At 44.4% G+C, this 66,082-nt stretch overlaps 3 protein-coding genes across 3 annotated transcripts in view; all 3 read right to left on the bottom strand.

Annotated features, from left to right (window-relative positions):
* The window catches only part of LOC143300537 (uncharacterized), an 8,597-nt gene extending 8,595 nt beyond the window's left edge, over positions 1 to 2 (bottom strand). The window contains exon 1 of the mRNA XM_076614286.1: positions 1 to 2. This exon is cut by the window's left edge and continues 121 nt beyond it. The gene's annotated coding sequence lies outside the window, so the exon portion shown is untranslated.
* A 3,896-nt stretch (positions 3 to 3,898) lies between these two features.
* On the bottom strand, positions 3,899 to 31,968 carry LOC143300628 (uncharacterized). Its single transcript, XM_076614428.1, has 8 exons — positions 31,347 to 31,968; positions 20,051 to 20,378; positions 17,063 to 17,462; positions 14,074 to 14,972; positions 12,816 to 12,982; positions 11,352 to 11,505; positions 9,817 to 10,081; positions 3,899 to 8,156 (listed from the first exon to the last, which is right to left on the bottom strand). The coding sequence occupies exons 1-8, from the start codon at positions 31,425 to 31,427 to the stop codon at positions 7,184 to 7,186; spliced, it is 3,267 nt and encodes a 1,088-aa protein (XP_076470543.1). The 5' UTR covers positions 31,428 to 31,968; the 3' UTR covers positions 3,899 to 7,183.
* A 4,235-nt stretch (positions 31,969 to 36,203) lies between these two features.
* LOC143300630 (copine-3-like) lies at positions 36,204 to 65,310 on the bottom strand. The gene is made up of 15 exons (XM_076614430.1): positions 65,218 to 65,310; positions 63,407 to 64,492; positions 62,277 to 62,456; positions 59,629 to 59,703; positions 58,326 to 58,400; positions 56,099 to 56,182; positions 54,743 to 54,832; positions 54,249 to 54,344; positions 50,945 to 51,031; positions 49,194 to 49,253; positions 46,998 to 47,131; positions 44,602 to 44,711; positions 43,028 to 43,170; positions 40,416 to 40,655; positions 36,204 to 38,397 (listed from the first exon to the last, which is right to left on the bottom strand). The coding sequence occupies exons 2-15, from the start codon at positions 64,067 to 64,069 to the stop codon at positions 38,293 to 38,295; spliced, it is 2,142 nt and encodes a 713-aa protein (XP_076470545.1). The 5' UTR covers positions 64,070 to 64,492; positions 65,218 to 65,310; the 3' UTR covers positions 36,204 to 38,292.
* Between the last annotated feature and the right edge of the window lie 772 nt (positions 65,311 to 66,082).

The following is a 66,082-nucleotide window of genomic DNA, read 5'->3' as shown; positions in this document are numbered from 1 at the left end:
ACGACATGGGATTGGCTTCCGCTATTCAAAAACCGTTTTTTGGTTTTGTGTTGTTGGGTTGTTTTTCAACCCGTTTCCAGTGCTCGCGCTCCACGTGGGCGTTCGGGAATTTCGGGGGCGGGAAAATTTGGAGGCCGGCGGGTGGTGAGGGGAGGGGTTCAACCAACAGTGTTTGGCGGAACTGGCGTGTGACGCTTGGTTTTTCTTGGTGGGTGGCTAGGTTGGTGAGTGGGTAGGTTGGTGAGTGGGTAGGTGGTGTCTGGTTGTTGGTTGGTTGCTAGGCTGGTTAGTTCTGTATCCACTGTTAATCTGTCTCTTCACTGTGCGAGGCTGAATGTCTTTTTTTTTCTTTTTTTAAATATTCTTTTCTACCTTAATTGACCGAAGAACGTATTTCCTGCTCTTCTTGTTTCCTCTGCTATCCAGTTGTCTGTACGTTAGTCAATCAGACGATAGTTCAGTCGGTCTCTTGGTCAGTAGATCAGTCAGTTAATCACGTCGTGAGTCATTTGGTTGTTTGTTTACAATTATATTCACTTCTTATAGCGGATCCGTCCCTAAATGTGTAAGTGAGTGCGTGCGCTCACACACAATGACAGACACACGCACATACACACGGCGCACGCGCACGCACGCACACTAACAGAGAGAGAGAGAGAATTCAACCCAAAAATTGCAAGCGCCTATGAGTCGCCGTGGGGCCTTGTCAAAAAGATCACAATAACCGTCTGTTTTCTCGACCAATGGGAGCCTCGGAGACGTAAGTGTCGTGTGCAGTCACAGGAGACGAGTCAGCACGGACATAAATAGAAGTTCTATTTAAAAGTTTCTGGTAGTTACGGCCAGTGGCGGAGAGAAAAGTGGGCGGAATTACGTGGGTTCGTTTGTGTTGTGATTGTGTGACAATGGCATGATATCGGTTCTAGGTACGATTTAGTCACTGAAATCAAATATCATGTTGTTCATAGCCCAACAAACCTCACGTCACGATTTACCCATGCGGAATGACCCTGGGCTTAAAGTCTAACATTTTAACCGTCGTCAGCAATAGCGTTTAAGATGGGCGTATTTTGTTGTTTGCCTTTGTTTTATTAGTTGCCACGCATGGCATCTGTCACAAGTGGTAAGAACTTTCATCACTGATCAATTCCTGATGCGCTCTGAAGTATGGTTGCCCATAATCTTATGCTGACCACATTTCTCTCTCTCTCTCTCTCTCTCTCTCTTCACTCTTTCTCGCTGTCTCTTTCTCTTACTTTCTCTTTCACTCTTTCTCTCTCCCTCTCTTTGTATCTTTCTCTGTGTATAATCACACACACACACACACACACACACACACACACACACACACACACACACACACACACACACATATATATATATATATAATTTTTAAAAAATTTATATATATATATATATTAGGCGTAAGAGTGACCCTGGTAACATGAAAACAACTTATCCCTTGAAGAAGGAACGTGATCGTTCCGAAAATTTGAAATATTTGACAGATTGATGTATTTGTTATTCTTTTTTCTCTTTATATATATATACATGTGTGTGTGTGTGTGTGTGTGTGTAATATATATATATATATATATATATATATATATATATGTGTGTGTGTGTGTGTGTGTGTGTGTGTGTGTGTGTGTATGTACGTGGAATATTACGTGTGCATGTTTATATTGTGTAGTTCTGTGATTTTCCCCCAGAGGGCTGGATGTAAAAAATGTAATGATGCTTATTTCGCTGTACTCTTGGAAAGATATCATTTCGTCCGTCTCTCTGTCTCTGTCTCTCTCTGTCTCTCTGTCTGTCTGTCTCTTTCCCTCTCTCTCTGTCTGTCTGTCTCTCCCTCTCTGTCTCTCTATCTGTCTCTCTGTCTGTCTCTGTCTGTCTGTCTCTCCCTCTGTCTCTCTCTGTCTGTCTGTCTCTCTGTCTCTGTCTGTCTGTCTGTCTCTGTCTCTCTGTCTCTCTGTCTCTCTCTTTGTCTCTGTCTTTCTGTCTGTCTGTTTCTCCCTCTCCCTCTTTCTGTCTCTCTGTCTCTGTCTCCCTCTCTGTCTCTCTGTCTCTCTCTCTCTCTCCCTCTCCCTCTGTCTGTCTGTCTGTCTCTCTGTCTCTGTCTGTCTGTCTGTCTCTCTCTCTCTCCCCCTCTCCCTCTGTCTACATATCCGTCTGTCTAGGCCTCTTCTGTATCCTTTATCTGCATCCCTCTCTGTGTCTCCGTATCTCGCTCTCCGCCCCAATTCTCTCTCACCCTCACTTTCCACACAACACGCGGATCTGCCCAACCCAGTTTTTCAGAAATTTATCTTATGATATTTGATAAAGGTACTTGCTGTACAGCTACACTGTCACATCATCGAAAAGACATTGTAGAGTTTCTTGTCTGTACACCGAAGAAATTAATGAATGCGCGTGTGTGTAGGTCTGTATGTTTGTGTGTTCTTTCTCATGTGTGCATGTTGTGGTGTCATGTGTGTTGAGTGGTGGTGGTACTGTGTGTGCGTAGGTGTGTGTGTGTGTGTGTGTGTGTGTGTGTGTGTGTGTGTGTGTGTGTGTGTGTGTGCTCGCGCGCGGTCGCCGCATATGTATTCGAATGGGCGTGTCTGCGTTTGTTGTCCGAGAGAGAGTTATGGTAAAAACGTAAAGATCTGTACACGCGCGCGCGCGCGCGCGCACGCACGCACACACACACACACACACACACACACACACACACACACACTACCACTACTACTACATAACTGAAGGATATGGAGTGATGGCCTAGAGGTAACGCGTACGCCTAGATAGCGAGAGAATCTGAACACACTACACACTAGTTCGAATAGCCGCCAGTATTTTCTCCCCCTCCAAAAGACCTTGAGTGGTGGTCTGGATGCTAGTCATTCCAATAAGATGATAAATCGAGGTCCCGTGTGCAGCATGCACTTAGCGCACGTAAAAGAACTCACGGCAACAAAAGGGTTGTCCCCGGCAAAATTCTGTGGAAAAGCCCACTTCGACAGGAAAACTAATACAATTGCAGGCAGGACAAAATATTTTAAAAAGAAAAAAAAGAGAAAATGATGGGTGGTCCTCTCAGTGTAGTGACGCGCTCTCCCTGTGGAGTAATACAACACAATAATACAATACTTATATAGCGCCTATCCTCGGTCGGAGGCCAAGCTCCAAGTGCTGTACAAACACGGAGTCATTTGCACAACAGGCTGCCTACCTGCATGCACACACATACGCTGCTGATCTGCTGACCCACTGACTTAAAAATATATTTTTTCATTTAAAAGTCTGTGAGCGTAACACAATGAGCTTTGTGCAGAATCACTCCACTCCTGTTGTAGAGTGATTCAGGCTCACCACAAAGTACCGCATCTAAATGTACTCCCCGGTGGGTAAGTTCAGGCATGTGACTAAACTCACTCCCCCAATCGAACAGGGAGGTGGAAATAGGTGCCTATATTTACCCCGTGGGGTGTTTTTGGACCGTGCCCAAAATAACTCCACGAGAGTGGTTTTGGAACACGGGTATGGCTCCCCCCAACTGCATTCTTCGAAGGGTCTACATTTTTAAAAAAAATCTTTCCAAAGTTATTTTGAAGTGACGAAACGGTTGTTTAGTTGTTGCCTGCACTAGTCTTCCTCCACCATCAGGCTGTCAGGGGAAAAACCATTTATATGTACACAATGTTTGTGTGTGTGCCCGTGCTTGCGCGCTCAACTAACCTGTCTCATGTGTTGGCTATCTTTCATCAGCATTTCACATTATTTTTGTTCTGCTGATTTTGCATCTCTCTCTCTCTCTCTCTCTCTCTCTCTCTCTCTCTCTCTCTCCTCTCTCTCTCTCTACACACACACACACACACACACACACACACACACACACACACACACAAGACCCAGTTCCACTCTTTATTAAGATTTTGACTTTGCCCACAAGTCTTTGGAACACACGATGACGTCATTTGACATGCGCCTGTCACTCAGTCACTGGTGTCACCAACTGTAATGAGCCTGGGTCCAGATGATTACTCTGTGCCTGTGTGTGTGTGTGTGTGTGTGGCTGTGTGTGTGTGTGTGTGTGTGTGTGTGTGTGTGGCTGTGTGTGTGTGTGTGTGTGTGGCTGTGTGTGTGTGTGTGTGGCTGTGTGTGTGTGTGTGTGTGTGGCTGTGTGTGTGTGTGTGTGTGTGTGTGTGTGTGTGTGTGTGGCTGTGTGTGTGTGTGTGTGTGTGTGTGGCTCTGTGTGTGTGTGTGTGTGTGGCTGTGTTGCTGTGTGTGTGTATGTGTGTGTGGCTCTGTGTGTGTGTGTGTGTGTCTGTCTGTCTGTCTGTCTGTCTGTCTGTATGTATGTGTGTGTGTGTGTGTGTGTGTGTGTGTGTGTGTGTGTGTGTTTTGAACGTTTAACGCTGACACTTTTTCTGGATAACTGTTTGGCAGAACGGTTATGAAATGACGAAACTTTCCTACCATGCCCTTACTGAGAGGATGCTTGATGGCGACGGACAAAAATCGTCTGTTCAAAAAACTTTTTATCTCTCAGGAAAAAAAAAGAATTATTTGTAATAACATATTCATTTAATTTGTGAATGTACCTGAACTGGTCTCTTTCAGCAAATACTACAGAGCAAGCATTGATTAATATCTAATCATGACTGATTAAATCGCTTAATTTCCCCCCTTGCAGTGAAGGTTATAATATGGCTCAATTGTCAACTGAGAAACTACATGTATTCAAATCCCCACAGGTAAGAAAATTTAGTCATCCGAACAGAAGTACACGAACATTCTGCCAAATTTAGCTCCAAGGCAAATAGCCCAGTGCAAAATCATTTAATGAAGGCAATGAACTCACAGAAACAGTTCGTTATGTTACAGTACCGTTATTTTTTTTTTTTTTTTTCACTGATATTTAATACCGGCAGCTTGTTTCATTATTTCAGCTCTGGAACGGTCTTTTTTTTTTCACAACACATGATGACAAATTCTTCTACAATGCAATTTCAGTTCTGGTACATCGATTTTTGACAATGTCGGTGTTAGACATACACAAGACCATCAATATCGCATGTCACGTGAGCACGTGAGATGACCCTCAACCCTCACTGTCAACATTTGCACTTGGAATACATCAGTCTTATCGAAATACAACAAATATTTGAAAATCATTTTTCTTGACAAATACCAATTAGAAGTGGAATAGGCATATCATTTAGCTGTTCCAATGAACAGCGACAAACAAAATAGTATAAAAAGAATACACATGTCAGCGATGTTACCGATGTAATTCATGAAATACTTCCAATCTCAGGAATCACACACACACACACACACACACACACACACACACACACACACAGAGAGAGAGAGAGAGAGAGAGAGAGAGAGAGAGAGAGCCGTTCATATAAGCACGTTAAACCTTGTGTACACAATACTGGTTTTTCATCAAATCAGGAGAAAATCTACACCACCACCCTCCACCTCCTCCCTCATCACCAACACCTGAACACCTGTGACCATCACAATAATGTATTCCTTCTCTCCATAACAATGACCGTTACATCAGTCAGTCAACAAACTTCTCTGTGTGCACGCGTGGATGCGTGTATGTGTTGGTATGTGCGTGCTTGCTTCCCTGTTCGTGTGCTGTGTAGCCACGTTTTATTCGTTAAGCGCCTTACTGCTTATTGGGTGGGGAACAAGGCGCCCAAACTACCATTACAGTCATTACTGCTGTTGTTGTTACTGGGTGTGTTTTCATATGGATCAAGTTTTGTACAAGCGTGGACTCAACTGGAAACGATTCGCTGATGTATTCACAGGTGCCTGTCACCAGCGGTACCCACACACCAATGAATCACTTTATAAAATGTCTCGACGATTCACACGTACCTGCCAACTGGTTCGCACAGGTGAAAGTATTTTCAATGCAAAACATTGACAGGTGAGTCTTTCGACAGGTACGTGTACTTGTTAGCAATGCCTGTCGACATGTATATCTGTTCATAAGAACATCTGTCAACAAACAAATCTCTTTGCGACTGCGAATACAAGTTGTAAAACAAAAATGTCAGTTTACTGATTTGTAAGGTCTCTGTGCGGAGACGGAACCAGTCACAAGTGAGTGTAGATACACTGTCCGTGTCTGCTCGTCAACTGATGTAGCCAGTGCGCGCGTTCTGTCTTCTCGTAATGCTATCCACACATTGCACGTGCAGAATGGCAGACCTGAGCATGCTGTCTTCTCGTAATGACATCCACACATTGCATGTGCAGAATGGCAGACCTGAGCATGGTGTCTTCTCGTAATGACATCCACACATTGCACGTGCAGAATGGCAGACCTGAGCATGCTGTCTTCTCGTAATGCTATCCACACATTGCACGTGCAGAATGGCAGACCTGAGCATGGTGTCTTCTCGTAATGACATCCACACATTGCACGTGCAGAATGGCAGACCTGAGCATGCTGTCTTCTCGTAATGACATCCACACATTGCACGTGCAGAATGGCAGAACTGAGCATGGTGTCACCGTGGGCAGACATCCACTGGCTCGTCTGTGTTCAAGTATCCTGGTGAGACTTGGTCGACAGTCTCAGTTTGTTTTTCACTGTGAGGCTGTTCATTGTCTATGCAGTGTCTGTAAACTGTTTCCCAAAATGTTGTCTGCTGTTGAAAATAAATCCTTCCGTCGTTGACTTGTTTGATTAAGACACAGCTCCCACGTCCACACGTTTGTACACGTTTTTGTTTCTTTATTTCTTTATTGTTTATCTAATTTCACAACCCCCGCCATTTTTGTAGCCATATCCACCTTCGGGGGATAAGGGGCCTGGTGTTATACTGCGCACGTTCGTATCAACATAACCCACCGAAAGCTGGCACGGATTTCGGGGATCTTTAACGTGTGTGTCCACTACTGCAAGTGCGTTGTGAAACACACAAAACTCCAGAAAAAAATGATGAATGTATTTGGTTATTCGCAGTTACAATTGTCCCTTGAAACAAAAATGGAAAAGGTGTACATAAGACTACAGAGTTAAATACATATACATGTAAAAATTATCCATACAAACACATATGCATGGTTAATCAGTTGCAAGTAACAACTGAAAAACACACACACACACACAAAATGAAATAATCCACACCGTGACTTTTTTGGCAATCCACGGTTGCAGTGTTTACGGAAACACAAAGGAATCCAGAAAAACCTGATCCTTGCTCACGTTGTCGGATGCAACATACTCACAGGTAGCGTCTGTGTCCCCTGTGTGCTGTTTTCTCATGTCCATGTACACAGACCCCGCCCCTCCAACACCTCCTCCGGCTGCCGGTCCTTGTGGCCAGGGGGAAGAATCCCCGAAAGGGTCGCTTGGGGATCGGGTCTCCACACGGCTGACTTCTTGTGCCCATGAGGACGAACTCCCGAACGGGTCACTTGAGGATCGGGTCTCCACACGGCTGACTTCTTCTTGTGCCCATGAGGACGAACTCCCGAACGGGTCGCTTGGGGACAAGGAGGCTGCAGAGTTCAAATTCTCGGCAGGAAAGTCGGGAAAGACGGCCCAGCCTTCAGCAGCCGGCGGACTTGGTTCAGGAAAAACGGGTGAGTCCTTGGGTGAAGGAGACAGAGAGGTGACGCTGGAGTCTGTGCCTGCTGACTTCAAGGCCTGGCTGGCCCTCAGGTCCCCCGTGACCATGGGGTTGGAGTGGAACGACACGTCATCCAGGAAGAAGTCCAGCAGGGCGGATTTACTGCTGCAGGCTCCTCTCCTCCGACTGGCCACCATTGCCCCAGCAGGCAGACCTTCGCCGTCCGGGAAGGACAGGAGGCTGGGGGACTGGCACGTGGATCTGTTGCCGGCTCTTCCAGCAGCTTTGGCAGAGTCCCCAGGACCATCGGCCAGGTCCACAGAACCGCTGAGGTCGGTGGCTGCTGCCTTGGGCCAGGGGGCTGCCAGGCGGTCAGGGATGTGGAGGTCGGGGTGCGAGGCCACGGGAGTGACGTCCGAGGAGCTGCGCCTGAAGGTTCTGGAGTCGGTGTCGCTGATGGTGTCGTAGATGTCCACGCTGCCCGAGCGGGACAGCAGGCCCTCGATGTACCTGGTGGAGGTCAGCGTCTCCTCGCTGCTGCTGTCCCGCTGCTTGGAGTCCCTGCACCGCCACACAGGGCCCCCGGGGAAGGGGAGGGGGGTTAGTATTTTGTTTTTATTGAATACTATGTTGCTGTTTTGCGTTCCTGCGCCGTGCTGTGCTGTGCTGTGCTGTGCTGTATTGTGCTGTGCTGTACTGTGCCGTGCTGTGCTGTGCTGTGCTGTGCTGTGCTGTGCTGTGCTGTGCTGTGCCGTGCTGTGCTGTGCTGTGCTGTGTTGTTTACAAGTTACGTGAGACATCACACCCCAGTCAAAATACAGCACAGAACATCATGGCGCTACTAAAGCAGGATAAGCCATCACAGTACAGCACAACACAGCACAGCACAGCACAGCACAGTATAGTACAGTACAGCACAGCACAGTACAGCACAGTACAGCACAGCGCAGCACAGCACAGCACAGTACAGTACAGCACAGCGCAGCGCAGCGCAGCACAGCACAGCACAGCACAGCATAACACAGCACAGCACAGTACAGTACAGCACAGCGCAGCACAGCACAGCACAGTACAGTACAGCACAGCGCAGCGCAGCGCAGCACAGCACAGCACAGCACAGTACGGTACAGTGCAATCTGGACAAACCTCTCCTAATCCATCTTCCTCTGCACCACGTTTTTTGTTGTTGTTGTACATTTCTTTCTTGCCTTGTGACAGGTCGATCATGTTGACCATCATACTTAATGCAGGAATATACATGATAACAGACAAACATACCACTGCTTTTCGGGATGTAATCGGGAACAATCCAGTTCTTGAAAAATTAGGAAATCCCTTTATGGTGATGTGTGTGCTTATAGCTTGGCTTTAAATTCTGAGTGAGTGTGTATGTTTGTGTCTCCGTGCGTATGTGTGAACGTTTGTTCGTGTGTGTGTGTGTGTGTGTGTGTGTGTGTGTGTGTGTGTGTGTGTGTGCTGGCACTCGCGCGTGTGTGTATGCTGACATTCTCAGTTGTCATAATGTCATTCATCTTCCGATTCTGATTAATAGGTACTCATCATCATTGTTATGTTTTCAGCCTTGAAGATTGCCTCTGAGGTTACCTGCACTTAAGTTAAAGCAGTGTGAGCTGATTCGTAAAAACAAACAACAAAACAACAACGGTAATAACAACAGCAAAAATGACAGCAGCAGCAACAACAACAACAGGAATTGATTACCAACAAAAGTGAAAATGACAACAGCAACAACAACAGTTTCAGTTTCTCAAGGAGGCGTCACTGCGTTCGGACAAATCCATATACGCTACACCACATCTGCTAGGCAGATGCCTGACAGCCCTTGTCAGGCCTTGAGTTCGCGCTTATATATTTTGTGTACCTATCAGAGTGGATTTCTTTCAACACAATTTTGCCAGAGGGCAGCACTCTCGTTACCATGGGTTCTTTTTCAGTGCGCCAAGTGCGTGCTGCACACGGGACCTCGGTTTATCGTCTCATCCGAAAGACTAGACGCTCAGTTTGATTTCCCAGTCAAACTTGGGAGAAAGGGCGAGAGAGGGATTCGAACCCACACCCTCACAGACTCTCTGTATTGGCAGCTGAGCGTCTTAACCATTCTGCCACCTTCCAACAACAGCAAAAAAATGACAGCAACAGCAACACAGGACACGGCAGTTACTGGCCAGCACCGATAACTCAGGTTGCAAAGCCCCCTCACCTGAACGACAGAGAGCGAAGTCCCTGCAAAACCCCCGCCAGCCCCTTTCGCCCGGGGGAGGGGGTCTTCCCCTGTCCGAAGAAGGAGGGTCTGGCGGGCAGCTCCGGCGGGCTGTCCACCCGGGCCCCACCCGGCCCGTCGCCACCCGGGCTCTTCTTCACGGCATCCAGCTCCTCGTAGTCGCTGTGGGACACGTTGCCCGTGGAGTGACGTCTGCGACCCATCTCCTGATTGCTGGAGCTTCGGCGTCTGGTGGCCTGGCTGCCTGTGGGACGAGGTAGGTATTGTTGGTGTGGTGGTGGTGGTGGTGGTTGTTGCGGTCGCAGTAGTTGCTGCTGTTATTGTTATCGTTATCGTTACCATCAACAGTAATTGTGGTTTGTTCTTTGTTGTCGTTAGTATTGTTGTTGTACTTGTTCTTTTTTTTCTTTTTCTTTTATTTTATTTTACTATCATCAATTTTATCATTAATGCTGTACATAGAGGTAGTATTTGTATTTTGAAGTTGTAGTAGTGATGGTGGTGATGGTGGTAGTAGCAGTAGTAGTTGTTGTTGTAGTAGCAGTAGTTTTTTTTATGGTTTCAAGTTGTTGTTATTGTTGCTGCTGGTTTGTTTTGGGGTTGTTGTTTTTTGTGGGTTTTTTGTGGGGTTTTTTGTTTTGTTTGTTGTGGGGTTGTTTTTTTGTGTTTTGTTGTTTTGTTTGGGTTTTTTTTGGGGGGGTGAGGGGGGTTGTTTGTTTATTCGCGTTTTTGTGGAAAACCACGTAAGTGCACACTCACAAACATATGCTGGTGGTGGTGTTGTCTGCTGTTGTTATTTCATCCAATGTTCATTCGGCATGGTATGCTATATCGTGATTTGTTTTCTCCACAACATCAGTGTTGTGTGAATTTAGATGCCAAAGGTCAAGGTCACGTCAGTCCGACTTTTTGTCAGAGTGATTTTTTTCCGGTGCCTTTTTCACAATTCCTTTATTGGTTTAAGTCCATGTTCCAAGTGAGTCTTGAAGGCCTTGCCTCTCTAGTTTTTACTGAACGTTACGTGTCCCTTTGGGAAATGTACTATGAGTATCAATACCGTGTAGAGTTTGTTGCTTGTTTGTTTTGCTCAGCATCCTGTCAATAATAAACATGTTTCCTCAAGATAATTAATAGTTTACAGTTTGGCAGTGAACTGTTTAGTTTATAATTTGGCAGTGAACTGTTTAAACCATGGGAATAAAGGTATAACACAAAAATTTCAGTCTTTAATCACACGTTGTGTTAATTCTGTTGTATTTGTGTACAGCGTGTGCGTGTGCGTGTGCGTGTGTGTGTGTGTGTGTGAGGGAGAAGCGTGTGTCTATGCCTGTATGAGCGTACGCAAGCACACTCGCCTCCCGCCTCACCCTTTCAAACGTACACATGACTAACACATGTACACACACACACACACACACACACACACACACACACACACACACACACACACACACACACACACACAGCACAGGTTTCCGCGTGCTGGTGAACGTCACATTCTTACACACACATACCTTCCGCCTTGATACTGTCCAGGTCTTGGTAGATGTGGGCAGCAGTGTCAGGGGTCAAACCCGACTCCCCCGAAAACACAAACTTTGGCTGACCACTGGGCCCCACCGCAACCCCGAGCGGAGACTCCAGAATGGGACTCACCCCCTCACTCGCCTGAAATGGTAACGCAACGTTCAAGTTGAAAGCCACACCGCCTTCTACGGTCATTGAGGCAGCGAAATCATATCTATCGTGTCTAGTGCTCGGCATAGGAAGGCGGGGCCCAATCTTCTCCTTCCGCCCAGTTTAAACCTCCTCCACCCGAAGTCAGGTACCTGTTCAAACCTGGATGGAGTGATGACAAACGAATAACTCACGCTGTCGCCCATTCTACCAAGTTTGACTGGGAAATCAAGCGTCTAGTCTTTCGGATGAGACGATAAAACGAGGTCCCGTGTGCAGCACGCACTTGGCGCACTGAAAAAGAACCCATGGCAACGAGAGTGTTGTCCTCTGGCAAAATTGTGTTAAAAGAAATCCACTCTGATGGGTACACAAAATATAGAAGCGTGCACTCAAGGCCTGACACCGGGCTGAAAGGGAGCCTCGAACCCCTGATCACTTGTCAGCGCTGGACCAGTAGTTCAGAGCTTAACCGATTTCGCCACGGCGTCTGAAATGTATAATAATAATAATGGATACTTATATAGCACACTATCCAGAAATCTGCTCTAGGTGCTTTACAAAAACGCTTTTTTTAACATAATACATCATATCTATGTTACATACACACACCAAAATGTGACTACACACACACACACACACACACACACACACACACACACACACACACACACACACACACACCACACGCTGCATACATACATTTTAACATACATGTGTATCTAACAGCTACCCTAACACATACGCACACATAGGCAGGCACAAACTTACATAAACACACGCACACGCACACACAATACACATTCATATACATGCATGTAGTTATGTACACATACATATGTATACACACATAGTCAAGCACAGCTAACGCAAAAGAAGTGGACCTGCCAAAATTGAACTTATTGCTGAGGGAAAAGGTGAGTTTTGAGACGAGATTTAAAAGATGCGAGGGAATCAGAATGACGGAGGTTATCAGGGAGCTTGTTCCACGTCTTTGGCTATTGAAAAGAAAACGATCTGTGTCCATAGGTCTTATGTATGACGTGAGTCATTGTCGTCACCCCCGATGACCGCGATGAGACTATGATGGAGACGATAACAATGGTTATTGATTATTAACGATTGTGGTGGGGTGGTTATAATGATAATAATGATGCATTGTGGTGGTGGTGATGGAGGTTATGGTGAACGATGATGAACGATGAAATGTGTGTGTGTGTGTGTGTGTGTGTGTGTGTGTGTGTGTGTGTGTGTGTGTGTGTGTGTGTTTGAACGAGTTTAACAGGCTATTTCCCACACACCTTGCGTCCAGAACGACTGGATTCTGTGGACATGGTGCTGCCAAAAGAGTTACTTCCCTTGCGCGGGTTCGTGGGGTCCGTGACGACGCCGGAATCTGCCGAACAGATGGACCCTGACGCGAACGGCTTGTCGGCATTCAACGAGCTGGTGCGCCTGCGTAAGAGGACTGGAAAAACATAAACGGACCAAGATGAAATAAAAAAGAATCTGAAACAAAAATGAAATGAAACGAAGTGAAATGAAATGAAAACGAAAATGAAACAAAAGCAAAGCAAAGTAAAATAGCAACGAAACAATTTAGATACGATGAAATAGTAAAAGCTTCATCATCATGGTATGGCTCAGTGGAAGATTTAGGAAAGGGGTTCTCCACATCTGCTGAATGTCGCTGATGGCTGACGAGGCCATTTCGGGACAGCAGGTGTGTCCGCAGCAGCAGCTGCAAGGGAAACCCTGTCCTGGGTCAGTTGTTGTGATGTCATGTGTTTTCATCCCTTTCCCTTTTCCCTCCAGTCAGGATCTGCGTGTGTCATCGTAAGACGTGACAGCTTTGTGGGGATGGTGTGCCGCCAGGTCGCACAATGTACGGATAGAGTGGACCGCTGTCGATGGTCAATGTGACAGACTCCAAGGGATTTCTTTAAAGAGTCCTGGTACCTCTTTTGGGGGGAGCGTCCCTCTGTCATGGTGGCCAGTGGAAAGTTCCCCGTGCAGCACAATCTTGGGCAGGCGGTGGTCCTCCGGCCTGATGATATGCTCAGTCCCAACACAGTTATATCTTCAAAAGCATGGCCTCGATGTTGGTGATCCCCGCTTCGGCTCGAGGACTTCGGGTTTGGTGACAAAGTCGCTCCAGCTGATGTTGAGGATGCTGCGGAGGCAGCGTTGGTGGAAACGTTCAGGATGTCTCAGGTGATGACCACACGTGATCCATGACTCGGAGCCCCAGAGAAGGTGGTCAGAATAACGGCTCTGTGCACACTGATGGATTCGTGTTTCCACAGTCCAACGAATGCTGACCTGAACAACGGGATATTTGACATGCGTATTTGTCAATTTTGTCTTCTCCGTGTGCACATACACGATGGAGAAGAAAACCTAACCTCTGGTTTTGTGAAGTGGCTTTATAACTGGACGAAATACTATATCCCCTAATCATCTGCTTCGTAACGAAATGAAATTATATCGTCTGTTACCGTCTGCATTGAAAACACAACTTGTTTGATAACTGTAAAATGAAGTGAAACGATCTCTTACCGTCGCTATCGATCTTGTCGAAGTCTCCAATTTCCGTGGGAAAGCTCAGGGTGTCGGGGACGGACGAATTTCTCCTTATCCGCAGTCTGCATGGGGGCGGAGTCCCGGGCGAAGCGAGCTGGTTCCCTTGCTGCTGCTGCTGCTGCTGGATCCATAGCTGCAGCTGCTGCTGCTGGGGGTTCTCCAGCTGGAAAGGCTGACGATGGTTCCTCTGGACAGGCGATGGTGGCACAGGGGAGGAGAGGGGAGCGGGAAAGAAGGGAGAGTTGACCTGTTGTGGTGGCCATGCTGACACCTGCTGCATGGGCCACGCTTGATCAGGCTGCTGCTGCTGGAGCACCATCTGCTGCTGCATGAAGCTGCCCAAGTGGTCCTGTCCTCGGGGTGAACTGCTCGGGAAGGCGGGCAGCTGGTAACTGCCAAAGGTGTCGGAAGTCCTCGGGGAGCTGCTGAGGAAGCCTGACGGCATGCTGACCACGGAGATGCGTTGTCTGGGAGACCGCACTGCCACGCTCTTCTCCCTGGACTCGCCCTTCACGCTGTCCTCCGACATTAGGAACTCTCCGGCGGAGGACGTGGGAGATACGGGGGTAGTGCTGGAGCTGGAGCTCATGGACATTGACCGGTTGATGAGCAAGCCGTGCTCCGAAGCTTCGAACTCGGCCTCTGAAGTCCTCTGCACACGTTGGCCATTGGCCGAGCGGGCCAGGAGGGCCTGGTAGCCCGTGACGGTGGAGATGGTTCGGTTCCTGGGTGGCCGGAGGTCAGGGGTCGAGGCGTAGCGATCCAGGTGTTTGCGTTTCTCCATGACAATCTTGATGCATTTCCGAAAGGACTCCAGGATCCGGTGAGCTTCATCCGTGATGAACTGAAAGGTGGCCTCGCCTGTGGGAGAGTGCCTGCCCATGAAACAGGTCATCAATGCAGCACATTCAGGACTGCAGTCTGGGAACAACTTACTTACCCTATCGTCTTTGTGCCATGAATAAGGTGGCTGAATACTTAAGACGCTTATCGACCAATACAGAGTCCGTGAGGGTCTGAGTTCCATTCCTGCTCTTGCCCTTTCTACCAAGTTGGACTGGAAGAATCAAACTGAACGTCTAGTCATTAGAACGAGACGATAAACATAGATCCTGTGTGAAACTCGCACATAGCGCACTGAATAAGAACCCATGGTAACAAAAGTGTTGTCAACTGGCAAAACTATGTTGGAGAAATCCACTCCGGTTGGTACACAATGCCTAGCAGATGTGGTGTAGCGTGTATGAATTTGTCCGGACGCAGTAACGCCTCCTTGAGAAACTGAAACTGTGCCCTGAGGCACACAAGGCCGCAACCACATACATCCACTGATGCCTGTCTTGTGTTTCTTTACTTGTTTCCCCCAGCCGTTCTCCTTTAGTTCTTTTCAACTGTCGTAATAATGACAATGATGTTGATACTTATATAGCACCTGTCCTCGGTCGGAGACAAAGCTCTTAGTGATTTACAAACACGGGGTCATTTACACAACAGGCTGCCTACCTGGACAGAGCCGACGGACAGCTGTCATTGGGCGCTCATCATTCGTTTCCTGTGTTGTTCAATCAGGTTTCAGTCACGTACACATATACAGACATTTTTTCGTGCATGACCATTTTGTTTATTTACCCCCACCATGTAGGCAGCCATACTGTGTGGAGTGATGGCCTAGAGGTAACGCGTCCGCCTAGAAAGCGAGAGAATCTGAGCGCGCTGGTTCGAATCACGGCTCAGCCGCCGATAATTTCTCCTCCTCCACTAGACCTTGAGTGGTGGTCTGGACGCTAGTCATTCGGATGAGACGATAAACCGAGGTCCCGTGTGCAACATGCACTTAGCGCACGTAAAAGAACACACGGCAACAAAAGGGTTGTTCCTGGCAAAATTCTGTAGAAAAATCCACTTCGATAGGAAAAACAAATAAAACTGCACGCAGGAAAAAATACCCAAAAAATGGGTGGCGCTGTAGTGTAGCGACGCGCTCTCCCTGGGGAGAGCAGCCCGAATTTCACACAGAGAAATCTGTTGTGATAAAAAGAAATACAAATACAAATACTCTGTTTTCGGGGGGGTGCATGCTGGGTATGTTCTTGTTTCCATAACCCACCGAACGCTGACATGGATTACAGGATCTTTAATGTGCGTATTTGGTGTTCTGCGTGCGCATACACACGAAGGGGGTTCAGGCACTAGCAGGTCTGCAAATATGTTGACCTGGGAGATGGGAAAAATCTCCACCCTTTACCCACCAGGCGCCGTCACCGAGATTCTAACCTGGGACCGTCAGATTGAAAGTCCAACGCTTTGACTACTCGGCTATTGCGTCCGAACAATGGGATCAAGTTTTGGTGCTGATGGCGCCAGTCTTACGGGCGTTCTTGAGTGACACAAACACGTGTGTGGCCTTGGAGATTCTTGTCTTCACTTCCGCTGCTGCGTCACCAGTCCATGTCAGTTCTGAGCAGAGGTAAATACATTCTTGGCTCTGTGTGCTCTGTTTATTCTGCCTGTTGTATTTTGACCTGCTAATTAGTGTTTCGGTGTTGTTGTTGTTGTTGTTTTATCTGAATAGAGTTTACTTATGCTTGTATTATAGCGCTATATAAAAATAAAATATTATGATTATTACATATATACAAAGAACTGTAGACATGCAACGTGGCATCTGAACAGAAAACAAAAATACTGAAGAAAGATAAAAAGGAATAGTCTCAAACACTCGAAGACACAGAGACAGCATCAAATAAAATAAAAGAGCAGTCAGATCAGGAAATGTGTGTGTGTGTGTGTGTGTGTGTGTGTGTGTGTGTGTGTGTGTGTGTGAATTTTAACATTTACACACATACGCACGCACAATCGCACAAACGGACACACGCACACGCACATGCACACACACGACACACACACACACACACACACACACACACACACACATGCACACACCATCAAAGGTCAATCCACTCACGGGCCACAGTCGAAGAGGAAGAGTAACGGCTGCCCTGGCTTGTCCTCCACGTCGAACCTCTTCAGCATGGACAGTCTCCAGGACAGCACCACCCCCTCCTCCTCCTCCTCCTCTTCCCCCTCCTCCTCCTCCTCCTCTCTGCCTTTCCTTGTGGACTCTGCATGCAGGCCCCCGTTCTGGCTGTCTGCTCGCTTGTCGCAGTCGTAGGAGCTGCTGCGTTTGTGGGCTTTGCTGTCGTAGCAAGGGTTCTCCATGGTGAGGAACTTCTTGGCCAGCTCGCGCTGCGTGGAGGCACGTGCCTTGAGGGACACCCCTTCAGGGGAGATGCACAGAGTGTACAGGCCGCTCAGCTCAAAACGTCTTGAGTCGTTGTTCGGCTGTATGGTCACTGTGTACGAGGCTAGAAAACGCGCGCGCGCGCGCGCACACACACACACACACACACACACACACACACACACACACACACACACACACACACACACACACACACGTGTGAGTATTTAATGTATCATAATTCAAGCAATTGTTTTTGTCCATTCTGATAAGAATTCACGTATTTTGCACACTTATACTGAGAGGTGAAAAAAGTCTAAAAGGAAATGGTATTTTCACTTAAGTTTCAGCGGTGACTCCCTGGTTTCAAGACATCCAACACACACACACACACACACACACACACACACACACACACACACACACACAGACGAAAACAGCGTCACACGATGTAGGACCGGTTGATTTGCAACTAAACTGAGAAAAACTGGTTGATTCACAACTGGGATGACCGGTTAACTGAAACGAAAGAAAACCAGTTAAATCATAACTGAAACAAAGAAGACCGGTTAACTGAAACGAAAGAAAACCAATTAAATCACAACTGAAACAAAGGAAGACCAATTAAAAATGTCTGAAACCAAGGAAGACCGGTTAATTCCTGACTGAAATCAGGGAAGACTGGTTAACTCAAACCATATAAAACCGGTTAATCACAACTGAAATCAAGGAAGACAAACTGAATCCTTACTGAAACCAGGGAAGATCGGTTTCTTCACGGCTGATGGAAGGACGGCCGGTTTTAATCAAGTAATCCGCGTGTGTGGGGTGGGTGGGGGTGGGGGTGGGGGTGCGGGTGTGTGCTGATTATCTGGTTGCGGTTTTCCGCAATTTATCTTTATTCTTATCTTATCTGTCTATTATAATCAATGTGCAGTATAGTAGGCTATGTTTATAATTATATTCAAATAATGTTTCTTAATTCTTTCTGTTTTTACATTAAGAATACTAGTTATTACCTGCAGTGTGTGGATGTATGTATGAAACGGTGTATGTGATATTTTTTACATTTGTATCTTCGTAATATTCGTAAAAGCTGTTGTTGACTTTTACAGTTATGGTCCCCATGTTGTTTACTTGTCTATGTTGTGATAATGCACCTGACCAAATTTCTCCAGTTGGAGATAATAAAGTTATTCTTATCTTATCTTATCTTATCTTAGATAACAAGTAGACGGCGTGACAGACGACTGGTCACAACACTGGATTTTCAATCTGAAGGTCCTGAGTTCAAGCCTGGCAACATGTTGCACACTAAGGGTGAGACTTTTTTCCAATCTTTACATATCCTGTTATTCATGTCAGAATTCGGTGGGCTTTCGAAACAGGCTACAGTCCGATAACAGGACGTGTCAACAGTCCTAACCAGACTGCACCAACCACAAGAGTGATCAGCACGTTAATGCCGATCGATCAATAGAACAAAGATCTTCAGCATTTTTTTTCTGCCTTCCTGTTTGCTCGTCTGTCATTCCGTCTGTCTGCCTGCCAACTTTTCTGTCTGGTTGGCAGTTTGCATGTCTGTCTTTCTGCCCACCTGCATGCATATCCGTGTGATCTGCTTATCTGTTATCTGCCTGCCTGTTTAATTTGTCTGCAGTCTGTCTGTTTGTCTATCTGTCTATCTGTCTGTCAGTATGTCTGTTTGTCTGTTTGTCTGTCTGTCTGTCTGTCTGTCTGTCTGCCTATTTCTTTAGCTGTCTGTGCGAACGATGCCTGCATAAGAATGATTTTAAAAGCACATTGTTTTGTGTTTGTGTGTGTTTTGCTGTTGTTGTTTGCGTTGAAAAAAAATTTTTCTCGCAAGTAGGTGGAGAGACGACATTCTAAACATCACACTTTTTTGGAGGGGTATGTGGATTGGGGAATGGGAGTTGCTAAGCTTAAATTCAACATTGACGATAAATCAGATCGCTGACAGTTCAAGTACTCGGGGGGGGGGGGGGGGGGGGGTTAAAGATACTTACTTATACAGCTTCTGTCTTAGCTCTGAGATCAAACCCAAAGCGCTTCGCAAACGCGGAGTCATTCGCGGAAACAAGCTGCCTACCTGGGTAAAGCCAACAGCTGCCTTTAGGCGCTCAACCATCCGATTCCTGTGTGGTTCAGTCAGGCTTTGGTCACACTCAGTGACATCGCGCGGACACGGCACACAAGAATCAAGAATATCTATCCGTTCATCCCTTTTGGGGCATGGAGGATATTATATAACAGCAATAGTATTTTACACCAAAATTAAACATAAACAATTAGAATAACATAACTATCAGAAACAGAATACAAACTATATGAAACACAACAGAAATGTTGATGGTATTTTTTCTGGTATTAAACCTCGGGATAGATCAGACTACGTTGCTCATCTTTGCAACATTACTTAAGTTTAACCAAACTGTCCTGGCTGCATGAAATAAATTACACAGAAAGCCTCTTCCAACAAGAAAAATTGTTGGCCTTTTTTTTCGCTGACGTTGTATTGCAACGATCTCTTCCGAATCTTTCTTCAGCAGAATAAGTTTTTTTTTATTGTCACACACACACACACACACACACACACACACACACACACACACGAACACACACACACACACACACACACACACACACACACACACACACACACACACACACACACACATGTATGTCACTCACCCATAAACCTGGCGCTGACGTCGCCCGCGAAGAACATGTGGCTGAGCGCCGTGACCCAGTCACGTGACTCCTCGCGGCACGTGCCGGACAGCACCAGCACGGGCTCCACCTCCAGCAGCTCGAAGGCGAAGGGGTGGGTCCTGGAGTTGGCCTCCCGCACCTCGCTCAGCGGGTCCAGCACAAAGGTCACGCGCTCCGCCTGACCTTGACCCTGACCTTGACCTTGGCGCGAGGCGGGGTCGCAGGGGTGGAGGTCGACGCGGGCCGACAGGGTGCCGGCAGCCAGGTCCGTCATCTTCCTCACCACCACCCACCGCCGGCGCCACGTCTGCGGCACAGTTTCACTTTCACTTTCATTTTCACTTTCGCTTTCACTTTCACTGCGTTCGGGCAAATCCATATACGCTACACCGCATCTGCTTAGCAGATAACTGACAGCAACACTGCCTAACGCGCTTGTCAATCCTTGAGTGCATTCTTATGTATTTGTGTACCTATCAGAGTGGTTTTGTATTTACTTAATTTTGCCAGAGGACAACACTTTTGTTGCCATGGGTTCTTTTTCAGTGCACCAAGTGCGTGCTGCACACGGGGCCTCGGTTTATAGTCTCATCCGAATGACTAGACGCGCAGTTTGATTTTCCAGTCAAAAACAGATGGGGATGTCTATGGCGTAGGACTCGTGTCAAAAGGTGGATATTATCATCTTACGGCGTATAATTCGAGTCAAAAGGTCGATATTGTCATCTTCTTGGTATCTGAGAGCGATTTTTTTTTTATTCAAACGGTCAACATGTTAATGTTCGTGGTGTCCATGGAGACTTATTAGGGTCAAAAGGTCAATGTCAACCTCGTCGTGTTTGTTAAGCGATCACTTGATTTTAAGGGTCAAAATGTTAATGGTGGTATCCGAGGAGAATTATTTGGGTTGAAAGGTCAAAACTATGATATTGTGTGTGAAAGCAGCGATTTCCTTCATGTAAAGAGTTTTTATTCGTCTGATTACGAACTATGAATCACACCAGAGTGAAGTGTAATTTTCACGCTCAAATATATAAAATATTTGCTACTTTTGACACGACCGTCTTCGGAGTGAGTGCATCAAAAGAAACAGTGATCGTTGTCATTTTCCAGACTATCGCCTGTCTTATTGCTGTATTCACACTGAGAGAGAGACAGAGACAGAGACAGATGATATCAGTAATCTAGCAATAAAGACCAAATCTCTTTCGTAATAACTATTATGGTAACTGTTGTTAACAAAGCGCCTAGCATTCGGTTCTGGGCGCATAGAAACGCATTCAAACCATATACATTCGTCCAATATAACATGACTTTACAAAGGTATTGTACAAAAAAAGGCGTTAAATAAAAGTACTGATAATAGGTATACTACATCTGTGCAATCTCTGCATGCCTCCACACATTCTTACACACACATGCACGCACTTCTATATACATACATAAGTTTGAATATATTACATGTACAATGCAATTCCCAATAAAATAATATTAATGAAATACAATTGTCCAACAGGATTTATGATGAATTGGCTGTTAACCGACACATCATCAAAACAAAATTTCAAACAAAATTACATACTGATGACAACAGAAACAAAGTTGGTATGTATAATAAATAGACACAGCAAAGATACATTAGTTCCTGCTAAACTCAAATGGTGTATAATCAGACTATTTCATGTTATAAGATTAGATTTCATTTTGCAGTTCAGTGGAATTCAATGTACGCAATATACACTATGAATCCACATACACATGGTAACTTGGCAATGGTAAATGGGAGATAATGAAGACAGTTCAAGGGCAAATAATTGCAATAAGTTCAGCAGCAAGAACTGGCATAAAATACTATGATTTTTCCTTTCAACTTCCGTTGGACACTGAGAATTGGTCTTTCTGTATGTATCATCAGTGATAAGGGTGAGTACTTTGAATCTGTGATCTAACAAAACTGACTGTGATATGTGTGTGTGTGTGTGTGTGTGTGTGTGTGTGTGTGTGTGTGTGTGTGTGTGTGTGTCTGTGTGTGTGAGGAGGAGGAGAAGAAGGAGGAGAAGAAGAAGAACAAGAAGAAGAAGAAGAAGAGAGAGAGAGGGTACGCATGAAAATGTGTGTGTGTGTGTGCGTGTGTATGTGTATGAGTGTGTGAGTGCGCGCGCGCGCGTGCTTGTGTCTGTCTGTCCCTCTGTCTGTATCTGTCTATGTGAGTGAATGTGTGCCTGTGTGTGTTTGTGCATGTGTATGTATGTGTGTGCGTGTGTGTATGTGTGCGTACGTGTTTGTATGTGTGTATGTGTCTGTGTGTCTGTGCGGGCGGACACGCGTGCGTATGTATGTGTGTATGCATCTCTGTATCTGTGACTGTAAAACAGACCGACAACAGCAAGTAAATAAAACAAAAACAATGACAACAACAACAATACTACAACTAGTGGTTGTTGCAACAACAACAATGATAATAACAAATAATTGGAATGAATAAGGGAGAGAGAGAAGAAAAAAGAAAGAAAAGAACATTTGAATTGTCCTACATCTGCTCTTTTTCTCTTTCTTTTTTTTCTTTCTTTTTCAGTCTGTTTCACTCTACATTCTGCCAACAGAATCCAGGAGATGAGGATGGTTGCTGTGAAGTGTGACTCTGACAAGAGGGCATTCAGGGTCCATCAGATTCCAGGCAGTATGCCTTGGCGTTATGGTTGTCACTGATTATCAATACAAATCGCCTGCCTGCTCCAAGTCACCTTGTTGTGCCCCAGTCACGGTTCGTCCTCGGGAATAGTGTGTGTGTGTGTGTGTGTGTGTGTGTGTGTGTGTGTGTGTGTGTGTGTGTGTGCGTGCGTGCGTGTGTGTGTGTGTGTGTGTGTGCGTGTGTGTGTGTGTGTGTGTGTGTGCGTGTGTGTGTGTGTGTGTGTGTGTGTGTGTGCGTGCGTGCGTGTGTGTGTGTGTGTGTGTGCGTTCGTGCGTGTGTGTGTGTGTGTGTGTGTGTGCGTGTGTGTGTGTGCATGTGTGTGTGTCTGTGCGTGCACGCGCGCGCGCATATGCGAGCCTGTGTTTGTGTGTGTGTGTGTGTGTGTGTGTGTGTGTGTGTGTGTGCGTGCGTGCACGCGCGCGCGCGTTTGTGTGTGTGTATTGAGGGAGATAGAGAGACAGAGGCAGAGAGAGAGAGAGAGAGAACAAATGTATTATTGAGGGTAAACTGGATGAGCTGAAAGCTTCTTTACACCATGTCCTCACACACACACACACAAGAAGAAAAAGAAAGAAAAAATCGGTACGGCCACTGTAGACAGTAACAACAACAACAACAAAAGTTAAACACAAAACATTAAAAATAACATGCAAACACAGAGAGAGAGAGAGAGAGAGAGAGAGGGAGAGAGAGAGAAACGTGTGTGGTGCCGTCATTCTCGAACTGCTGTTAATTTAACTTGCAGGCAGAAATGATAACGAATCCCTGCTCAATCTTCAGCCGAGTGACGTAAAGTACCGATGCAACAGTCATTGTCGTCAGCACTCGTTCTAAAACATTTAATTTCACGGAGAGACAGTTCAGATTGTCGTTCTTTTCTGAATGACGAGATCTATTCAAGAGAAGATCAGTGTAAAGTAAATTTTGGCGTTATGCAGGAAAGTTCTGATCAGTGCAGGCCCTTGAAGGAAAATACAATAAGATAAAATGAAGTAAAATAAGATACATAAATACATGAATAATAGATAATCGAAACAATCAACTCATTATTTAATGGATTAAAACGAAAAATAGAAACAGAAATACATATAAAAAAATAGACAGACAAATAAAATAAAATAAAATAAAATAAATAGAAGAAAAAAAAGTATTTAATGAATGATAATTCTTTTTCCAGGCCCCCTCTTTCCCTCCGCAGTTCGGATTCTCTGTCATCCTTCAAATCTTCTCTTAAAACCACTCTTTTCACATCCTGATTGGCATCTCTATTTCATTCCTCTCCAGTTTGTGTGTCCCTTCTTCGTGTACATCTGTTGTATGCGTGATAAGAGAATGGCAAAATCGTGGTGGAAGTAGTGACTGTCCCTTGATGCCTGTGCTGTTTCGTCCCAGTATACTTGTCCTATATGTATTATTGTTTTTGGAAGCGCTTAGAGCTTTGGTAAGATTAAGCGCCATAAATGCCCATTATTATCATTATTAATATCAATAGCGCACGCGCGCGTCTGTGTGTGTGTGTGTGATGTCCTTGTGTGCATTGATACCAGAAGAGAATGGTGTCCTTTGATACTGTTTGGTCTCTGCATCCCTTCTTCTCATCGTTTCTTTATCTGTCCTTGTCTTTTCTCTTTCCCTTTTGTACCCTTTTTTGTGGAGTGATGGCCTAGAGGTAACGTGTCCGCCTAGGAAACTAGAGAATCGGAGCGCGCTGGTTCGCATCACGGCTCAGCCGCCGATATTTTCTCTCCCTCCACTAGACCATGAGTGGTGGTCTGGACGCTAGTCATTCGGATGAGACGATAAACCGAGGTCCCGTGTGCAGCATGCACTTAACGCACGTAAAAGAACCCACGGCAACAAAAGGATTGTTCCTGGCAAAATTCTGTAGAAAAATCCACTTCGATAGGAAAAGCAAATAAAACCGCACGCAGGAAAAAAAAAAAATTAAAAAAAAAAAAATGGGTGGCGCTGTAGTGTAGCGACATGCTCTCCCTGGGGAGAGCAGCCCGAATTTCACACAGAGAAATCTGTCGTGATAAAAAGAAATACAAATACAAATACCCCCCTCTCTTTCTTTCTTTCTCTCTGTACACATTCCTTTTCTCTTCCTTCCTTCCTTCCTTCCCTCTTCTCTCTCTGTGTCTTTGTCTCTTTCTGCCCCCACCCCTACCACCCCTCTCTCTTTTTTTTTATTCTTTTTTTTTACTTAACCTGTTTTTGTTGTTGTTGCTGTTCCGTTTTGTTTGTTGTTGTTTTAAATCATTTATATTTATAGTACATGGACTTACTCAGCTAAACTTGTACAATAAAAATAAATTGATTTTCGTATCGTTGACGCCCCCCCGCCCCTCTCCCCTCCCTCCCCCTTCTCTCTGTCTCTCTCTCTCTCTCTCTCTCTCTACACACACACACACACACCGACATATATATATATATATATATATATATAATGGCCCGTGGCATGTTTCTCTCTCTCTCTCTCTCTCTCTCTCTCTCTCTCTGTGTATGTCTCTGTCTCTCTTTCTAGCTTGTTCGCTTGTTTTTACCAGGGCAAACTTCATCAGCCGTTCATAATGTGTGTGGATGATACAGCGTGACTACGAGGACAACCTTGGACCAGATGTGTTCAGTGTTGTCAGTACAACATAGCCAGCTTTTCGGCTGGACAACTTTATAGCGTAGACTGTCTGGTTGTTGTTTCTTTTTACTTTGGCTTTAAAAAATTTAAAATAAAATAAAATAAATAAATAAAGAATAATAGATAAATAAATAAAGATAACAACAACAATAATAATAATTATTATTATTATGGTATTTATAAGGCGCAAAATCTTGACGAAATCAACTCTAAGCGCACAAAAAAAAAAAAAATAATTTAATAAATTAATAAATAAAATCAATAAATAAATGAATAATAATAATAATAATAATAATAATAATAAAATAAAATTTTAATAGATAAATAAATAAAATCAATAAATGAATAAATAATAATAAAAATAATAAAATAAATAAATGAATAAAATGCATTAATGTGACTGGGGAAGAAGCGGAGAGAGGGAGAGAAGGGGGTGAGGGGGGTGAGGGGGGGGGGCTGAAGAGAGTTTTGTTTACCGTTCATAAAAGGATTGTGTTCAATATCAGAAGAAATTAGAGATAAAAAAATATTTTTCTGAAAATGAGTATTAAAAAAAATAATAAAAAATAAAAATAAAAAAAACATGCGTGAAGCAAATGCGTTTCGATCTTCTTCCAAGAAGAAGAAGAAGATAATCATCATCATCATCATCATCATCATTATCATAAAATCGCAGTGTTCCAAGCGTTGACATTTAAGAAGATAATAATGATAATGATGATGACAATAATAATAATAATAATAATAATAATAATATCAAGAAGAAGAACAACAACAATACTACTACTACTCCTTCTAATAATGATAATGATAATAATAATAATAATATCATTACTATTATTAACCATCACCACCACCACCATCATCATCATCATCATAAACAACGAAGAAACAAAACTGGGTGAATAGATGAACAGCGAAACATACATGGGCTGTGTTCATTTTGCTGGACATTGAAATCAGGGAAACTCCGGCTGACGATGGGTCAACCAGTTCATGCTATGTCACTCGTTTTCCTGCCAGGCCGTTTACCGAAGTGTGATAGAGACTGTGCCATGTCATGTCAGTACATCGGTCAGTGACTGGCGCAGTGTCATGTCAGTACATCGGTCAGTGACTGGTGCAGTGTCATGTCAGTACATCGGTCAGTGTCATCCATTAGTGACTGGTGCAGTGTCGTATCAGTACATCGGTCAGTGACTGGTGCAGTGTCATGTCAGTATATCGATCAGTGACTGGTGCAGTGTCACGTCAGTACATCGATCAGTAACCGTGCAGTGTCATGTCAGTGCATCGATCAGTGACTGGTGCAGTGTCATGTCAGTACATCGATCAGTGACTGGTGCAGTGTCATGTCAGTACATCGATCAGTGACTGGTGCAGTGTCATATCAGTATATCGATCAGTGACGGGTGCAGTGTCATGTCAGTACATCGACCAGTGACTCCCAACCAGAAAGCTTGTGTACTCGTATTCGTGACTGCGTGGGGTCAGGGCTGTCAGCTATCATCAGCAAAGATAGCGGGCCAGCTGAACTCATCTCATGTCCTGGTGATGATGATAACAAACACAGACAGGCTTCCTCAGTTCAACAGACTGGTTTGCAGCTGTGTTGACTGGACCATCGCAATGAAGGCAATGGCCAAAGGAAAGTCACAGCTGGTTCACAGAATCCGATGTCTTCGTCCGTGATTGAGAATCGGAAAAGTTTTAGTGAAGATGATCATGGTGATGATACTGAGATGACGGGCTTATTCGGATTCATAATGTTGATAACCGAAATATTGATCACGATGATGATGATGATGATAATTAAAGAAAATTATGATGATGATGGTGATGGTGATGATGGTGATGGTGATGATAAAAATGATGACTAAAGACAATGTAGGGTGATGGTGATGGGCTAACATGATTCTAGTTTTAGCCGTTCATAAACGAAGAACAATGTTGATGATGATGATGATGATGATGGTGGGTGAAATGGGTTATTCCATTATTCATTCTGATCACCACTGAGCTTCTATTTTAGTTTTTCGAGAGGGAAGCTGGTTTGTATATGTGTGAGTATTGTTGTTCTCTGTGTGTGTGTGTGTGTGGCTGAACGTCTTGTCACTGTAGTGCTTCCAAACGTCAATGGGGTTTCACTGAGGGTATGAGTTTCATGCTAATCGCCATTTCTAACAAGGGTTAAAGGACAATAAATCACACGGCTATGTGCCAGCTGGTACGAAAAATGCCAGATGAGAATGTCCGAACTCACAAAAGACGCGACCCAGATACCTCCAACCAGGATCATATCCAATTTACGTCACAATGACGTCACCGACGCTCTGTGTCTGTAAACACGAATACAATGGAACAGGACAAGGCACAGAATTGATTCAGTATCGAGAGTCGTGCCCACCAATTAATCAATGATCCGGTTGAGATAAATGAGATAACAGGCCATTGTCAGGCTCAAGAAACATTCTCAAACACGTCTCCTCGAAAGCATACTCCAGTGTAAGGTTTTCAATTTATGGAAAAACTGCAGACGCAAAAATGCAGCTAGTTTTTTGTTTTTTGTTTGTTTGTTGTTGTTTCTCAGTTAACACCAAAGTTCGCTGTGTAGGTATAATCGCTTGTGGTTATGTTCGTCCGTCTGTCTGTGTGCCGGGAAATGAGGGTAATCCTAATTAAGGGAGGCAGGGGTGATGATGACAGACTGAAATAAATTGAAATAGGCGTATATGTTTTCATAATCACAAAATCCAGAGAAAACTGAAGAAATTTAGTCCTTTTTTTTCCACAAATGACAGGACAGGCTGCGTGACTGGACCGCTCTCTGTCTCCCACCACACCTCTTTTCTGTTCATCTACATAATTTGTGTGTGTGTGTGTGTGTGTGTGTGTGTGTGTGTGTGTGTGCGCGCGCGCGCGCGCGCGTTATCACTTTCTCATCCGTTTCTTTATTTCTTTTCTTTCATTTCCCTCTTAATCATTTTTTTTTTAATCTTTTTATTATTTTCTCATATTTCTAATTCGTTTTCTTTTCTGTTTATTAATTCATTGATCCAATCATCGTATCTTATTCTATCTCCCGTCCTTTCACTATCTGTACTAGGGAAAGGTTTACATAACAAAGCAAGTTGAAGAGACGAGTGAGGAATTAGGAACATAGATAAATATGATAAACAAATAAATGAACGTACAGATGAACAGACATAAAGGTAGGTGGACACACACACACACACACACACACACACACACACACACACACACACACACAGAGAGAGAGAGAGAGAGAGAGAGAGAGAGAGAGAGAGAGATGGATAGGTAGATAGAGAGATATGACTGTAATAGGCTTGAGATCTGAGTTTGTATCTATGATAGGTTCATATAAACTTCGAAAGATGCTCAGGGAAGAACTAAAGCCGTCCAGAAACAACTAAACAATATTGCTCAATGGTGCAAAGACACAGGATCTTCCATCAATCCAGCGAAAGCCCAAACATTGCTGTGCACCCTCAACAACAGAACCGCGAGCAAATCATCACCTTCTGTGTCATTCGACGGGATTCAGATCGAGAAAACTGAATGCCTACGCTACCTAGGAATACAGTTCGACAGGATGCTGACCTTCAGAAAACATACGGAAAATACTGTTCTCAAATGCAAAAAGGGCCTTTCAGTCTTAAAAGCAATGGCAACCAAAGGTATTGAACAACGCCATCTCTTCCTGCTATACCAATCACTCGTCCTCAGTGTGATCGACTACGGACTTGGGCTAACAACACCATCTCAAAGCAACCTCCTAAAATTAGAAAGAGTTCAAAATGAAGCTATGAGGCTGATCCTTGGAACAACAAAAGACACGCCCACGGAAACCATGCGATACCTGCTTGACCTTCCTTCAATGCAGGCCAGAAACAAGTTAGAACAGGTTAAGACCTACTTCAAAGCATTAGAAAACCCTCAAAACCCACTGCATGACGCAGTCAAAGAACCAAACGGCAGCCGTTTAGGATGAGGAAGATCATGGATGGGGCAAGCAGAAGACACAATCCAGCTAGTATGCCGACTACAAGACCTGAAAGAAACAAAAGAATGGGAGAAAACCCCCGAAAACCTCAACCATCTATTCAACACAGCCATTTCACCCACTCTAGGAAGACATTGTCGGGAATGGCCAGATGGCAAAACTGATGCGGAAGCGAAGCTACTCATGGAAGAAAACAGTAAAGAAGAGGACATCATCATATACACAGATGGCTCAGTCACCAAAGACCAGTCCGGTTGGGGATTCACTGCGAAACAAAATGGAAAAACAGTTAGGGAAGAGAATGCTGCCTACAAAGTCACAACCTCCAGCCTAACGATGGAAGTTGAAGCTGTGACACATGCCCTCCAGTGGCTATCGTCTATCCATATGCCGGGAAACCAACATGCCATGATTCTAACCGACTCAATGAACCTCATGCAGAAAATTGAAAATGAAATGGGAAGCCCAGAGTGGCATAAGGCAATGCGCAACTTTTAGATTAAAAAACTTACATGGTCATACTGCCCGGGACATGCAGGTGTTAAGGGAAATGAGCGAGCTGACAGACTTGCTGGTAACGCAACAACAACGAGCGACCTACATCTAGGAAAGGATGAGGTATGTGTGTGTATGCATGCCTACACTGTGGGAGCAACGGAAAATTGGAACGTGCGGGTGTGCATAGATATATATATATCTTTGTATATATGTGTGTGGGGTTGGGGGTGGGGCATATGGGCGTATGTGTGTGTGCTTGTACAAGTAAGTGTGCATCTGTGTGTGTGTGTGTGTGTGTGTGTGTGTGTGTGTGTGTGTGCCGTGGAAGCTGCGATACGTAGCCTAGAAATGAGTGTGTGGAGGAGGGGGGGGGGGGGTAGAGGGGCTGCAGGGTAATGTGTGTGTGTGTGTGTGTGTGTGTGTTGGGGCTCATGTACGTTTATGTGTATTTGACTGTGCTTTCATATCTGTGAAGCTGCATGTTTGGTGCATATCTGTTATGCATATGTGTGTGTGTGTGTGAATGTGTGTCTGCATTTTTTACATTTATTTGCTTATTTGTCATCATTGTTGTATTTTCTATTTATTTATTTTATTTATTTATTTATTTTTATTACTTTTTTTTGTACGCTGATAGTTGACTTCATCAAGTTTTTGCGCCTTATACATATTATTATTAGTAGTAGTAGTTCTTTTTTATGTATTTATCTGTTATTTATTTCCTTTTTTTCCTTTTTTTTCCTTTTTTTCTCAAGGCCTGACTAAGCGCGTTGGGTTACGCTGCTGGTCAGGCATCTGCTTGGCAAATGTGGTGTAGCGTATATGGATTTGTCCGAACGCAGTGACGCCTCCTTGAGCTACTAAAACTGAAACTAAACTCATATAAACAAATGTCTCCTGACTGTATGCTGGGGTAGAGGTGTATATATATATATATATGTGTGTGTGTGTGTGTGTGTGTGTGTGTGTGTGTGTGTGTGTGTGTGTACGGGGAGGTGGTTGGATGCATGTGTATGCGCACGCACGCACGCACTAACATACATGCATGCATACATACATATATATATACGTAATCACATTGTTACATAATTATATACATGCCTACGTACATGTACATGCATTCCTTTTATACACACTTGCACAATGTACATACTTGTACATTCAATGTACATACTTGTACATTCAAATACCTTGCGTCTCTCTGTCAATCTTATCTGTCGATCCATACACTATTTCGTCTGTGCATCTATTCATCTGGCTACATATCTGCTTATATGTCCATGTCTTCTATATCTATTTGTGTGTATACAATCGCGCGCGAGCCCGCGCGCACGCGCGCGCACACACACACACACACACACACACACACACACACACACACACACACTGTCTAAAGAAAGAGGGGAAGAAAGAAACACGTTACCTTTAGCTTCCTCCCTTTCACCTTGGAGGACTGTTTGACATCCAGATATCCACTTTTCGTTGTTTCGCTCTTCTCTGCCATGCTGGGACAATTACACAGAAAGACTCACTTCTCTCTTCTTTGATGTGAGAGAATTATTCCTTCAAGGTACGTTTCATAAGACGAAGAAATCAACTGTCCAAACGGTCCCACACAGGGTCCAGATTCCTCAAACCGTTTGATGACGATGTCACCGTTGGTCTGCAGACTGTGGCTACGTGCGTGAGACAGGCCTGTCAACTTGCTGTGCTGTTGTCACTGTCGGTGCAGAATCGTTCGTCGAAACTGAAACATGTTGTGTTTTTTTTGTTTGCAGCATTTCGACAGAGGTAGCCAGTTGCGCTATGATTGTGCGCTTTCACTTCTTCTGGGTGGACGGCATTCACTTCAGTATCATTAGAATCTTTCTCTCAATCTTTGTGGTCTGGCTACATAAAAAACAAAGAGAGAAAAACAAAACAAAAAACAAAAAAAAAACAACGTTATCAGAGACTCTCTCGCTCTTTCAACTCTCAACTGTAACAAGTCTCGAGTTATGAGTTACGGCTTGCTCTTGTCAGTCTTACTGTGTGCGTTGCCTGTGCTGAAATGTGAACTCAAAGTGAGACGTATACAGATTGTGGCTATCTCTGCAGCAAGCCTCGCCTCAACAGGCGACATCACTGCGCTGACAAGGGACGTAACCTGATAGGGACCTCGCGCTATCAGTTTAACTTCAATGGCCGTGTGGACAACTCGCTTATCACATCTATGATCGAAGTATAGGCTGCCCAGCATTCAAGATCACGACTGTATGCAGATTTCGGTCTTCGGGTATATTGTGTTCTGGGTCATGTTATCAGTCACTGGGTTTCACTTACTTAATAATCATCAATCCACACGTTTGCTCGAGCGTTGCCGTGTTATTATGAAGCTCTTCTTTCCCTTTTCTCTCTGTCCCTGTGTGTGTGTGTGTGTGTGTGTTTCTGTGTGTGTGTATGTGTGTGTGTGTGTGTGTGTGTGTGTAAGAGAGAGAGAGGGTGTGAGTGTGTGTGTGTGTGTGTGTGTGTGTGTTCTCTATGGGGTTTTTTTTTCCTATGTAGTTTATTAATACTATGCTTGTGCCTCGTGTGTGTGTGTGTGTGTGTGTGTGTGTTATTACCATGTTGATGCCTTTATGTAGTATTGTGTACGTACTGTGTTATGACGTTAAGTAGCAATGTGTAGTGCATGAAATGACACTGGCATTTATAATGTTGTCTTGTGTAGTGTACACCCTGTTTCAGGGCGGGGACTGGATGAAAAAAAGTGCGCCAGTATATCTCTTATCCTCAAAAATAAAGAATTTTGTCTTGTCTTGTCCTCTCTCTCTCTCTCTCTCTCTCTCTCAAAACTGGCTTTGAATGTGAACAATATTTTCTGACTTTATGACATAAAGACATACAAACAGACAGAGAGGGACAAAAAAGTGTTTTAGGGACTGCTTGATAAAATTACGTACTGGGTCAGTTTTCAGGAGAACATTCAAATATAATTCAAATTACACGTGTAAACGGTGTTATGTGGTCGAAAATAAAGATCATTTTATAAACAGATGTGTCCTTTACAATAACTTAAGACAAAAACATCGGAATTCTTAAAGTCAATCCTGTGTTTACTTGCTAAAGAATGGCTTTGTCTACGGTGTGTGTAAACTCTGTGTGTATATATCTAATGCCCTGAAGATACGACAGGGATTCGCTGGCACTAATGAAAAAATTTAGAACGAATTTCCAATGCAGAAGATGCACTTTAGTCCAACAGGTATAAGCAGTTTACATTTGTTTTCGCTATGTGATCATCATATTGTGTACCTTTGACCTCTTGCCGGAGGCATGGAGATTAAAGTTTTTATTCTATCTCTCTCTGTCTCTCTCTTATGAACAATGTGATTACGTCTGCGTGCACAACCATTCATGTCCTTTTCATGATTTGTGATCAATAGCCTATGACGCTTTAATATGGGGGTTTTCTTTCCTCTCTTTTCTTTTTTTTTTTTGTTTTGTTTTTTTGTTAATTCATATCATTACTTTGATTTTTCTTTTCTGTTTTTTCTTCCTTTTTTCCCTTTCGAGGGCTGGATGGAAAAAAAGCATTGTATATTTATTCTATACCATCGAAAAAAGCATTCATTCATTCATTCATTCTCTCTCTCCCCCTCTTTCTCTCTAAGATATTGCTTTACATCGTCAAGGATATAAAGACCACTCATAAAGACATTTGCTATGCCCAATGTCGATCTGCTCCAGAAGACGAACTGCATTTTTGTGTTTAAATGCCCATTGCCAGCAAAAGTACGTTCCTTTCTAAGGTTATGAACTATCAGCATTTTCAGCTTGTGTTGCCTTTGACGTGAAAAAATGAAATCTTAATTTAAAATTTTGCATCGTGTATGTACAAGTCTCTCGAAATAATGCCTTCATTGTTGCGAATGACCGTGTGCTGATATGTGTGTGCATGCATATGGCTGACGTGTATTCGGTGCATAATGTTTAGTGTAAATTACCCCCTTCACATGGGTCTGTGGCCTTTTATTTAATTAAACATTATTATTGTTATCGCTGTCATCACATTATCCTCCCTCCCTATCATGCACATATCGGCTGCGCGAACTAGTGTGTGCATGATGACTGTGTGTGTGTTTGTGTGGGGGTAACGGTGGACACACACACACACACACACACACACACACACACTTAAGTAGAATGTTTATTTATAAAAATTTAAAAAAAGTCATGGAAATACTGATCAAGTGCATGCTTATCCAGTGGTGAAAAGAAATAAAAAGAACAAACTTGCAAACTGTATTCATCAGCTCTGTGTAAGGAGGTCTTTGCACATAGCCCTCTCGCCAGACTACTAACGGTGGCAACACATGTTTACACAGGGATCCAGACCTTGTCGAGAAGATCCACAGAAGACATGATTTCTCAAAAAAAAACGTGTCGACAGAAAATGTCAGAACAAAGTAGATCTCTATCAATCTGACTTGCCTCATCCTGACAGTCACAGCAAGGTATGCTTGTGGACACAGAGGCAGTGGCCAGAGCCAAGTCCACAAGCCTGGTGCTGGTCCTCGGCTAGCCGTGTCTCAGAAGACTGGGCCATGTCCATACGATGGAAAAGTGGCACACCCCAAAAGACCACTGCCACAAACAACATGACACTGGGTCTCAAAGTATCAGACGTCCAATTCTCCGATAAAAGCAGAATACAAAAGAGACCTGATCTCGTTTGTTGCTGCTGATCAGCTTCAGAAACTTCCAGTGCGAGGTGTGCAATAGCCTATCGCACCATGACTGGATTGGTTCGCTATTGCATTGTGCTGTTCAAGCTTCATGGTGATGATACTCACAGGTGCAGATCTACTGTCAAGTTAGACAAACAGATGTCACTGTTATAACTTGATAATGATAATACACTAACTGAATTCGTCATTCTCAAAAGTCATATTCATCAGGTTTTAAAGATCAATGGCTCAGTAAGTTTTGTCAAATCTTAAGTGATAAATCTTTCAATAAGATTTTTTTTTTAATTTTAAGGTGATTAAAAATTTGACAAATAAAATCAACAATTGCTTAAACTTGACAAGAAGTTAGATTTGCATCTGACAAAAACTGTGACCATCATTATTTACAAACATGACTGAAATGACGGTACAAGGTTACCATCATTCAATAACCCCCAAACAATTTATAGCACACCCATAACAACACATGTTTGTTGTTATGAAGTGGATTTTTGTGAGGATGGGGGGTGGGGTGGGGGTGGGGTGGGGGTTCTTGGGAAATCGGGGATGACAACAACAACATTTGACATGAAAAAACATAAACACTACGAGACACAGAAAACGGGAACAAAATACAAACATTACTTTGGGGACCACAGTGTGAACAGTGGCAAATCTGATCTTCATTCTCAGTGAAAAGACAGGAAATCAATGAACAGCAACATGCAACCAACATGAGCACAGGCAACAGTTGCTGTTCGGACTGATTTCAGTCTCACTGGGGTCCAAGTATGATCCACGGCCTTTATGTGTCACGTTCAGAAAGTATTAGCTGATGATAGTGTTTTGTACTCATGGCTATAGATACTTCCGCCTAAAAATGGAAACCATTCAAAATATTTGCTTGGTCAAGATGCCTTGACTTTGAGGTCAGGATCGCCGGAAAAAAGTTGGATGTCTTGAAACTAGGGAGTCACCACTGAAAATACCATTTCCTTTTATACTTTTTTCACCTCTCAGTATATGTGTGCAAAATACGTCAGAATAGACAAAAACAATTGCTTGGATTATGATACATTAAATACTCATGTGTGTGTGTGTGTGTGTGTGTGTGTGTGCGCGCGCGCGCGCCTTAAATGCATATCTTTTGAAATTCAAGATCAGTGCATATATCACTCAATAAACCATAATGGTTTGTTTTTCTGTTTTAAATATTGAATTGGTGTAGAAGAAATGTCATGCAGTTAATGCAAGGAAGACACAAACCTCAATATCACTAAGCATGACAAACCAGGCCATGAATCAGCAACTAAAATTCAAGCTGGTGAACACAACATAAATAACACTTATTCCACCACATTCCTTAGAATATTTGAGCTCAGTAACTTACAGAAAGGTATCAATGACACAAAAAATATGACATGTCATGTTCAATAAAAAAAAAAATTCAAGAATCATCCAATACACACACATGGCAAAGCAAAGGTTATAATATATATATATATATATATATATATATATATATACACGAGTATATATATATATATATATATATATATATATATATATACACACACACACACACACACATATATATATATATATGATAAAATAAAAAATACAAAAAAATGGGTGGCGCTGTAGTATAGCGACACGCTCTCCCTAGGGAGAGCAGCCCGAATTTCACACAGAGAAATCTGTTGTGATAAAAAAATTTTAAAAAAGAAATATGAAATATATATATATATATAAAACTCACGACTTTCAAAACTGTACATTCCAGAAACAAATAATGGTATATATAAACACCACTCAAAAGTTAAAATTCAAAAGTATATCAAACAACTACTCTTGCGTGATGCAGCAATAAGGGTTGTTGTTGTTGTTGTTGTTAAATACACAATGTAAAGACTGGGGGCGAAAAAAGGAAAATATTCTAAAAGAGACAGCGAGTCAAAAGACAAGCTGATCTCCAAATGTTCATCGTTTAATAATTTTAAAATGATGAATTCTGAACGGCCTGTTACAAGCACAATCAGTCTGTTGCACTGTTTTAAAACTACAGTCAGTCTGCTATGTTGTTCATTTTCATGGGCTTGAGAAAGTAAAAATAGCCTGTGGATCACCATCACACCGCCACTGGCTTTGGCTGCTTCAAACAGCCATGTAAAACAGCAGTTCAGAAAAGCCTCTATTGTCTTTTCTAAATCACACAGTCGTTATAACATCTTAAAAGCAACCAAACATGATTAATAAACTTGACGATCGGAGAAAAGGCGACAACTTCAAATGACGTGACTCATCTCATAATTATGCAAAAAAGTCACTTCACTGCCATGTTTCAGCAGTGAATATTTAATGAATTTAGTGGATCACTGATCGCTGGTGAACACTGGATCAGACGTCTTACCAATTCTGCCACAAATCTTTAACCTAAGTTAAACAGCTGAGTTATTCTACGAGCCTAAAAGCTTGTTATGCAAACTCTTTTAAATTCGGGCTTTATATTGCAGTGGAGAAGGTTTAAATCGGTCATCGAAAGGTATGTTCAGTTGGCAGTTGCAATATTCAACACAGTCTCTCCTTCACTGTTGTATTTTACACAGCGGCACTGAGATGAATGAGCAATCATAGCATTGCTAAGTTCACTGAGGGTGTTTTTGTCTATACTTTCAGAGGAAAATTATCATTTTCACTCGGTGTTTCATTTGGAAAGTTACAAATGAATGCTCGGAAAACAGACTGAAGAAATAATCCAATTTTTAACCCAGCCAAGTGTAAGGCCCATGTCGGTGTTGAAAGCATACCAAATAACAAAACAAAAATAACTTAAGACAGAAAATCAAATACTGCAACAACAAAAAATCTACAAAATAACAATACCAACTCAGTCTTAAATCAAGAAAATATCTATTCAAAACCAAATACAGAACAATCGACTTGACAATCACACGAAACAAAAAGAAACATTTAAAAAAAAAACAGGAACATTGATATTCAGCACAGGTGATATTCAGCACACAAACACGCCAGAATTTCACTGGGAAAGTTGAGGAAGGAACACAGGGATGTGTGAAGGAAGCCACACCCTGGAGCAGTGCTCTGGTGGATACAACACCCACCTTGACTGTTTCCAGGAGTCACTGGATTAGTACTCCCTCTCCCTCCCCACAATGACCCCCACCCCACTCCCACCCCGCACCAGATCTTGAGCTGGAGCTCAGGATGAGACAATAAAACCCAGGCCATACGTGCAGCACGTGCCTAATGCACGTGAAAAAAGAACCCATGGCAAGCAGAGAGTTGCCAAATGAAACATTCTGCAGAAAAATCCACTCTGAAGAGGGTGGGGGGCGGTGCAGGGTGTTGGGGGGGAGGGAGATGGATACACGATGAACCAGGCAGGCAATCAGAAAATGGATGGCACATCACTGCACTGACACTCTTTCTGGGGAGAGCAGGTCAGGAATTTCACGCAGAGAAATCTCTCTCGTGACAAGAAAGTAATACAGTACAACGCAAGTTAATACAAAGGCAAAGCAATGCGATGCTATACAATTTAAACACAGCTTCTTCTATCCCCAAATTACCCAAATACAACTCATATCACTTTCTGCCTCCTCTTCCTCCTTCCTCTTTGTCTTTCGTCTTTCTGTGTCCTCAGCGTGACGGCTGTTTGGGGTTTAAGGCGTTCATTTTGTAGTACTCCTCCACCTGTCTGGGGATTTTGCCCATGAGAGCGAGTGCCAGATCCTCGGCGCTTTTCTGTCAGGGGGGAGGCGGGAAGGGGGGAAGAGAAAAACAGCAAAGACAGACGGGTTATACATCTTGCTTGGACTTCATTTTGTGTTATGGACTCTCTCTCTCTCTCTCTCTGCAGCAGCTATGTTGCCCACGGCCCCCCCCCCCTTCCCTCCACCCTCTCCATCCTCCCTTCCCTTCCACATGCACATCAACCTACGCACTGCACACACTCCTTACCCACACAACATACTGTCATGCACGCGTCACTTACCTGCACGCACACACACGCGCGCGCGCGCGCCCACGCTCACACACAGAGAAAAGCTCCCTCCAATTGAGTGACTGAGAGCAGTGGTGAGCAGAGACCTGATGGCCACTGTGTCATCATCACACAGACTGCTGCACTGCTCTTCGTCACTCATGTCACAGGACTGTGTGTGTATTGTTCCAGCAACAAACAACTTTCACTTTCAACAGTATCCCCCCCCCCCTGAACCCCCTCCGTATACCCCCCCCCCCCACTCCCCTCCCGCCTTCCCGAAATTTACTGTCAATCTTCCCCTCCTTTCTGTCGCTCTCCTTGCTTTTTGTTCTTTTTCTTCATGCCTTTGTCATGTCCATGGTGTAGCGTATATGGACCAGTCCGCACACTTTGATGAATCCTTGAAACTGAAACTGTCCTTTCTCATTTTCTACTGCCCAGATCCATTCAGCTTAGTCATACTCCTGCATTTCTGTCTGTCCTCAAACCACTCGGTCTCTCTGTCTCTGTCTCTCTCTCTCTCTAGCCCATATAAAATCCTACTTTTAACATGTATCAGTAAGAAGCCCACTTCTAAAATATATCAGCAAGGGAGACAACACAGACCATATAAAAAGCCCACTTCTAAACTATATCAAGCACGTCACAGCCTATATAAAAAGCCCACTTCCAGAAACGTATCAACAAGGGAGACAACACAGCCCACATAAATTCCCATTTTAACATGTATCAATAAGTGAGTCACAGTCCATATAAAAGCCTACTTCTAAAACATATCAAGGACGTCACAGCCCATATAAAAAGTCCACTTCTAAAAACGTATCAAGGACGTCACAGCCCACATAAAAAGCCCACTTCTAAAAACGTATCAAGGATGTCACAGCCCATATAAAAAGCCCACTTCTAAAAACGTATCTAGGACGTCACAGCCCATGCAAAATCTCACTTCTAAAAACGTATCAAGGGCGTGACAGCCCATACAAAAGCTCACTTCTAAAAACGTATCAAGGGCGTCACAGCCCATACAAAAGCTCACTTCTAAAAACGTATCAAGGACGTCACAGCTCATACAAAAGCTCACTTCTAAAAACGTATCTAGGACGTCACAGCCCATGCAAAATCTCACTTCTAAAAACGTATCAAGGGCGTGACAGCCCATACAAAAGCTCACTTCTAAAAACGTATCAAGGGCGTCACAGCCCATACAAAAGCTCACTTCTAAAAACGTATCAAGGACGTCACAGCCCATACAAAAGCTCACTTCTAAAAACGTATCAAGGGCGTCACAGCCCATACAAAAGCTCACTTCTAAAAACGTTTCAACAAGTGAGACAACACAGCCCATATAAAAGCCCACTTCTAAAAACGTATCAAGGGCGTCACAGCCCATACAAAAGCTCACTTCTAAAAACGTATCAACAAGTGAGACAACACAGCCCATATAAAAGCCCACTTCTAAAAACGTATCAACAAGGGAGACAACACAGCCCATATAAATGCCCACTTCTAAAAACGTATCAAGGGCGTCACAGCCCATATAAAAGCTCACTTCTAAAAACGTATCAACAAGGGAGACAACACAACCCATATAAAAGCCCACTTCTAAAAACGTATCAACAAGGGAGACAACACAGCCCATATAAAAGCCCACTTCTAAAAACGTATCAACAAGGGAGACAACACAGCCCATATAAAATGCCCACTTCTAAAAACGTATCAACAAGGGCGTCGCGGCGGCCCATGAACACAGGAGCAGGTGACACATGACACCGCTCACCTCTTTGTACTGGCAGAAAGGCACAAACTGCACGATGTCGCGCTCGGCAATGTTCCCAGTGGGACCACGCAGCGGTCGCTCCTTGCTGTCCTCCAGCTCTTTCATGCTGGAGAAGTTTCCGTTGCCCACCCCGACAATGATGATGGACATGGGCAGTCCTGATGCCGTCACGATCGCCTCTTTTGTCTCATCGATGTCGTTCGCACCTCCGTCCGTCAGTAACAGCAGTATGAAGTATGCCTGCAACTCGAAAGAGAGATGAAATAACACAACTATGGTGTGGAGTCTGTTGTGGACTTCTTTTTTTTTTTTACCCCCTCCTGGAATGTTCAGAATTTGTTGTTGTTATGTTTCTGGGTGTGTGTGTGTGTGTGTGTGTGTGTGTGTGTGTGTGTGTGTGTGTGTGTGTGTGTGTGTGTGTGTGTATGGTTGTTGTTTTTTTATTTATGATGTTATGATCTTACAACAGTTCATTTCCTGCTTAGTCCTTTATTTATACCAATCGTCCAGGAGAAGTGAAAGCCTTGTTATTTTTCTTTTCTTTTTTTTCTTCTTTTATTTTCCTAATCACAACACACAAAACTGTCCACAAAACATCATTCACTAATCCCAAAAACACAAAACTGTCCACAAAACATCACTCACTAATCCCAACACACAGAACTGTCCACAAAGCAACATCACTCACTAATCCCAACACACAAAACTGTCCACAAAACATCATTCACTAATCCCAACACACAAAACTGTCCACAAAACATCACTCACTAATCCCAACACACAGAACTGTCCACAAATCAACATCTCTCACTAATCCCAACACACAAAACTGTCCACAAAACATCATTCACTAATCCCAACACACAAAACTGTCCACAAAACATCACTCACTAATCCCAACACACAGAACTATCCACAAAACATCACTCACTAATCCCAACACATAGAACTTTCCACAAAACAACATCATTCACTAATCCCAACACACAAAACTGTCCACAAATCAACATCACTCACTAATCCCAACACACAAAAGTGTCCACGAAACATCACTCACTAATCCCAACACACAGAACTGTCCACACAACATCACTCACTAATCCCAACACACAAAACTGTCCACAAAACATCACTCACTAATCCCAACACACAGAACTGTCCACACAACATCACTCACTAATCCCAACACACAAAACTGTCCACAAAACAACAACACTCACTAATCCAACACACAGAACTGTCCACAAAACATCACTCACTAATCCCAACACACAGAACTGTCCACACAACATCACTCACTAATCCCAACACACAGAACTGTCCACAAAACAACATCACTCACTAATCCAACACACAGAACTGTCCACAAAACATCACTCACTAATTCCAACACACAGAACTGTCCACAAAACAACATCACTCACTAATCCCAACACACAGAACTGTCCACAAAACAACATCACTCACTAATCCCAACACACAAAACGTTCCACAAAACATCACTCACTAATCCCAACACACAGAACTGTCCACAAAACAACATCACTCACTAATCCCAACACACAAAACTGTCCACAAATCAATATCACTCACTAATCCCAACACACAGAACTTTCCACAAAACATCACTCACTAATCCCAAAACACAAAACTGTCCACAAAACATCACTCACTAATCCCAACACACAAAACTATCCACAAAACATCACTCACTAATCCCAACACACAGAACTTTCCACAAAACATCACTCACTAATCCCAACACACAGAACTTTCCACAAAACAACATCACTCACTAATCCCAACACAAAAAACTGTCCACAAAACATCACTCACTAATCCCAACACACAAAACATCACTCACTAATCCCAACACACAAAACTGTCCACAAAACAACATCACTCACTAATCCAACACACAGAACTGTCCACAACAACATCACTCACTAATCCAACACACAGAACTGTCCACACAACATCACTCACTAATCCAACACACAGAACTGTCCACAAAACAACAACACTCACTAATCCAACACACAGAACTGTCCACAAAACATCAGTTACTAATTCAAACACACAGAACTGTCCACAAAACAACATCACTCACTAATCCAACACACAGAACTGTCCACAAAACAACATCACTCACTAATCCAATACACACAACTGTCCACAAAACATCACTCACTAATCCAACACACAGAACTGTCCACAAAACAACATCACTCACTAATCCAACACACAGAACTGTCCACAAAACAACATCACTCACTAATCCAACACACAGAACTGTCCACAAAACAACATCACTCACTAATTCCAACACACAGAATTGTCCACACAACAACATCACTCACTAATCCCAACACACAGAACTTTCCACAAAACAACATCACTCATTAATCCCAACACACAAAACGTTCCACAAAACATCACTCACTAATCCCAACACACAGAACTGTCCACAAAACAACATCACTCACTAATCCAACACACAGAACTGTCCACACAACAACAACACTCACTAATCCAACACACAGAACTGTCCACAAAACAACAACACTCACTAATCCAACACACAGAACTGTCCACAAACCAACGTCACTCACATGCGCCCCTTTCTGCGTCTCTTTGATCTTGGCTTCAGAGGCGAAAGAAAGGACGCGGTTGATGATGGGGGCGAAGAGGGTGGGTCCGCACAGCCTGACCTGCTGGATGCACTGGTAGTAGGCATCCAGCACTCCACTGACCCCTGCACCAAAGCGGAACAGGCCTGTTGAACTCATTCCAAAGACGCTGCCGTCACCACGCCTTGGTCAGTTTCACGTCACAGTGAAGCGGCCACCACGTGTCAGTGTGTTTCACGTCACAGTGAAGCGGCCACCACGTGTCAGTGTGTTTCACGTCACAGTGAAGCGGCCACCACAGGTCAGTGTGTTTCACGTCACAGTGAAGCCGTCACCACGTCACGTCACAGTGAAGCCGTCACATGTCAGTGTGTTTCACGTCACAGTGAAACTGTCACATGTCAGTGTGTTTCACGTCACAGTGAAGCTGTCACATGTCAGTGTGTTTCATGTCACAGTGAAGCCGTCACATGTCAGTGTGATTCACGTCACAGTGAAGCTGTCACCATGTGTCAGTGTGTTTCACGTCACAGTGAAACTGTCACATGTCAGTGTGTTTCACGTCACAGTGAAGCTGTCACATGTCAGTGCGATTCACGTCACAGTGAAGAACAAAATACGAATGAGAAAATGCAGGGGTGGGGGCTAATTCCATTTTAAGCCATGAAAATGATCTAAATAAATGAATCAATCAATCAATACAGAAAGGAATAAAAACACTGGGTACATCTGCGTTGAACGTCTCTTGTCATTTTTTGCTGGGGCGGCGTCAAGCACCTGTGGTCGGTATGAACCGTTCTGTGTTTAGTCTGCAACATTGTTTCACTTGTCACTGCCTGACAGGGGCCCACGTGAAGTGTGCTGTGTCAGGCTGTGCACACCGGTGCTTCTACAAAGCGGCGATGTTCCTCCCTTTGTCTGTCAGAAACTGACACGTGCACTCACCAGAGGGAAAACAAAAGAATGCAGTAATAGTATACATTTAGTAATAGTATATATTTTTCTCTTAGAATTGATTAGTGGAAACTGTTGACACGGCCTGTCATACACAGCTGAAGAGTTCTTCAAAGTTTTATCAGGTTCTCACCAACTCACCTGTTGCAGTTTTAACACACGTGCATGTGTACATTAAAGCCACCTTCCCACATATAAAATGACCCAATCAAGGTTGTTTTTTTCTGGGAAGTTTTTTGTAGCACAAACGCAACAACATATTCAGCACTTCCTTAAGTCATACGCTTCAGAATGACATCTCAGTACCTTGAATAGTACATCCTATTCAACTGCATCATTGGTGTACATTTGAAAACAATTTCATTTCCAATGACAAATAATAACATCCAATATTAATTATTACAATTGTAATTTCAACAAAGGACATGGATTAAACTGTGCTGTCAGTACACACACACACACACACACACACGCACGTGTGTGTGTGTGTGTGTGTGTGTGTGTGTGTGTGTGTGTGTGTGTGTGTGAATAATCAAAGACAGTAACAAAATCCATTCAAACATTCAACAACTCAACGTGGACACTCCTCAAATTGTTCTCACCATGGCAGTAGGGATTTTCAGGTTTCAGATTGACGGCAAATTCATGTTGCACTTCGTCAAAATCTGGAGGCAACTTGGCACCGAAGCCCAGCACCGGATACTGTTTGTCTCTGTCACAAGTAAATATATATATATATATATATATATATATATATATATATATATATATATATATATATATATAAAAGAAAAAAGTCACATAACAAACTTTTTCTTTGATAGAGGAGGAAGAAAATGCATGTAACACACACACACACACACACACACACATACTTTGACGTGTTTTTGCAATTAAGAATCAAATAATTACATCTTCAAAAGTAGGGTGGTCCTCATGCTTCATGGCCAGAAAAAGCACTACCTTAGTGATTATGGTAAGCATGGCCAGAACAAGCACTACCTTAGTAATTATGGTAATCATGGCCAGAAAAAGCACTACCTTAGTAAATTATGGTAATCATGGCCAGAAAAGTAATTATGGTAATCATGGCCAGAAAAGTAATTATGGTAATCATGGCCAGAAAAGTAATTATGGTAATCATGGCCAGAAAAAGCACTACCATAGTAATTATGGTAATCATGGCCAGAAAAGTAATTATGGTAATCATGGCCAGAAAAGTAATTATGGTAATCATGGCCAGAAAAAGCACTACCTTAGTAATTATGGTAATCATGGCCAGAAAAGTAATTATGGTAATCATGGCCAGAAAAAGCACTACCTTAGTAATTATGGTAATCATGGCCAGAAAAGTAATTATGGTAATCATGGCCAGAAAAGTAATTATAGTGATCATGGCCAGAAAAAGCACTACCTTAGTAACTATGGTAATCATGGCCAGAAAAGTAATTATGGTAATCATGGCCAGAAAAGTAATTATGGTAATCATGGCCAGAAAAAGCACTACCTTAGTAATTATGGTAATCATGGCCAGAAAAGTAATTATGGTAATTATGGCCAGAAAAGTAATTATGGAAATCATGGCCAGAAAAAGCACTACCTTAGTAATTATGGTAATCATGGCCAGAAAAATAATTATGGTAATCATGGCCAGAAAAAGCACTACCTTAGTAATTATGGTAATCATGGCCAGAAAAGTAATTATCGTAATCATGGCCAGAAAAAGCACTACCTTAGTAAATTATGGTAATCATGGCCAGAAAAGTAATTATGGTAATCATGGTCAGAAAAAGCACTACCTTAGTTATTAGCTCCTGGCTTTGAATGGCTAACCCTTCCCCCTCACACCCCCCTCCACTCCAGCTCCTGGCTTTGAATGGCTAACCCTTCCCCCTCACACCCCCCTCCACTCCAGCTCCTGGCTTTGAATGGCTAACCCTTCCCCCTCACACACCCCTCCACTCCAGCTCCTGGCTTTGAATGGTTAACCCTTCCCCCTCACACCCCCCTCCACTCCAGCTCCTGGCTTTGAATGGCTAACCCTTCCCCCTCACACACCCCTCCACTCCAGCTCCTGGCTTTGAATGGTTAACCCTTCCCCCTCACACCCCCTCCACTCCAGCTCCTGGCTTTGAATGGTTAACCCTTCCCCCTCACACCCCCCTCCACTCCAGCTCCTGGCTTTGAATGGCTAACCCTTCCCCCTCACACCCCCCTCCACTCCAGCTCCTGGCTTTGAATGGTTAACCCTTCCCCATCACACACCCCTCCACTCCAGCTCCTGGCTTTGAATGGTTAACCCTTCCCCCTCACACCCCCCTCCACTCCAGCTCCTGGCTTTGAATGGCTAACCCTTCCCCCTCACACCCCCCTCCACTCCAGCTCCTGGCTTTGAATGGCTAACCCTTCCCCCTCACACCCCCCTCCACTCCAGCTCCTGGCTTTGAATGGCTAACCCTTCCCCCTCACACCCCCCTCCACTCCAGCTCCTGGCTTTGAATGGCTAACCCTTCCCCCTCACACCCCCCTCCACTCCAGCTCCTGGCTTTGAATGGCTAACCCTTCCCCCTCACACACCCCTCCACTCCAGCTCCTGGCTTTGAATGGTTAACCCTTCCCCCTCACACCCCCCTCCACTCCAGCTCCTGGCTTTGAATGGCTAACCCTTCCCCCTCATCCTCATCTCACTGCCCTCAGCCCACAGCTGGTTTGTGTGTGTGTGTGTGTGTGTGTGCGCGCGCGCGCGCGGGGTGGGGGGAGAGAGGGGCGCAAGTGTGTGTTTAATGTCTTTGCAAAATCGTTTTCAAAATAATGAAGGAGTTACACAGCACAGTACAGCACAACACAGTATACCACAATATAACAGCACAGCGCAGCACAGCACAGCATGACAACACAGTATACCGCAATACAACAACACAGCACAGTGTAACACAGCACACTACAGCATAACACAAAATCAACACACGGTAACGTTCAGATGAAGCGACAGACTCACGTGTCATAGTCTTCACAGATAGTACCCACTGCACGGATTGTTGTCATGTAATCGTTGGGGCCAGTGAGACTGATGTAGTGGCGGGATTTTCGGTCTCCAGGGCTGCCATTGGACACTGTGAAATCAATGCCCACCTGTGGTCACACACATGCAGTGATGATAACAGTGATAATGATCACAGGACTTAACATTGCACCAACATCTCACATTCTTTTTATTCCGTGAGCTCTTTGTGCGCACAAATTACTGAATGTAAATCAGAGCAAAGAGCAATGTCTAAACATGTTTTCAATCCACAAGGCTGCATGATGCAGTGTGTGTGGCACAGAATTCCAGTGTGTTGGACCTGCAAAGGAAAAGACCTTTCTCTATACATGAGAATACAAACTAATTTCTATGTTCTGTGAACTACTCGTTTTTTTTCTGCAGCATACATGCAGTCTGTATTTTCCATTACAAACCAACATAACCATTTTCTGCACTTGTATTTTGTTACATTCTTAACTATTTTCTATCCCTATATACTGTCACATAAATAATCATTTCCGAAAGCTATTTTCTGCGAGACGCATATCATTTTCAATATTCTGTGGCATACGTAACTATTTTGTACACGTATGTTTTATTTGGTATTCACTTTCATTCTGCATAGCTGTAGTAGGAGGAAGGTGGCAGAATGGTTAAGACGCTCAGCTGCCAATACAGAGAGTCCGTGAGGGTGTGGGTTCGAATCCCGCTCTCGCCCTTTCTCCTAAGTTTGACTGGAAAATCAAACTGACCGTCTAGTCTTTCGGATGAGACGATAAACCGAGGTCCCGTGTGCAGCACGCACTTGGCGCACTGAAAAAGAACCCATGGCAACGAGAGTGTTGTCCTCTGGCGAAATTACGTAAAATGAAATCCACTTTCATAGGTACACAAATATGTAAGCATGCACTCAAGGCCTGACTAAGCGCGTTGGGTTATGCTGCTGGTCGGGCATCTGCTCGGCAGATGTGGTGTAGCGTGTATGGATGTAAGACATTCGTGTCTATTTAGTGTAAAAATATAATGTGACATACATGACTATTTTCTAAACCGAATACCAAATTTAAAAAATGAAATAACATCATGTCTGATCCCAGCTATGTACTACCTTTGCCACATCCGCCAGTAGACAAATCTATTGTGCAATGGTGATTTTCTTCCTCATGAGTCTGAAGTGGCACCCACTTTAATTCATGTGTAAAAAGTGAATGTTGAAAACACGAAACATGTAAATGTGGAGCACAGACAAATCGTGGAAAGAGTCCACTGCCAAAGTGTAGAACAAAATAAAAGTCTGATAACGACTGTGTAAGTAATTGGCATACCACACACTGACGCAACAATAATGATTTCGGTAGTTTTGATGTCACACATACACACAGAAATCGCAAACTTAATGCGCTCTAAATGTAGGTATGTTTTGATTAAACTGAAGTGAGCACATAGATCTCTAAGTCATTGTATTACATGTATTTATGATGTATTGACTAAACCTACACAAGCTGATAAATCTCTAAATGGTTGTCTTGTATGCATTTATAATGTATCAATTAAACCGATATGAGCTCATAGACCTCCAGATTATTGTATTGGCGCATGTAGGATTCGACGGATCCCACACGCTCACATTTTCTTGCCTCATATGTGGAAGCGTTACCACTTACAGTGATAGCCTAGAGGTAACGCGTCCGCCCAGGAAGCGAGAGAATCTGAGCGAGCTGGTTCGAATCACGGTTCAGCCGCCGATATTTTCTCCCCCTCCACTAGACCTTGAGTGGCGGTCTGGACGCTAGTCATTCGAATGAGACGATAAACCGAGGTCCTGTGTGCAGTATGCACTTAGCGCACGTAAAAGAACCCACGGCAACAAAAGGGTTGTTCCTGGCAAAATTCTGTAGAAAAATCCACTTTGATAGGAAAAACAAATAAAACTGCACGCAGGAAAAAATACCAAAAAATGGGTGGTGCATAGTATAGCGACGCGCTCTCCCTGGGGAGAGCAACCCGAATTTCATTCAGAGAAATCTGTTGTGACAAAAAGAAATACAAATACAAATACAAAATATTTCGCCACCACTCCACAAATAGCAGAAGAGTGCGACAAAGAAATGGTTCACCATCATCATCATCATCATCATCTTGTTTTGGATGGCTTACTGAGTTACTCACAGTGAAGTTGATCTCCATGCCCCCCGACACGAAGTCCAGGAAGCTGTATGGCCTGATCATCTGAAAGGTGTGAGAACGACTGTCAGTGTGTGTCAGACTGCCGTGTGACACGTGCAGAACGTCTGTCAGTGTGTGTCAGACTGCCGTGTGACACGTGCAGAACGTCATCCCAGTGTGTGTCAGACTGCCGTGTGACACGTGCAGAACGTCTGTCAGTGTGTGTCAGACTGCCGTGTGACACGTGCAGAACGTCATCCCAGTGTGTGTCAGACTGCCGTGTGACACGTGCAGAACGTCATCCCAGTGTGCGTCAGATTGCCGTGTGGCACGTGCAGAACGTCTGTCAGTGTGTGTCAGACTGCCGTGTGACACGTGCAGAACGTCATCCCAGTGTGTGTCAGACTGCTGTGTGACACGTGCAGAACGTCATCCCAGTGTGCGTCAGATTGCCGTGTGGCACGTGCAGAACGTCTGTCAGTGTGTGTCAGACTGCCGTGTGACACGTGCAGAACGTCATCCCAGTGTGCGTCAGATTGCCGTGTGGCACGTGCAGAACGTCTGTCAGTGTGTGTCAGACTGCCGTGTGGCACGTGCAGAACGTCATCCCAGTGTGTGTCAGACTGCCGTGTGACACGTGCAGAACGTCATCCCAGTGTGCGTCAGATTGCCGTGTGGCACGTGCAGAACGTCTGTCAGTGTGTGTCAGACTGCCGTGTGACACGTGCAGAACGTCTGTCAGTGTGTGTCAGACTGCCGTGTGACACGTGCAGAACGTCATCCCAGTGTGAGTCAGACTGCCGTGTGACACGTGCAGAACGTCATCCCAGTGTGTGTCAGATTGCCGTGTGGCACGTGCAGAACGTCTGTCAGTGTGTGTCAGACTGCCGTGTGACACGTGCAGAACGTCATCCCAGTGTGCGTCAGATTGCCGTGTGGCACGTGCAGAACGTCTGTCAGTGTGTGTCAGACTGCCGTGTGGCACGTGCAGAACGTCATCCCAGTGTGTGTCAGATTTCCGTGTGGGACGTGCAGAACGTCATCCCAGTGTGTGTCAGATTGCCGTGTGGCACGTGCAGAACGTGTGTCAGTGTGTGTCAGACTGCCGTGTGGCACGTGCAGAACGTCATCCCAGTGTGTGTCAGACTGCCGTGTGACACGTGCAGAACGTCTGTCAGTGTGTGTCAGACCGCCGTGTGGCACGTGCAGAACGTCTGTCAGTGTGTGTCAGAATACCGTGTGGCACGTGCAGAACGTCATCCCAGTACACACAACCACCAGCAAAAAAAAAAAAAAAAAAAAAAAGTGTACGTGCGTGTGTGTGTGTGTGCGTGTGTGTTCGTTCTTTAGTTTAACGTCTTTTCACTGTAAGTGATATTAGACGAGGGAAGGAAAAAAATCGAGTGGGAGGAGGAGGGGGGGGGGGGAATTACTGTGTACAGTAAGTGAAAGTGTGTGTGTGTGTGTGTGTGTGTGTGCTTGCAAGTGTGTGCATTTGTGCATGGGGGAGGGGTTGGTAGGAGGGTGGGGTAGCGTGGGGATATGAGAGGGGTTTTGCAGTGTGTTTAAGAGGGTTGTTGGGGGGTGGAGGGTAGTGGAGGGACAGATATGGAGGAAGGATTAGGTGAGTTAGGTGAGAGTGAAGGGGGTGAGGTTGTGTGTGTGTGTGTGTGTGTGTGCGTGTGCGTGTAGAGCTTGAATGGTTGTTGGGCTCAGTTCCTGTCCACTCCCACAGAACTTTAGGGAACACTCACTCTGCAAGAAGACAGGGTCACCACGCCAGAGTTGACATAGCTTTTCGCCTTGTTCTTTTTCTTTTCATTGACACAGTCCCACGATACCTGAGTACACACCCATGCACTTGCATATATATCCACGTGCATACAAGTTCAAGCACATGTGTAAACACACTCACACGCCAGTTACGAAAGAAAACAGTAACAAGGAACTAGGTGCCAGAATGGTTAAGACGTCTATCTGCCAAGACAATGTTCGTGAGGGTCTGGGTTCGAATCTCGCTCTCACCCTTTCTCCCTAGTTTGACTGCAGAATCAAACTGAGCATCAAGTCATTCACATAAGGTGATAAACCGAGCTCCCGTGTGCAGCACGTAGTTGGTGCACTGAAATAGAACCCGTGACACAACATTTTTGTCCTCTGGCAAAATCATTCAAAAATAAATTCACTGTCATAGGTACACAAAATGTATATGCATGGCGCATATGGTTTTGTCCGAACGCAGTGACCCCTCCTTGAGAAACTGAAACTGATGACTTCTTCTTCTTCTTCTTCTTCTTCTTATTCGTTCGTGGGCTGCAACTCCCACGTTCACTCGTATGTACACGAGTGGGCTTTTGCGTGTATTAACGTTTTTACCCCATCATGTAGGCAGCCATTCTCCGTTTTCGGGGGTAGTCAGTGATTAAAACATTGCACTAAATCCACCACAGTGGCACGCCTCAATTCAGAATTGTGCCTAACATATGTATCTGTTTTCTGTTTTCCATCTGCATTCATCAGTTCATTCAACATTTTTAATTTGTTTATTACATTCTGGTTTAACGCCAGCATACCTCAGGGGACACGGCGGACAAGGGAGACAAACCCAGGAGACTGGAGGGAGAAGGAAAGTATCTAACACCACATCATCTCCACCAACACCACAACAACACCATGTCAAGATGGTCAGCAAGAATGTTGTCATTCATTCTGGCAGAACTGACAACTTAATTAACCTCCTGAATGCAAGCTCAGCCAACTGAACTCAGCACGCACCTGCTTTCCAAGCATGTGTTCGGCCGCTTTTAACTCTGTAGAATGGATTAATTGATGAATCGAATAATTGGTTAAAAGACAAAAAGTAACAAATAAACAAGCAATCAACAAATAAATGACAATGCTAAGATAAACATGAATAATAACTGAATGAATATACATAATTGATTGATTGATTGATTGATTGATTGATTGATTGATACTCGGATCATTGATATTCATTGATAGATACTAACCATTGTTCATCAACCCACCCCCACCCGCCACCCTATCACCCACCGTCACACCTATCCTCATACCCCCGCTTGTACCCATCCATCTATCCCGATCAGAGACCATACATAACCCATTCCAATCACTGAACCGGACACAAAGTTCAAGGGAAGCAACCCTCTAAGGTGATTGATGACCTGACTTTCAATTCAATCTTATCCCGCAAGGTGACAGACCTTCACTGACAAGCACACTTGCCAACAGCTGTGCCTCCTTTTTGCACACACAAAAAAGATAAATAGATATACAAGATCACAGCCACTCTGTGCGGTTCCATATTTTCCAGGTCAGAAGCGTCACGCGCAACCCACCCAAATAATCGCGGAAGGCATATCAGAAAGTGAAACAATTTTCTTCTTTTTTTTAAATTAATATCCTCCCACTTGTTGAAAAATGTTGAAAACCGACGGAGAGCGTATCATCCGATGTGTTTGTGGTTCAGAACTGTCCGGGCACATTCAGGGTACGTAGGTCTTGCGGCATATCCACTTCGCTTTTTCAACGGTTGTTTCCCTTCAATCGTGTGATCGGCTTGGACATCCGCTGCATCCCTGAACACTTTTGGCTGGTGTTGATGTTTTCAGGAAAATGTATGAACGTGAAGATGTTTATTTCACCGCTTCTGTAATAATTGTTTGTCCGCGCAGTGTACACACACACACACACACACACACACACACACACACGCACACAAACGAGCGCGCGCGCACTCCACACGTGTGCCCCAAAACAAGCAGACTGAATGAGAAGCCGTAACGAAAAAAAAAAAAAAAATATCAAAAAATGAACATGAACAAGCACCCATGGAAAGAAATGGACATGCAAAAGGCATTTGAAAGGAATAAATCAATGAAACACAGGTAAACAAATGAAATACAGACATAAATTCTTTGCATCAGTTGATATATGACTACGGAGGCACTGACTCCAGAGAGTGCATGCTTCAGTTTCAGTTTCACTTTCTCAAGGAGGCGTCACTGCGTTCGGACAAATCCATACACGCTACACCACATCTGTTGAGCAGATGCCTGACCAGCAGCATAACCCAACGCGCTTAGTCAGGCCTTGAGTGCATGCTTACATATTTGTGTACCTATGAAAGTGGATTTCATTTTACGTAATTTCGCCAGAGGACAACACTCTCGTTGCCATGGGTTCTTTTTCAGTGCGCCAAGTGCGTGCTGCACACGGGACCTCGGTTTATCGTCTCATCCGAAAGACTAGACGCTCAGTTTGATTTTCCAGTCAAACTTAGGAGAAAGGGCGAGAGCGGGATTCGAACCCACACCCTCACGGACTCTGTGTATTGGCAGCTGAGCGTCTTAACCATTCTGCCACCTTCCTCCCATGCACGAATTAGTAATCCACTGGTATTATCTGACCTTACTATTTGTTGGCTAATGCAAAGTCAAAGTGGTTTGGAAAGACAACAAACAAATAGTCTGAACGCGTCACAAGCTTTCTGCTGTTTGTTGTTCATACTTTATCATGGCCGTAAAATGTAAAATGAAATGGCACCTGCTTCAAAGCGTGAGGGGGGGTTGGGAGAGGGGGTGGGGAGTTCTTGTATTCCCACGCTTTCTCTTCAAGTTCTCTCACTGCACGAGAAAAAGCGTGGGATCGCAAGAAAACGAGGTCGTTCCCCTGTCACGTGTTCTCGTCAATCATTGTCCTGGTCGTCAGTGTCCGCGTACCCTTCTGCCTCTCTCCTCCTTTCATTTGTCTCTCTCCCCAGACTCATGTTATGAAAAGACAAGAAGCTAACCCCGAAAAAATAAGTGAGAGGGGGTGGGGGCTGCCACGCTTTCTGACACATTGCCAACGATTGAGAGGAAGCGTTGCAGGGGAATTACCATGCTTTTTTTCACTGGCAACCCCACGCTTTCTCTCAATGTGCGAGTAAGCGGGGGATTGCGAGAAAAGAGTGGCCAACCGTGTATGCAAAGTGTGTGGCTGTGCATGCGGAAAGCTTCAATGCAGGAAAACTGTCGCAAGAACACCGTGCTGTACCATTTCATTGCTGGCTTTCAGTATGATATCCAACGTTGTCGTGAAGCCTCCAATGTAGTCGTGAGAGCCAATGTTGTCCCAGTCGTACACCTCAAACTGAACAAAGATCAGTTATTACGGCTACACCTGTCGAAATGATCGTCAGTATGGGAAAACAAAGAAGAAAATTTAAAAAGTGCATGCACGTACACGCATATGTATCTATTATTTATACACATGCGTGCGCATACACACATAGAAGCGTGCGCGAGCGCGCGCGCGCGCACACACACACACACACACACACACACTGACACACACACAGCAGATAGATAAATAAATAAATAAATAAATTAGGCCTATCTTCCTCTAACTTCTTTCTCTCTTTGACGCGTACCAGCTTTCCCCTCCCAACCACCCACATTCCCATACACTCGCACATTGAGGCGCATGGGAGTGCACACACACACACACACACACACACACACACACACACACACACACGAGGCACATACCCTGATATCTCTCTGGTGGTTGCCCCCACACATGGTGTGCTCGGACAGACTGAACGGGAGCCATGTAGGGTTCAGGTTCTTCTCCACCACCTGAAGGCCACACAGACGGACCACTGCTAGGCTTTCATTATCCTCCCTTCCTCAACCATCTCCCCCTCCTCCTCCCCATCTCCCCCTCCTCCCCATCTCCTCCTCCCCACCTCCTCCCTCTCCTCCTCCCCATCTCCACCCCGCCACCCCCTCTCAACACTTCCCTTCCTCCCCCTCCCTATCTCCCCCTCCCTCTCCTCCTATCCATCTCCACCTCCCCTCTTCTCGTCCCCATGCCTCCCCCTCTCCTCCCTCCCCTTCTCCACTCCCCTCTCCTCCCCCCCTCTATACTCCCCCTCTCCTCCCTCCCCTTCTCCACTCTCCTCCCCCCCCCTCTATACTCCCCCTCTCCTCCCTCCCCTTCTCCACTCCCCTCTCCTCCCCCCCTCTATACTCCCCCTCTCCTCCCTCCCCTTCTCCACTCCCCTCTTCTCCCCCCCTCTATACTCCCCCTCTCCTCCCTCCCCTTCTCCACTCCCCTCTTCTCCCCCCCCCCTTTCCACTCCACTTCCCTATCCCCTTTCCTCCTCCTAACCCCCACCCCACCCCTCACCACTCCACTTCTCTCCCCCCCACCTCTTCCTCCCTCTCCTCCTCCCTCTCCTCCTCCTCCCTCTCCTCTTCCCTCTCCTCCTTAGAACAACAGCAGATGTGTAAGTCGGCCAAAGTGCTAATATCTTCACCGTTGGAAAATAAAGATTCATTCATTCATTCCTCCCCCCTCCTTCCATCGTTGTTTGTTGTTTTTTTTGTTTTTGTTTTTTTTTGGTATCGTCACGGTCTTGTTGCAACTCAGTGTTGTTGTTCTCTCTTTCTCCTTCTGTCTTTATGTCATGTGAATGTATGTGTATTCTCACGCGTGCGTGTGTGTATGTGTGTGTGTGTCTGTCTGTCTGTGTTGGTGTGTGTGTGTGTGTGTGTGTGTGTGTGTGTGTGTGTGTTCCGTGGTGTCTGTGCAGTGTAGTGTAGGCTTAGCACAGTGTACAGACCTCATCAGTTCTTGTGGATCACTGCAGCACAATACAATACAGTGCGATAGAATACAGTGCAGTGTCATCTTATTGTAATGCAGTGCAGTGTCACGCTATGTAAGGCACTGTGACAGCGCCGTACAGGTATCGTCTTGTGGACCTCATGTAATGTGATGTGATGCGACGGGATATGACGTGATGTGTTAGGTCGCGTCATACAGCAGTGCTGTGATGTAACATAACGTAATGTCATGTAATGCCATGTAATGAATGTAATGTCATGTAATATACAAACCTCAGTCTTGAAGACCTCCCGCCAGCTGTCGTCCGATTCCTTTCGGAGGACTTTGAGGTAGGGGTCGGATTTCCCCAGAACATCCTGCCACACAATCACCCGTTCAATACCCCTGCAAGTTAACTTCGACACAGTGTAGTGCGATTACTCAATGTGTCATATGGAGTGATTCTCAACAGTGAGATTGTGCAAAATATCCAAAACAGAACTGTTGTTGTTGTTGTTGTTGATGATGATGATGATGATGATGATGATGTTTCAACATGAGAAAAGAAAACCATCAACCAGACAGGCCGGCTACTCTGTACCCGATGTTGTAAAACAATGACTGAGGGACCGTATTTTCATCAAAATTCACTTCGCCATAGCATGCGCAATACTGTATACATCGAGTTGAAAGACATATCAGAAAATCAAATAACTTTCTACTTTCCTCTGAATGTTTCCTTTTTGTGCATGAGGGAGTGTTAGTGACTCTGAACGCCCGAAGTCGGCACGGCTTCCGTTCACTATCCAAACGGCAGCGCGGCAAAAGTTAGCCGACGTCTGCTTCTGGTCTGAATGAGGACTGGTGACAAAAATAGGTGGCGGATATTTCCACTCTCAACCAATCGGTACAACAGACCTAACAAATAAAAGATCATGTTCTCTACTTTTACGTGGATTAATTTTCATTCTGATACATTTTCTTCAATTTATAAAAAAAAACCTGGCCTGAAATTTACCTTATGTTTTGACGCCTTACTGCACTTTCTAAACAAAATAAATCTTTTCCAGTGAATGACCCGCTTAAAAAATTTAAAATAATAAAAAATCGTTCTTTCCTCTTTAAAATGAAACACAAAATAACATGGAAGCATGTTAACCTAACGGAAAAGTGGGGAACTCGCATATGTTTCGATTAGTTTCATCCCAAAGATCTGACTTCATCTATTTTTAGAGTAATGGTTTCAATGCCCGTTTTCGTACGTCTTGTCGCAAAGCTCAACGTAGTTCAGGTTTTGCAGGGGCAGGGAGGGGGGGGGGGCAATTTTTTTCCCGCACTTCCTGCAGTCGACCACCGTTTTATTTTGGACATAAATTACACCATCAACTAAACAACGTGGAAATAATCAAAACAAATAGCCGACATTCCATAACTGTATCACATATCAATAGCATTTATGGAATAAATCACCCATACGAAAAGAGGCATACAACTTTTCATTTACTGATTTGGGGCTTGTAAAAATGATAATAAATTGATTTTTTTTAAGAAAAAAAAGACAGTAATATGGAAGGAACCCGTATAAATCATACAATTATTGCACAAAACTTAGAATCAATCCTCTCTCTCTCTCTCTCTCTCTCTCTCTCTCTCTCTCTTCTTTCTTTTTCAGTAGTTTTTGGGGGCTTTTGGGGTGTTTTTTTTTACATCTTCAGTTGTATGAAGAGTACGACATAACATAAAATAAATAAATAAATAAATTAGAACTACATATCAGGTGTACATCAGTCAAAATTATCCTTCTGTTTTTCTTCGGATGGACAATTTTCAATTCATTCAGCGTTTGATGGGTGTTTACCAGTGTCTGCTGTATGTTGTTCATGGGCACTGTGTCTCTGCATTCACGGTGTGTGTGTGTGTGTGTGTCTGTGTCTGTGTGTCTGTGTCTGTGTGTGTGTTCAGGGCTCACAATGAAAACATAGGGAAACATTTTCGTCTATTATATCGAAAACTTTAATGGAAACCAAGTTTACATTAATCATTTTAGTGAGTATTTGACTTATAGCTTTCATAATTTAAGTTAATCTCGTCGTTTTCTGTTGTTTTCTTTCCGACTGATGAAAGACAGCCAAGAACTCCGTCAAAATAGCAAAAGATTTTAGTGAGAAGTTCAATCGTTCTTGTTCAACTTTGTGACCACACAACATACTTACACACACACACACACGCGCGCGCGCGCATATATATATTTATTATATTATATTATATACATATATAGATAGATATTCATATTTTGTGTTCCCAATAAGAAAAAGTGAAATTATAATATAGTATCACGAATGAAACATGGCCAGTGGTGTGTGTGTGTGTGTGTGTGTGTGTGTGTGTGTGTGTGTGTGTGTGTGTGTGTGTGATGTATACATACATCCATTATCCTTGATACAGTCTTCCTCAGTACCCAAGGTTTGACTGCAAACACATTCAGTAGATTCTGTGCAGGGCTGTGGGCAAACAACAAACCTTTTTATCCAGATTCTTGGCATGGAAATGCATTTCCACTGTCCCCTGCTTGCGTTTTATTTCCTCGGCAATTACCTGTAAAATCACCACACACATTATCACCAGTGATTATCATACACACACACACACACACACACACACACACACACACACACACACACACAGATATATATATATATATATATATATATATATATATATATATATATATATATATATAATGTGTGTGTGTGTGTCAATGGGATCTTTCACCACAACATGAGTCTGACCTAAATTTTGGGTCTGTTTCCTTTTTCTATTTTTTCCCCTCTAGCTGCTGTTAATATTGTCCGTAACAGCTACAACTGCTTGAAAATCAGGTGTTATTTCTTAGCAGTACCAGAGCTACAGTCTGTTGAAGATTATACCCATTCCACAGTGTATTTTGACAAACCTTGGTTTTAATATTTCCCCCAGGCGAGTTTAAGGGAGTTTAAATTTGAAAAGCCATTTTTGCAGTGTCTGTTGTTCTTTGATGGCGACATTCAGACGTAGGTATACACACAGCAGTACGTGTGAAGACCGTGAAGAAAGGTTCTGAACAGCGCACTGAAAGCCAACAAGAATACCGGTGTCGTGGCGAACTGGTTAGCGTTGTGGGCTGACGACTGGGAGGAGGATAATTCGAGCCCGACCAGAAGAGGGATTTATTTGGCCTCTGACCAGCTCCTTTCCAGAGCTATGGGCTCAAACGGGAACACTGGAACCACACGGTCGAGGGTAATCCACTTCATGGTCGCGTCTTTGGGATGTACGTCCCCAGTCTGACTTAGTCTGGCACCGCCAGCAGGGGGCAGCCTAGTAGATGGCGCCCTGTGTATGCTGAATGAGACAACTGAACACCACCGAAGTGGCTCAGCAGCAGTGCAGAGTCTCGTGTGGTGTGTGGCCTCCTGTCGGCCTAACATCGATAGCTCCCTGCGGACTGCCGGCGCTGGGACTGTAATAGGCGAACCTGGGTGGGGCTGTATGTAGGTTGCTTGGGCTGAGCGGTGTGGGGGCAGTGCCACAGAAACGACCTGATTGATTGAGTGATTGATATGGATACTTACATTGCGTCTATCCTCGGTTGGAGACCAAGCTCTATGCGCTTTACAAATACGGGGTCATTTGCACAACAAATGCGCTGATGTGGAACAACAAAAACGAAAGAAATAAGGAAGAAAGACAACCAGTATTTACAGTTCTCTGGCTACATTTAGAAGCGCTCTCTCTGTACTGATCCGTGTCAAACCACAGCTGGCTGTATTCAGATAACACTTACCTTGATGACGCCTTTTCCCGCTTTACGGCCCGGAAACAACTGGAGGGGTGCCGCGTAACATCTCTTGCACACGACCTGTAAACGTCAGATGGTGAAGTGTAATGTGCTGTTGTATAGCGTAGTGTAGTGTAGTGTAGTAAAGTACAGTGCAGTGCAGTGCAGTGTAGTGCAGTGCAGTGGAATGAGGTGCACTGCATAACACAGCACAGCACAGCAAATCAGAGCACAGCACAGTATATTGAAGTGCAGTTTCAGTTTCATTTTCAGCAGCTCAAGGTGGCGTCACTGCGTTCGGACAAATCCATATACGCTACACCACATCTGCCAAGCAGATGCCTGACCAGCAGCGTAACCCAACGGGCTTGAAGTGCAGCTAAGTACAGTGCAGTGCAGCCCAGCACAGTGCAGTACAGCTCAGTATAGCAGAGGACAGCACAACACAACACAGCACAGCACAGCACCGTACAGCACCGCACCGCACAGTACAGCACATCTCAGCTCAGCTCAGCTCAGTATAGCAGAGGACAGCACAGCACAGTACAGCGCAATGCAGCACAGCACAGCACATCTCAGCTCAGCTCAACTCAGCATAGCAGAGGACAGCACAGCACAGTACAGCACAATGCAGCACAGCACAGTACAGCACACCACAGCACAGCACAGCTCAGTTCAGTATAGCAGAGGACAGTACAGTACAGCGCAATGCAGCACATCACAGTGCAGTACAGCACAGTATAGCACAGCACAGCACAGCACAGCACAGAACAGCACAGCACAGCACAGTGCTGCACAGACAATGCTGATATTGGGCCTCACACTTTTATGTATCGTAACATGCTGGAAGACAGAGCTGAAACTACATACACGTCATTCACTTATAATTGAAACTTGAATATCGAAACTGGGGGTATGGGGTGGAGCACGGGGGGTAGCCTCACTCGCAGCTTGTTTTTGATTTTAAAGAAAGCAAGAAATTTGAACTTCACATTACGATACTGAAAAGAAATTTGATCTTGTTCATTTTTTAGATTAGCGTTATCAAATAAAGAGAGCTTACAATGTTGCTTTTATTTATAAGTACGTGATTTAAAACATAAAAATCAATACATGTCCAATGATGACAGAGCTGGGGGGGGGGGGTTCTCCTTAAATCCCCTTTGCCACAGTCAGTCTTTGTTCTTCTTGCGTTTCTGCGAAGTGTATTCACAGTTCACTTCCACCAGTCCATGCCCACTGTGGGCCACAATCTGACGTTCCCACTCTGCCAGAATATATCATTCGCACAAAATCAGCGGTGTGCCACTTTCCAGAAACAGGTTGCTGTACAGATAACATTATGAGCATAGCGAGACTGGAGTTTGTTATGTAAATCCATGCTTTCTCTTCAAGTTTGTTACCAATAAACAGCCGTGTCAGTTCCGGTTTCGCATCTACGCTTCCCTTTCACCCCATACCATAGACCTGTGGGACAGATTCTCTGACTCACTGCCGAACATGTAAGTTCCTAATTTGCTGTCTGAATCCCTTAAATCCTCTGGTGGGTGGGGGAGTGGGAATAGTCACTATCATCCCCTCCCTTTGTGTTCTGGTGTTCGTCTGCACTCCATGAAACGTGGAGGAAGACTTCTGTCTCTCTTCTTCACTCGTCATTTTTCATCTTGATTCAAGGTATCATGAACAAATTAAACTTCCATACACGAGCTACATCAACTTTCACTTGCAATATATTACATTTCGTTATATTCTATCACTTTGTGTCAGTACAGATTTCTCTGTGAAGTTCGGGCTGCTGTATCCTAGAAGAGTGCGTCGCTACAGTGCAGTGTCACATTTTTTCTTTTCTGTTTTTAATCTCTGCCTGTAAGTGTACTCGTTTTCACTGACAAAATAGACTTTTTACACAATGGACACTGGACATGAAGTTCAACGCGTTATCATGTATGGCTTCAAAAGGCCTATTCTCGCAACAGGGATGACACAGATAAACAACTGCTTACATTCTCCAGTTTGTCTCCTCTGTGAAAGAGAAGGTAATGTACATTCTTTAGTTTTTCTCCTCGGTGAAACAGGAAATGTCCATTCTAAAGTCTGGAAATGTCTGTTCTGAAGTTTGTGTCCTTGATAAAGGAGAAGGAACTGTGCATGCTTGTGCATGCAGAGAGAGAGAGAGAGAGTCACACACACACAGTCACACACATGCATGCACACATACACATGTTTCAACGTTGACTTTATTGTGACTGATTTTTTTTCTTTCATCCTCGCTCTACCCTCATTTCCTTGTGGCCCCCTCTTAGTTCACCCCCCCCCCCTCCCTTTCCTTCCCCACTCCTTTACACCTAATTAAACGTATTTTACTGTATTCCTTCTTTCCAACATTGTATCACTGCTTCCAGTCTTATATATCTGGTAATATGTCCGAACGCAGTGACGCCTCCTTGAGTAACTGAACTGAACTGAACTTTATATTTTGTCTGGATATTTTACCACATCACGATCAGTACTGACAATGCGGACCCGTCAGTCACCTATGCCTTTCACTTCTTTTTTTTTCTTTTTCTTTTTTTCAGTTTGTTCCCCCGTTGAGTCACAAGCTAATAATCATATTGCTTGAAAGCTCAAATGGAAGAGGGTTAACACTGACTGACCTGACCAAGTGTGGTTTCAACTTCCCCCAAGAAATCGTCATGACGGAGGCTCGTATCGGCGCTGTCCACGTCGTAAACACTGATCTTCAGCTTTTGAACTTTCTCGAAGTGATAGTCGACCACAAATGTTCGGGTAAAACGAGGATCGAGGCAGTCTTTGACGACTTCAGTACGCCCCACCTGCACAGCAGGTATACACATCAAGTGTCAGTTCATGTGTGTAGACCTGTGAATACACGTGTGCATAAAATACACAGGCTACCATAGACATGATTTAACATGTAAATATAATTATGCATAACCGCAGTGGATACATGAATAGATGAAGTACGTGGACATTATTGTTGTTTCTGAACATATACACACAGGTATGAATGCATGTATACATAAAATGCACGGACCTCGTTACACCAAAACGTATCACAATCAGTGTATGCTGAAAGTGGAGTGATGGCCAAGTGGTATCATGTCCGCCTGGAAAGCGAGAGGTTCTGAGCGCACTGGTTCGATCCCCACACTCCCCAGTACTTTCTCCCTGTCCACCGGACCTTGAGTGGTGGTCTGGACTCTTGTCAGTCGGGTGAAACGTTAAACCGAGGTCCCGTTTGCAGCATGCACTTAGCGTATATAAAACAACACATGGCAACAGAATGGTTGCCCCCGGCAAATTCCGCAGAAAAATACACTAGGAAAACAAATAGATTTGCAGGCAAGGGGGAAATAGCAGCTCTCACTGAAACGACGCGCTCTCTCTGGAGAGAGCAGCCCAAATATAAACATAAAATATGTTGACATGGTTAGATACCTGAATCTATGTCCACCAACCTGTGAACGCATTACAGTAGTCACTCAGTCGTACCTAAACATTATGATAATGCATACATACATAATTACAATCCTGTGATTAAGTTTCATTCATGTTTGTAAAATACTTGTTGTTGGTTTCTGATATGAATTATTTTTAATACAGCAATACTAACGACAACACAACTAAATCAAAACTTTATATATATACATATGTGTGTGTGTGTGTGTGTGTGTGTGTGTGTGTGTGTGACTTTGTTGTTGTCGTTGCTTGAATACAATGAATACAATGTCCAAACAATCATCAGATCTGTACTGCGACTGACCTCTTTATATTCCCCGCCTTTAAACATGTAGAGCACAGCGCAGGGATCAGACTTGGACAGGAAATCTTTGTTCAGTAGATTGCTGCACACCAGGGTCAGCTCCACCTTGGTCTGACTGTCCTCTTCCTGCAGGACCCGAGGCAGGGGCACAGCGCCCGGAGCCACGCCGTAGGGGGCAGCCGTCTGCTTCCTGCCCCCCTCACCGCCAGCAAACAGGGATGGGTAGACGCTCTGGGCAGACACTGGCTGGGAAGCGGGCATGGGGGGCTGGTTGCAGCCTCTTTCAGGAGGCTGCGGCTGGTTGTGGCCACCTTGGTAGAGACGTCTTGGCGGTGGTTGTTCTTCAAAGCCCACCTGACGTCGGATGACCCGAGGACTAGACTGTTGATTGGGCCCTCCCTCATCACAGCTGGCTGGGAGTGGCTGGGCCTGGGGATACATGAAGTGGGGTGGAGCGTACTGCTGGGTATTTCCTCCTCCGGATGCCAGGCCTGAATACCCGTCCTGGGCTTGCTGATCATGAGGATACGGCGCTGAAGGTCTGGCCAGGGAATATCCTGTACCATCTGCTGATGGCTTTCCGAGACGCAGTGACGGACAGTGAAACTCAACCTGCTTTTTCGGTCGAAGACGTGGTGGTGGATAATCGTAGTCATCCGACATGGTGTCTAATTCCTGAACGTGTATTCCCACAGTGATCCGGGTTTTGTAATTCTTCACTCTTAACACTCAGTTGCAGTGTCTGGCCCGATTTCAGACTGAACGGACACGATGAGATTTCTGCCTTCTTGGCTGGGATCAGACGGCAGTGGAAGGTTGGCACGGCACGGGACTGCCCGAGGATGTCTCCAGCCTGACTGGCAGGTCTACTGCTGGGAATAGACAGCACCTGAAAGCCCCAGTTCTATTCTTTGCTTCGGTGTGCAGTCTGCCTGAAATGGATAGGCACGTGGAATGGTGCACGTGGAGTGGGGCACGTGAGTACGTGGAGTGGTGCACGTGGAGTGGTGCACGTGGTTTGGAGTACGTGGAGTGGTGACCAGTGTACTGTGTGTCAGGCCCCGCCGCCACCTTCCATCACGCTCTCTGGACATACACATCACATTGACATTCCTTCAATGAGGCAGAAAGTCTCGCGTGGGATCAAGTCTGTTTGTGCATAGAAAGACAGAAAGACTTAGTGGTGGACAGAGAGAGGGAAAAAAAGGACATTTGTAATCATGCAAGAGAACACAACAACCAACGAGAAAGAAGATTTGTTCACATAAAACTGACATTCGTGTTGTTGGTCTTTTTTAACATTCTGGTTGAATGTTCCGTCAGATTGTCAGCGTTCTTCCACAGAGCAGAACAAGCATGTTGTGTTCCAGGACAAAGGCCGTCTCTTGCAGGACTACCACCCACAAGGTCTTCCGCATAAAAAAAGTATTACAAAAACACACATTTTTACGGCAACGGTCTTCCATAAATAATACATTTTTATCCATATACGGCTAACCTCTCCCTTTCCACCCATAATCCTTCCAAACCCTCTCCCCCACCCCCACACCCCACTCCTCAACAAACAAACAAAAATCATACTGTGTAAAATATCAGTTATACTGGGACTATATACACACAAGACCAAAGACGATATATCCCTCAAGTTCTAATGGGAAAAAAGAAAGAAAGAAAGAAAAGAAAAGATAGAATGACAAACGGACGAAAGAGACTGGAGGGAGAGAAATGAAGAAACAGACAACACAGACAGACAGATAGAAAACACAAACTGCAGCAACAACATGACCGTCACTCCCAGAACACGAACCTACCACTGAAGCGCGTGGTTATGCCGACAAGAACGCCGCTCCGTGTGGAGATTCAGCATCAACAACGTTACTTTTTGCTTGCCACAGCACTGTCATCGGCAGTCAGTGTGTCCAAATTTCCGGGTGTTATGCCGGAAGCAATCAGGGAACTACATACAGCAGTCCCAGCTTCAACAACAACAACAAAAAACAAACAAAAAACAACGGACTATCTGGGCCGCTGCCACAGGGACTTTATTGTAACCCTTGTTACATAGGCTACTCAGAACGATTACATGTTTACATACTCAAAACAAATACATGAACACAAACAATAGGATGCGCTGTTTTATAATTATGTATTATCTGCTTACAGTAAAAAGAACACACACTTTTATCAGTCCCTAATCAAAACCGAAACCCATAATCAAAATCGTGTCAGGCTTCGCTGGAATATTCTTTCAAACAGCACACGCAAGCGTTTGCCCGCACGTTCACATAAACGCGTATGTAATTATAAGCATCCGTCAGTCGATGGAGACTAAGGCCGAGTTTCGCTGAGGGTGGTGATTGATAGAGCGTCGGGTGTGGCTGTACAGACCAGTACGGGGGTCCCTCCCTCACTGTGCACTGACAGAGGTGTGACGCTGGGTGCAGTAGCCGAGTGGTTTTAAGCGTTGGACTTTCAATCTGAGGGTCCTGGGTTCGAATCTCGGTGACGGCGCCTGGGTGGACATTTTTCCGATCTCCCACGTCAACATATGTACAGACCTGCTAGTGCCTGAACCCCCTTCGTGTGTATACGCACGCAGAAGATCAAACACGCACGTAAAAGATCCTGTAACCCGTGTCAGCCGAGTGTTCGGTGGGTTACGGAGACACGAAAATA

The sequence above is a fragment of the Babylonia areolata genome, chromosome 26, assembly GCF_041734735.1.
Source record: "Babylonia areolata isolate BAREFJ2019XMU chromosome 26, ASM4173473v1, whole genome shotgun sequence".
Taxonomy (NCBI): domain Eukaryota; kingdom Metazoa; phylum Mollusca; class Gastropoda; order Neogastropoda; family Buccinidae; genus Babylonia; species Babylonia areolata.
This window is presented reverse-complemented; position numbering and strand designations above follow the sequence as displayed.

Coding starts and splice junctions, on each gene's coding strand:
- LOC143300630 (XM_076614430.1), bottom strand. CDS start 64,069: ATGTCGGATGACTACGATTATCCACCACCACGTCTTCGACCGAAAAAG. Junction 51,032..54,248: donor TGAAAGCCAGCAATGAAATG/GTACAGCACGGT, acceptor GTGTGTACTCAG/GTATCGTGGGACTGTGTCAA. Junction 38,398..40,415: donor CTTTCTGCCAGTACAAAGAG/GTGAGCGGTGTC, acceptor CCCCCCTGACAG/AAAAGCGCCGAGGATCTGGC.
- LOC143300628 (XM_076614428.1), bottom strand. CDS start 31,427: ATGGCAGAGAAGAGCGAAACAACGAAAAGTGGATATCTGGATGTCAAA. Junction 12,983..14,073: donor CGACAAGATCGATAGCGACG/GTAAGAGATCGT, acceptor ATGTTTTTCCAG/TCCTCTTACGCAGGCGCACC. Junction 11,506..12,815: donor CCAGTCGTTCTGGACGCAAG/GTGTGTGGGAAA, acceptor TTACCATTTCAG/GCGAGTGAGGGGGTGAGTCC.